The following is a 72,089-nucleotide window of genomic DNA, read 5'->3' on the forward strand; positions in this document are numbered from 1 at the left end:
TCAGAGAGTGACTACTTATTTTACTCTTAAAATATTCTTAAAAAGGACACATAAATGTGTAAGTATAATTATAAAACTTGGTTATATTTTAGTGGAGGATATTTTACCTTTCTCAAAGAATGCTAGATGACCTTTCTATGACCCATTGCAGTACTTGGATACAAGGTTTAGTTACCAAAAAGACAAAGAAATAACAAATGACAGAGAAGTAACTTTTTTCTAGAAAATGTAATTGACATGTATCCTTTGAGTGTAATTAAAAGTCACTATCATAACATTACATTAAACAAAGGATAATTTATGAATGATCCACAACATCTCTGTTGAAAATACCAGTGAACTTTCGGTTTGTGTGCAATATTCATGTGCACTGACTGGTCTGAGACAAATTGAATAAAACACATTGATGTTTTAAAAGCCTCGTGTATTTCTGAACTTAATTAGTTTTGACAACATCACTGTGAAGGTACTGTGGTAGAAATTATTATCCCTTTTTTAGATGGGAGAAAAATCGAATCTGAGAGATGATTTTGCCAAACATCACAAGACTTTTGCAGTAGAACTGGTAGAGTCATCTTTTTTTTTTTTTTTTCTAGTCTGGGGCTTTAACTTAATTCCCAAAGTTTACTTAAAAATCATCTAATAAATTGATTTGTTCCCTCTGTGTGATTGCATTTGAATTCTTTTTTAGATCAAAGGGCCCTTTCATTAAATGATGCTCAGAAGCGATTTTACTGATTCTCTAGCTGAAATGCTCAGTAATTGGTTGACCTGTAGGAAAACCATAGAATTAAAAACAAAGAACAAAATCATTGGGGGAGAGTGGGTGGCTTTTAAAATTATAGCTTAAGTGATTTATAGGCTGGTTGTTATTTTCTTAATAAATGAACTGTCTTTGTTCTCAAATCCAAAAATGACATTTCCAATGCGTGAAGTATTTTGAAAAGTTATTGTTAAAAAAATTCTATTCAGTCATGACATTTATCAACCCTATTAAATTATCTACTACTCTAAATAGACCTGAAATTTGACCACTATTTTTTGGTTGCTGAAAGAAATTAATCAAGATTCAAATTTTTATGCAGTTTCCATGATGGCAAAAACAGACAATCTACAGATATCTCTCTATCTACAGATAGAGAGATTGATAGATAGAGAGATGATAGAGATAGAGATAGAGATAGAGACAGAGATAGAGATAGAGATAGGGATGTCTATATCTACCCTCTTAGTTCTATCACTCTGGAGAACCCTCGCTAATACATATTCCATATATTACTGGTAGGGTGTTCCTCTGAATGAGAATACAAGTCGCAAACCAATATTTCTAAATATCAGATGTTGACTTGCTTTGATGAAAATAGTTCTAAGACTGCAGTTCCATGGATAATGTTGTATTTTCATAGGAATGAACTAAACACCCTGGAAAAACTCCACAATTTGTGAGATAGGGCTTTTTGTGGATTATTAATTTGATACTCAGAGTGAACTTGCACAACCCTCCACCCAAGTTTTATCTCACAGTTTACTCTCCCTGAAGACCAGGCAAGAGCAAACAAGGGGGATGAAAACCTTGGGAACGCCACCTTCAGCTTCATAATCCCCTAGCATCAGGGCATTTTAGGAGTAGAAGAGTGAAGGGAATGCAAAGTCAGTAAAGGGGTATAACAAGAAGAAATCTAAGACAGCCTCTAGACTTCCCACCTCTATTATACACACCCTATATGACCAACCTTATGGATGTGTGTGTGTGTGTGTGTGTGTGGTGGTGGTGGTGGTAAGCAGAGGAAGAAGCTGTGTTTATGATGAGATATAACTCCTGTAATATGTTACTTTTTAATTTGAGTTCATCAAAACAGAGCTTTCCCAGTGTGAGTCTAACTTAATCATGAGAGTCCTTAACAGTTAGTGAAGCATGAGAGAGATTCTTTCCTCTTGACTATAGATTCCATATTGTGAGGAAGTGATACATGGCAAGGACTGGAGGGTAGCCTGCAGAAGCCAAGGGAAGTCCCTAGTTGATAACTAGTCAGCACACAACACTAGAGAGATACATTCTGCAAACAACCAATGAGCTTAGAAGAGGATCCAGTGCTCCAAATGAGACAGCATCTCTGGCTGACAGCTTAATTTCTGCCTGGTGAGACCCTGAGTGGAAGAAGGTATTAATCTATGATACCTGGACTCATGACTCACAGAAATTATGAAATAATAAACTTTTGTTGTTTAAAGCTGCTAAGTGTGTAGTGATTTGTTACATAGCATAGAAAAATTGGTTCAATGGATGAATCAAATCTATGTGACCTTATTATGTAAGTTACTTAACCTCTTTGTACCTAAGCTCCTTCATTTATAAAATGAAATAGTATTGGCCTCACAAAGATATTGTGGTTTCACTGTCATAATTGAGATAAAAGTTATTGTTCCTCAGAACGTATATGTATCACTCAAAATGATATAAAAATGATTATATGAAATTTTAGATATCATTTGTATTCCTGGCACAATGTCACACATAGATAGATATACATAAATTTTTAAAATTTCTCACACTTCCATGACAGGTGCAAAGAAGGTACTGAGTATACCTTCTGTGCACATGTCAGTGAGAGGAACTACAGAACCCGTAAGGAATTCAATGAAGTAGGAGAACATTGTTTTCCCTTTTTTATGTGTGTGTACTAAACTGTAGATGATAATGATGATCATATTTACCACAAGAAAATGAAATTTTCTATGTTTTTTGTTAACAGTTGCTGATTACCAGTTGAAGGTATTTACTCTGATGTTTATCATTACTACCCAAAACTAACCAAACCCTAAATTGTAGGGTATAGACTCTTGTACTACGTACAAGACTCTACTACTACGTGTAGCTGAATTATTCAGTTACATAAATTGGCATTAATAAAATAAAATAAAATTGTTAATTGTTCTTTTTCTCCATCCTGAACACAGGAAAGCATGATGAAATGGAACTGGAGAGAGAGAATGCTTGCTGGGAGTTAGGATAGATCAACACAGATGCATAAAGATATGTAGAATCTACAAAAGGTTGAAAATAAGATGGACATATATCATCTGACTTTTCTTCCTCCTCTTTATGTGGGTGGAGGAAGAGTGACTAAGAAGCTGATTTCTTCTAGGGAAGACCCACTTCTCTATTGATATGATAGCATTACCTCTGTCCTGCATTATTTCAGTTGTCCATAGCTCTAGACTTACGACATTCCTAACCTTGAAGAGAACTTTATTGAATAGCACCAATCTGTAGTATTTTATGTTTATAAATAACATGAAACTTTTAAGGCCAGAGCATTATTCCTACCCAAGAGCCATGGCTAACTATAAACTGAATTTAGCAAGTCACTCTGAATTACTCCTGCCCATCCTCTGTTTAATGATGCTGGCTGCTAATACTGGTGAGTTGCTGCATGCTAAGTACTGTATAGCATTGTTTATGACTATTGCCACAAAGTTGAAGATTTGGTCCCATATTGCAAACTGCCCAAAATGTTGTCACCTAGTCATATAGGTGAAGATTGAAGTTCAGCCAATTTTCTCTCACAAGTGCCTCAAATGGAACTCCCGGAGTACATAATAACTTACTGTTTCACTGTTCCAGTTTTTCCCTTGTCCATTCTTTGCTCTAACTCAAACAAGGCATGGAAGATTCAGTTTCAAATATCTTTATCCCTTCTATTTCCTTCTGTCTTCTATTCTGAATTATACTATCAGCTAATCCATTGTACAGTTTTGACTGCATGTCAATGCAGTCAAATAAAAATCATATATTTGACTTTTTATACCAGGTAAATTTAATGTTCTCTTTGAATATTTGATCTTACACCCCCCATTATAGTTTGATCTTGAAGCTCAAAAATTTCAGTTTTTCTGTGAGTTATAATTAGAGTAACCATATAATTTATTATCCAAAACACAACACTTTTGAAAAGATAAGAAGGCACTACCAATAATACACCTGAATAAGAGTTGTAAACTAAGACTCTCCCAGGAAGACTAGGATGTATGGTCACTCTCATAATAACTCTTTGGGCCTTGTTAAGGCAGGAGGTCTAATAATTGCTTACATATAACCACAAGATAAAGCAGCTTAATTATCTTTTCTTTTTCCATTGGTATCTAATTAATGTCCTTAATATATCACTTTTTGGGCCTCCAGTGACCCCTTACGCCTATCTCACAGATTTTGCAATAGTAGAAATGATAACTGTTACAAAATAGTTAGCATTACCTTCATGGGAAAATTTTAGATTTTTCTATAAATTATTATTTTCCCTGTTAATGATTAGAAATGTATAATTAATACTAGATAGACCAATTGGAGTGTTTACTCTTTTATGTTTTTCACTAGAAGAATATTATTCTGATAGAAATGGTGTCATCAATTTGTTTAATGTATTGATAATTATTAATGTATTAATAGCTGCTACCTTGGCATTCATTTTTAGGCCTGACATAAGTTTAAAACCTAGTAACACAACATCACCTTTAGCCTAGTTGAAACTCCTCCCTGTATGGTTGTTTGCAATATAGCCTGTTTGTTCCTCATCTCATTAACTCAAAAAACCCAAGACACCCCTCAGCTGCTGACTACAGTAAAACCTAAAGGTCAATACCAGAGTCATGTAAATTAGTTCTCCTCTTTGTGAGTGTTTTCATTACATTAGCCAATTCACAACTCCCTCTGGAAAGTCTAAGGCATAATGGCCTGCTATGGACCTTAACAAAGTCATAGCCCCACAGGTTTTCTCTCTCTCTGACTCTCTTCTCTCTCTCTCTCTCTCTCTCTCTCTCTCTGCCCCCACCCCTCATTCCCTTCACTCACTGGTTGAGCTCCCTGCCACCTCTAGACTTCTGATTGGTCTCCCTGGGGTCTCCCTTCAGCATCGCCAACCTTTCTAGGACTTATTATTAATACAGTTCTTCTGCGTCATACATTTTAGTTTTATTTCCTTACGTGTCTCTTCTGACATACACACCTAAATCTAACCTTCTGCCCTGTCAGAGCTCCCCCAGAAAGTATCTATCTTGGCTTATGACAACTCTCAAGACAGAGATCTCAAGGTCAAATTAGAAGTAAATCATAAAAGATAGTTGTACTAATCTATTATTCTTGTGGCCAGCTGTCATTACCCAGAAAGAAAGAGCTATTACAGCTAATGATGATAAGTTAATGAGAAAAACCAAGGTATTTTTCAATGTTGTGAATAGTTATTAGGTTTGTTAGGGGTAAATCACTGTATGTAAGTGTTATGTTCTTGAATCAAAATTTTAGCCATGTGGAGGTGTGGAAAATATTGATATAAGGACAAAATGACTGGGAAATAGTACCTGATAGAATTTAAAACATACTTTAATTGCTATACTACAAATGCATCCGAACAGTTTATTATAGACATTCATTCTGAAACAGTGAGGTGATAAACTGAATTACTTCATGTTTTCCACTTATTATTTTAGTTTTCCATTTTTGTTCATGCTGTAAGCCTTTATAAATGAGCACTAAACTCCTAAAGCAAAGGAAGAGTGCTTTGCAACTGATCTAAAGATTTGCAAACAAAAGATTAGTACCATCTACTGAAATGCTTGTTGCCATTAAATACTCAGGGACAAAGGTAATAGTGTATTTCTCATATCATTCCATAAGTAAAAAATCTCAGGGTCATAAATTGAGAAAGAAATAATTCTAAAATTTCAATCTTTGTAAAAGCACTACAATGTGTCTTACATGTCATGTCTTTGACTTCACACATGTAAAATTGCCTTTAAATTTATTAAACATCTCATTTTGTAAATACAAAATAGGTTTCAGAAAATATTTACAATCTTTAGTCCATCAATTTTTTGTGTTTAAAAATTTCTCTGGCCAGGTGCTTACGACTGTAATCCCAGCACTTTGGAAGGCCAAGGCGGAAGGATCACTTGAGCTTAGGAATTTGAGACCAGCCTGGGCAACATGATGAGCCCTTGTCTCTACCCAAAATAAAAAACATTAGCCAGGAGTGGTGATGTGCACCTACAGTCCCACCTATTCAGGAGGCTGAGGCGGGAGGATCACTTGAGCCTAAGAGACTGAGGTTGCAGTGAGCCGTGATTGTGCCACTCCACTCCAGCCAGGGCAACAGAGTGAGACCCTGTCTCAAAAATTAAGAAAAAAAAAAAATTCTGGCCGAGTATGTAGCTCACAGCTATAAACCCAACACTCTGGGAGGCTGAGGCAGGAGGATCCCTTGAGGGCAGGATTTTGAGACCAGCCAGGGCAACATAGCAAGACCCTGTTTATACAAAAAATAATATGAAGAATTAAAAACTTAACTGGGTGTGGTGGTACATGTGTATAGTCCCAGCTACCCAGAAGACTAAAGCAGGAGGATCGCTTGAGCCCAGGAGTTTGAGGCTGCAGTGAGCTATGGTCACACCACTGCACTCTAACTTGGGTGACAGAGCCTGTCTTTTAAACAGTCATTTTGTCAATTACTATTTGAAGTAATGAAATATTATGATTTTGATAAAATAATATTCTGTCTGTTTCACCAAGTTTATATTTTGTAACGTTGACCTCTTAGTCTATTTCGTGCTACTTTAACAGAATATTGGATAATTTATAATAAACAGAAATTTATTGGCTCACAGTTCTAGAGGCTAGAGACTACAAAATAGAGGGGGTGTAATCTAGTGAGGGCTTTCTTGCTGTTATCCCATGGAGGAAACGCAAACGCAGGGCTAAAGAGAATGCAAGAGAGGGCCAAACTCTTCCTTTTATTAGGAACCCACTCCTGTAGCAGTGGCATCAATCTATTCTAAAGGGCAGAAATCTTACAATTCTAAACACCTCCCATTAGATCTTCCCTTCCAACACCACTGCACTGAGGATTGTTTCCAAAGTACAAACTTTTGGAGGCACATTCAAATTATAGCACTTGTTATGATCTAAGAAAGAAATCACAGGTAGAAGGGGGAAAATGGGAAGTAATTAAACAGGAAAAACAATTCTTACTATGTATTCAAGCTAAGTAGCCTAAATTGATAAAAGGTAAAATTACAATGTTTATCACTTGGACACGGGAAGGGGAACATCACACACCGGGGCCTATTGTGGGGAGTGGGGATTGGGGAGGGGTGGCATTGGGAGTTATACCTGATGTAAATGATGAGTTGATGGGTGCTGACGAGTTGATGGGTGCAGCACACCAACATGGCACATGTACACATATGTAACAAACTTGCACATTGTGCACATGTACCCTAGAATTTAAAGTACAATTTAAAAAAAATTACAATGTTTAGTGTATCTTCTTTATGTTTGAAAGTCTTTATCAAATATTGATGAGATTGATGAGAAAAGCAGCTATTACAATGAATGCATCAAGCTTTTGTAAATGATAATTAAATAAAGAAATCAACTGTTAAATTTTAACCTGGCATATTTGGATAATTCTTTATTAAAAGACTGGGACAGTGAGGATCAAGTTACATAACCATAAAGGGTTTCTAAGATTATTAATGATGGTTATAAAATGCCACACAATTGTTTCAAATATTTGATAATTTCAAACTATATTACATAAAATTTTCAAGAATTAGCAATATATTCTTAGCTTAGGAAAACGAGGACATCACTAAAATTCAACAAAAGAAAATATAAAAAACAGAAAACTATTCATCTTTGATATTAAAGCATCTGTACCATATGTAGAAAATTATTTAAAAATCTAGAAATATGTCCCATCAATTAAAACCTTTTAATTCTTATTAATCTTCCTAATATTTATATAAAGTACATATTTTTTAAAAACTAGTGAAACCTCCTATGAAAATTCTATTAAGGTAACATGTATTGAATATCAAACTATCAGTTACCTAGATATAGAGTGTTTGCCATATAAAATATTTCTAAGATTTTAAAATTTATATTATGTTTAAAGACATAGAAGAAATTTAAACTTTCATAGTCTAATACGATTTGACTCTGTATCCCTACCCAAATATCATCATGAATGGTAATCTTCACATGTTGAGAAAGGGACCTGGAGAAAGATGATTGGACTATGGGAGCCATTTCCCCCATCCTGTTCTTGTGATAGTAAGGAAGTTCTCATAAGACCTGATGGTTTAAAAAGTGAAAGTTTCACCTGCACACTCTGCTTTCCCTGCCACCTTATGAAGAAGATACTTGCTGTTCCTTCACCTTCCACCATGCTTGTAAGTTTTCTGAGCCATCCTCCCAACCCCAGCAATGTGGAACTTTAAGTCAGTTAAACCTATTTCCTTTATAAATTACCAGTCTTGAGTATTTTTTATAGCAGTGTGAAAATGGAGTAATACAGGAAATTGGTAATGTAATAGTGTGGTGCTGCTATAAAGATAACTTCAAAATGTGGAAGCCACTTTGGAACTGGGGAACAGGCAGAGGCTGGAATACTTTGGAGAATTCAGAAGAAGACAGGAAGACGTGGGAAAGTTTGGGACTTCCTAAAGACTTGTTGAATGGTTTTGACCAAAATGCTGATAGTGATATAGACAATTAAGTCCAGGCTGAGGTGCTCTCAGATTGAGATGAATAACTTACTGGGAACTGGAGTAAAGGTCACTCATGCTATTCTTTACCAAAGAGACTGGTGACTTTTTGCCCCTGCCCTAGAGATCTGTGGAATGTTTAACTTGAGAGATAATTTAGGATATGCAGCAGAAGAAATTTTTAACCAGCAAAGCATTTAAGAAGTGACCTGGCTTATTCTGAAAGTGTTCAGTTATATGTATTCACAAAGAGATAGTTTGAAATTGTAACTTATGTTTAAAAGGGAAACAGAGCATAAAGGTTTGGAAAATTTCCTGCCTGACTGCGAGGCAGAAAAGAAAAAAACCCATTTTGGGGGGAGGAATTCAAGCTGGCTGCAGAAATTTGCAAAAGTAATGAGGAGCAGAATGTTAATAGCCAAGACAAGAGGGAACATGTCTGCAGGGCATGTCAGAGATCTTCCTGGCAGCCCCTTCTATCACAGGGATGGAGGCCTATGAGGGAAAAATGGTTTTGTGGGTGGAGTCCAGGGCCTTGCTGCTCTGTGCGGCCTTGGGACATTGTGCTCTACATCCCAGCCATTCCACCTCCAGCCATGGCTAAAAGGGGCCAATGTACAGCTTGGGCCATTGCTTCAGAGGTTGCAAGCCCCAAGCCTTGGTGGTTGCCTTGTGGTGTTGGGCCTGCAGGTGTACAGAAGACAAGAGTTGAAGTTTGGGAACCTCTACCTAGATTTCAGAGGATGTATGAAAATGCCTGGATATCAAGGCAGAAGTCTGCTGCAGGGGTGGAGCCCTCATGGAGAACCTTTGCTAGGGCAGTGGAGGGAAAATGTAGGGTTGGAGCCTCCACACAGAGTCCCCACTGGGGCACTGCCTAGTGAAGCTATTAGAAAAGGGCTACCATCCTCCAGACCTCAGAAAGGTAGATCCACCAACAGCTTGCACTATGCATCTGGAAAAGCCACAGGCACTCCATGCCAGCCCATGAAAGCAGTTGTAGGGACTGTACCCTGCAGAGCCACAGAACAGAGCTGCCCAAGGCCATGGGAGCCCAACCCTTGTATCATCAGCCTGCCATGGATGTGAAACATGGAATCAAAGGAGATGATTCTGGATTTTTAATATTTAATTACTGTCTGGCTGAGTTAAGGACTTGCATGGGGCCTCTGGTCCATTTGTTTTCGCAATTTCTCCCACGTGGAATGGAAACATTTACCCAATGCCTGTACCCCCATTGTACCTTGGAAGTAATGAATTCATTTTTGACTTTACAGACTTACAGGTGGAAGGGACTTGCCCTGTCTCAGATGAGGCTTTGGACTTGGACTTTTAAGTTAATGCTTAAGCATTACTTAACCTATTAGAAATGAGTGAAGACACTGGGAGACTATTGGGAAGGCATGATTGGTTTTGAAATGTGAAAAAAACATGAGAATTGGGATGGACTGAGGTGGAATTAAATGATTTGGCTCTGTGTTTCCACTCAAATCTCATCTCTAATTGTAACATCCATGTGTCAGTGGAGGAACCTGATGGGAGGTGATTAGATCATGGTAACAATCTCCCCCATGCTGTTCTTGTGATAATGAGAGAGCTCGTACAAGATCTGATGGTTTTAAAAGTGGAAGCTTCAGCCAGGCGCAGTGGCTCAAGCCTGCAATCCCAGTACTTTGGGAGGCCAGGTCAGCAGATCACAAGGTCAGGGGATCCAGACTATCCTAACTAACAATGGTGAAACCCCATCTCTAGTAAAAATACCTAAAAATTAGCTGGGCACGGTGATGGGTGCCTGTAGTCCCAGCTAATTGGGAGGCTTAGGCAGAAGAATGGCATGAATCCAGGAGGAGGAGCTTGCAGTGAGCCGAGATCACGTCACTGCGCTCCAGTCTGGGCAACAGAGAGAGACTCTGTCTCAAAAAAAAAAAAGTGGAAATTTCCCCTTCACACTCTCCCTCTCTCCTGCCGCCTTGTGAAGAAGGTACTTGCTTCTCCTTCACCTTTTGCTATGATTGTAAGGTTCCTGAAGCCCCCCCAGCCATGAAGAACTGTGAATTAATCAAGCTTCTGTCCTTTATAAATTACCCAGTCTCAGGTATTTTTTATAGCAGTGTGAAAATGAACTAATACATAGTCATGGAAATATCAAGAATATATCAGAAATTTTATGTGGAATTTAAATTGACATATAACCACTTATTTTCCCAAGAAAAATAAAACTGTCTTTATCATGTAAGTAATATAGCTAATATATATTCCTTTTCACACTTATTCCTCTAGTTTTTCTTCAACATTAATGCAGAAGAAGAAAGTGCTTTTCATGTATTTAAATACAAATGGTATAAACAAAATGATGTGTGTATATAAAAATATATGCATAAAAAATACATGGAATGTTAAATAATTACATATATAACTATAAAATAATAAAATACTATTTCAGCACCTCATGCCATCATAAACATTTTCATGTTTTCTTAACAATAAAATCTCTTTTTATGAAGGCAGTGAAAATGTCTTTTATTTTACACAAAACCTATCACCACTTGTGAAAGTATATTTAAAAAGTGGTGAAAAATATTCATGTTCAAGTTGATCATAAAGTGATTTACCAATTGCAAAATCATGAAAACATGCTTTTTCGTCATTTTTTTACTTTATTCATAATAATCTCAACATATTGAAAAGTAAAATAGTGCTATCTTATGCTAACACAAAGAATATATGGACATTGTCTATTGAGTAGATGGGATGGGCTACAGTGAAGAAGGTGACAAGTGCCCTGGTCTAATGAAGCTTTATTAATATATTTATATTTGATAGAGTACTTTTTATTCCATAACTACTCCAAACTCAAACAATTAGCTGTGATATAGAAATTGCTGTGCCACTTAACAAACAGGATAAATTATATAAATGTTCCAAAAGATTGTCATACTTTATATTATATTAGCTAAATATTACATTTAACTATGAAAAATTAGGTAGCGAGGAATCCATTATCCCACTTTCACAACTTGATAGAAAATAGAACAATTAATTATATGATGTCCACATTATTTATTATTAAGTGAAATGTTTTTAGTATCTAGCATACCAGAGAGGTTTAATAACTTCTTTTTTCTCAGTGTTTTACATAGTATTTATCAAAATGTGTTTTAACATATTTATCTGAAATGAAACATAAGATCAGACTTTATGACAGTGGGTAAATGTAATTTAGTTGGCTGGTTTAAAGGGGCTGGCCTTCCCATATAGATGATAGGACATATTTTATTCAAAAGTTTGACAAGTTTATTCTGCACATCCACTATTATACCTAACCATCTTAATAAACTATAGCTTGGTTATATAATGGCCTTGGCCTCAGTGTGCCTGATGGGCCCTATTGTCCAAAAACGGAGGCAATACATTCATATTTCTAATGAATCATAAGCCAAAACTTCCATCTGGCCATTTGCCTGAATAAGACTAAAATTATACTAGAGATGTAGAAGAATAGAGAATATGATTAGAATTTGATGTGGAAGGATAACAGAATATCAGAATTTAAAATTGTATGATATCGAATATTGAAGAGTTTTGAATCCTGATGAAAATCACTACATGGTTGATTTGTGAGTAACTGACATGGAGTCTGGACATATGAACACTAGAGTTGAGAAAGTGGAGGAACTCAGGTTTAGTCATTAAAAGGTGTAACTTTATAAATCAAGTCATTAAGAATGAGGCCATACAGAGGGTGCTTACCTATACATGCCAGGTAAATGAGACATTAGGGAGGGTGGGAGAATGTCCTGGAAGTCAACAGACATTATTTTAGGAACATGGATGCAGCTGGAAATCATCATTCTCAGCAAACGATCGCAAGAACAGAAAACCAAACACCGCATGTTCTCACTCATAGGTGGGAATTGAACAATGAGAACACTTGGACACAGGAAGGGGAACATCACACACCGGGACCTGCTGTGAAGTGAGGGGAGGTGGGAGGGATAGCTTTAGAAGATATACTAATGTAAATGATGAGTTAATGGGTGCAGCACACCAACATGGCACATGTATACATATGTAAAAAACCTGCATGTTGTGCACATGTACCCTCGAACTTAAAGTATAATAAAAAAGAAAAATAAATGAAGAGAGGAACATTTGAGAATAAAGTTTTGGAGAAAATAATGAATGCTGAAGTTGAAAAAACTTAAAGAGATTTATAGAATCAGATTGTGAAGAATTATGTGAGTTTAAAGTATCTTGATTTTATATTTCAGAAAATAGTAGGAGTAGGTTTCTGATTTGATAAATGGGTGATGAAACGATTAAGATTAATTAGAAGTAGATATTGGTAATCTAGGTATGACTGGCACAGACTGATACTGGAAGATAAGAAGAACTAAATGTGCATGCAATTCACTGAGGAAAGCATTAAGATTCAGTAATTGGTAATATAGAATATAGAACATAAAAGACAAACTTAAGCTAGCTGAAGAATTGAGACTAATTCTCAAAAAATAGTTCTTGTGTAGGATACATATCTGGGTGCTGCCTTTGGAAAAATATTAACAATGACATCACATATTTGTAATAGTTATAATATTTTTCCTTTTGTTTTCACTATGTATTAACCAAAAAAAGTTAATTTTCAATTTTTCTGTAAGTCTAGACATTCCCTGACTTATGATGATTCAACTTAATGATTTTTCATCTTTCCAATGGTGTGAAAGCAATTTGCATTCAGTAGAAATGGTACTTTGAGTACCCATACAACCATTCTATTTTTTACTTCCAGTAGATAATTCAATAAATTACATGAGACATTTAATACTTTATTATAAAACTGACTTTTTGTTGGATGTTTTTGTCCAACTGTAGGCTAATGTAAGTGTTCTGAACACTCTTACAGTAGGCTTAGCTAAGCTATGATGTTTAGTAGTTTAGGTGTTTTGAAAAAATTTTCTACTTAGTATAATTTCGACTTATGATGAGTTTATTGGGACATCACCCCATTGTAAGTCAAGGAGCATTTGTATACTTAACAATGTGACTGCAATGGTGTTTCTATCATAAGGAATAAACAGATGGATCTTGAGGTTTCATACTCATTATTGGAAGTGGGACTTAAATGATGATAATTCAAAAAAGCTCTACATTATAGCATAACAAACTTATTATGTAGTGCAAGGTATATATATGTAAAGGCACATCATTCAAGATTATGCAGCAACATTTGACAAATATAAGCCACATGTGTTTTTTAAAAATTTTTATAATCAGAGAATAAACAGGCAGCCAAATAATAAAAGACCATAGTAGCCAGAAAAGATAGACTCAGGGAGTCTAATTACAGGAAAATCAATAGAATTCAAGTGAAATATTTAACCAATGATTAGTTTTCTAAAACAACCTAGACAAACTGTTTTAAAGATATATCTTATGTTAGCAGCCTGGATACCATCAAAGTAAACTAAACATTGAGTACTTACTATTTGTGAGGCACCAGGTAACTTTCAGAGTAAGATATGGTCTCTACCCTCAAGAATTTATAATCTAGCATATGATATATATGTAAATTGATACATTAAAATAATATTACAACACAATTTTACAAGGAGTTATATGGTGACAGGCAAGGAATATGACAGAAGCCATGAGTAGGACCAACTAATCCAGGCTGCTTTCTAGGTATGGTTTCTGGTACAGGTAATACGTGAGGTAGCTTTTCGTTGTTGTTCTTTTATTGAGGTGAAATTCACATAGCATACACTTAATTATTTCAAAGTACTCAATTCACTGACATTTGCTGTGTTCACATTGTTGTACAACCACTAGCTCTCTCTAGTTTTAAAACTGTTTCATCACCCTAGAAAACATTCTGTTAAATAATCACTCTCCATTTTCACCACTTCTGATTCCTTAGTAACCTCAACTGTTTTCTGTCTCTGTAGATTCACCTGTTCTGGATATATCACTTTAAAAGGATCACATAATATGAAGCCTTTTCTGTCTGGTTTCTTTGACATAATGTTTTCATGGTTCATTTAAATTGTAGCCCTGTCAGGAGTTAATTGTTTTTCATGGCTAATTAATATTTCATTGTGTGTGTGTATGTGTGTGTTTGTGTATATATATATATCTCACAATGTATTTATCCATTCATCCACCCTGATGGACATTTGGATTGTTTTCACCTTTTGGCTATTATGAATAATGCTGCTATGAATATTTGTGCACAAGTTTCTGTGTGGACACATACTTTTATTTCTCTTGGGTATATACACCTAAGAGTGAAATCGCTGAGTCATATGGTAATTCCATGTTTAACTGTTTAAGGAACCACGAAGTATTTTACACAGTGCCTGTATCATATTACATTCCCATGGACAATGCGCCACACAACCTACTTATCCACATTCTCATCAACATTTATTTCCCAGTTTGTTTGTTTGTTTGTGTGTTATTAAAGCTATCCTAGTGAGTATGAAGTGGTATCTCATTGTGGTTTGGATTGCATTTCTTTAATGACCAATGAAGTTGAACATTTGGTTCCTTTGCCTTTCGGTCTTTTGTAATCTTCTTTAGGGAAATGACTATTCAAGTCCTTTTTCCATGTTTTAACTTGGTTGTTCATCTTTTTGTCTTTGAGTTGTAAGAGTTCTTTAATATATTCTGGATAGTAAAACTTATCAGACATAAGATTTGCAAATATTTTCTCCCATTCTCTGTGTTGTCTTTTTACATGTTTTAAATGTCTTTTGATACATGTTTTAAATTTTGTTTAAGTCAAATTTATCTATTTTCTGTTTTGTTGCTTATAGTTTCGGTGCCATACCTAAGAATCTATTGCTAATCTGAAGTTGTGATGATTTACTGGGGTGCATTCTTTTTGTTTGTTTTTTTTTTTTTTGAGACGGGGTCTCTCTCTGTTGCCCAGGCTGGAGTGCAGTGGCACTATCTCGACTCACTGCAAGCTCTGCCTCCCCGGTTCACACCATTCTCCTGCCTCAGCCTCCCTAGTAGCTGGGACTACAGATGCCCGCCACCACGCCAGCTAATTTTTTGTATTTTTAATAGAGACGGATTTCAATGTGTTAGCCAGGATGGTCTCGATCTCCTGATCTCGTGATCTGCCTGCCTTGGCCTCCCAAAGTGCTGGGATTACAGGCATGAGCTACTGCACCTGGCCCTACCTGTATGCATTCTTTTAAGAGTTATATCGTTTTAGCTCTTACATGTAGGTTGTTGATCCATTTTGAGGCAATTTTTACATATGGAGTGATCTAGAGGTCCAACTTTATTCTTTGTGTGTGGTTATCCAGTTGTAGCAGCAAAATTTGTGGAAGAAACTATTCTTTCCCCATAAAGTGAGATACAGATTCAATATAATTCCTGTAAATTTCAATGGCCTTTTTTGCTGAAATGTAAAAACATATATTCAAATTAGGGACTCCAAATAGTCAAAACACTATTGAAACAGAAAATCAACGTAGAATGACTTTCACTTCCTGATTTAAAATCTTACTGTAAAGCTATAGTAATCAAAACATTGTTATACTGACATAAGGACAGACATATAGGCCCATGGAATAGAAATAGAAGTCCAGAAATAAACCCAAACATATGTAATTTTAACGAAGTTTCCAAAATCATTCCATGTTTACTGAAACTTAAAAAAATATTTAAGCGTTAGCTAAGCTAAGGGACAGAAAATAAGTTAGGGCAAAAGGAGCAAAGCCATGAAGTTTAGAGAACCAAAAACAAACAAACAAACAAAAAGCCACATACATTTATTTTTCCTGAAGTGTACAGTATACAGCTTGTGATAGAAGAGCTGTCATTGAATGGAAAAAGAATGAAGTAAATATTAAGAGATAGAACCAGAAAGAAACAACTTTCATCTGGTGGTTTGGGACCATACTTAGTCTGAAAAAGTGGGTCCTTGTTCTAGGCCCACATCTGAGGGCATTCCTGGTGCATCGGGGTGCTTTCTTCAAAATGTTCTAAGCCCCCTCCAATACCTAGGAGTAGTCAAGGGTGGCAGTACCATCCTGGACCAGATCCTTGCAGTATGATCTTTGACCCTTGCATTAGTCAGGTTTTCCAGATAAAAAGAACTAATAGGATACATACAGATATGTAAGAGATTTATAATGGAAATTTGCTCATATGATTATAGAGGCAAAGAAGTTCCACAATATGCTTTCTGCAAGCTAGAAAGCCAGGAAAGCTGATGATATAATTCAGTCCAAGTCCGAAGGTCTGAGAATCAAGGGAGTTGATGGTATAACTTCTGGCTAGAAAATGAAGGGTCAAGGCCTGAGAATCAGGAAGCCAATCGTGTAAGTTTCAGAGTCCAAAGGCCCAAGAACCAGCAACACTGAATCTGAGGACAGGTTGCCTGAGGGTAGGAATCCAAGCACAAGAAAACAAAATTCACCTTTCTTCCACCTTTCTGTTCTATCTGGACACTCAAAGGATTGCATGATGCCTGTCAACATTGGTAAGGGTGGATCTTCTTTACTTAGTCTAGTGATTCAAATGCTAATCTCTTAAGGACACACCCTCACAGACACACTCAGAAATAATGTTGTACTAGCTATCTGAACATCCTTTTGCCTACTGAAGCTTACATATAAAATTAATCATCAGAACCCTCTACATTGGGTATGTCTTAAGGCGCTCAGTACTTGTGGTCTGACCCCAGTTCCTGCTACCCAGAGTAGAATTTTTGTTTTATTTGGATTATACAAGATTATGCAGCCAGAAAGGTACTGTCATATTGATTTGATGTGACAGTCACTCATGGGCATGGCAAGTTCAGGGCTCTAGCCTACCATTGGTCCAATGCCAATACTTGGACTCAAACCAAGTATGTGAGAGCTATGTATTGGCTCTTGTCCCTCTTGGTGTCTGTTCCAGTTATAGGGCTGCCTCTTTTCTTTACCATCAGAACATGACAGGGGTAGCAGCAGTAGTTTTTAACCTTGTAGCATCCACTGTTGCTCCTCTTGCTGGCAACCCAGCTGCTTACCCCAAACTCCTTCAGCATGTCAGGCAGTTCTCCAGGGATGGTTGCATATATCTTCTCCAGGGGCTTTTAAAGCTATAACTGTATAATCCTAATGGCAATTCTGATAGTTGTTCCCTTTTGCCTCCAATTTATGTGGTGGCCTTACGTTCTCTTGGCATGATCTTCAGCCTTACAGTACGTGGAATGGATCCTCCTTGTATGAACAAGACTGCTGCTCTCTCTCTACTGAGGGCTCCCTCACTTATCCACCCTACTCATGCATTGGAGTGGTAGGTATGATTTGGTGAACATTGAAAAATATTGCACTCTACCAATTTAGAGGCTATGGCCTGAAGAATTTGAGAACTCTTCCAATGCTACTGGAAGATGTGTTGTTCTACATTTACACTATATAAATTTCCTTTTGGTAAATTTAATATATCCATACATCTAATTATTGCACAAATTTCACTGTGTATCGTAGGTAAAACTTAACCCTGGTGATCATAACCAACAAAACATATTAACAAACTTTGAGACAGCCATTGGAAGAGAATGTTCATAGTTGTATGGCAGATGATTCCACATCATGAATAATGTAATAAACATTAAATCAAGGGTATTAGGAAATCGCAGAGGCAAGACATTTATATTATTTCAATATGAACAAGAGTCCAAAAAGCAATGTCATTTTGAGCAAAAATAGCATGCTACCTTTTTCTTGCAGTGAGAGATATGAAATTAACGGGTAATAGTACATTTGCAATAAAGAACAGGAAGCAATGATTCCTGGACCAAATATGAATCAATATTTTCTTAATAATATGAAATCCTCATGCACCAATTGAGCAATAAAGAAAGATGAAGTTAGCCTTTCTCTATCTATTATTTTAAATATTTATCAATAAATCACTATCACATGTTCTATTAATTTTGTAATACATTTTTAAGTCAAACAGTTTACATGTATAGGAACTCAGCCAGAAAAGAAAACCAATTGTCCTAGGTCTCTAACATCCTAGGAATGTCCTACTGGGGACTGATAGGATTAACATAAAGTTATTTTTTGCTTTCTCTCTAGGAGAGCAGTTCTTAACACTTAGAATGAATAAAATTCGCCAGGGCATAGGCTCTCCAGGCTTCAGTTTTGCATAATATGAGATGTGAGTTTCCTGTGATACCTATAATTGGAGATATCTAGCTTGCCCTTGGATACATAAATCTGAAAGATAACATCCTTGTTTAGAAAGATATATTTCTAATCAAAGAGGTCATAAGAGGTCTGAAGCAAAGTCCTAGAACAATATAAAAATAATCTAACTATAATAAAGTCTGTGTATTTAGATCGTAAGCTAACCTTGGGAATATGATGGTTTTGGCAGTGATTGTCCAACTTTTTTGCTCATAGACTCATAGAGTGTTGAATGGAATTAAGACATTGTTTTATTCAAGCTTATCTGTTATCAATAAGAAATCTTGGCCCTAAGAGATGAAGTTATCTGACTGAGGTCACACAGTTTGTTGTAAAATCAAGACTAAGCTTGTTATTTCCAATCTATTACACAAAATCTAAATCAATTTTTGAATCATTGTTGAATCCATTATCAAGCAGAAATAACACAAGCAGTTTAAATTCAAAAAGCAAGTTTAGCTGTAAAAGAAGTACTTAAGTAAGAGGGCAACACTAATCCACCTTCAAACTGCAAAAGTGGCTAGAGTGCAAGTAAATCCTTGAACTGTAATAATCATACAGCAGCAAGAGCAAAAGCAGATTAGCTAACGTTACTCTGAACTGAGAGGACCTCAGGGCTTGATTTAAAGTTATATGTCATTCCTGTGTGCATGTCTCTGTTGTGCATGCATGTGTGTGTGTACGTGTGTGTGTCTGAAAATGGTGAGAGCTGGGAGACTGAGGAGAATGAAGTGGAATAGTAAATTTAGGAAATAAAAGCACATTAAAAGTGGGGAGGTCACTGTGTCTTTAAGACAGCACTTCATCTTGAAAATTAAGATTAACCTGGCAGGTATAAAGTGTTTTTGTATTAATGAGAGATTGCCTTTTTAGGCCCTTTGGAATTATATTCCTAATTACGACCTATCTACTTACCTGACAAGATCCTAGTAAGGAGTTTATGCCAATTATAAATATCACCATCTATTGACAATTCCATTAAACAGTATCCTGAAACCTGATAGGGATAAAGAAGACATATCAATTTATGTTAAAAACAGAGTTTTTAAATATCCAAGATGCATGATCATTTCTTCAGAGCTTTAAATTTTCAATTTAAGTGGTTATCTCTAACATACTAGCTTTAAATCCTTTTCCTCACCTCCATCCCTCTCTTACATACCACCCTTAATTCACTCTCCATGTACTCTGACAAATTTTGCCTAGGCAAGTCATCCTTCAGTTCTCAGTTTAAATACCATCTTCTCAAAAAAGCCTTATTTTATCACCACTCATTACTCCAACTAGATTAAACTTACATGCAGTAGGTCACGTAACACTGAAGTACATTGCTATCTCCATTTTATAAAGTTGAAATTCATAAAAAATAACTTACCTTCCCAAATTCACTCTAGTAATAAATGAAAGGATGAAGATTAGAATGCATATATTTGAGTACAATACCTACAAACTTTTTCCTTCTTCTTATACTTTGTACTTTTTCTCATTCATGTAATTCACTTAGATTTTTCATTAATCAGATACCATACTACCTTTCTCCTCTTCTTGATTCTTGGTTAAATATGCCCTATTTAGTCTATATTCTTCTTTCCTTTTGCTACAAACTGCTTTCCTTATTTTTCTTCTTCTGTCAGTGCTATCTGGGGGACTCATATGTTTTGAGTTTCAAGCTAAACCTCCCAAGTTATCACTGCAAAATAGTGTTTACTTCACTGCTATTTTTTTTTTACTTGGAATTAATTCAACAGAAGAGATACAGTATTAATATCTCTTGAAATATTTCAGAAAATAAATAATAATGATATAGTCAACCCTAGTTTTGCACGGTGTGAAGGACTATAAAAATGACCATGCAAACCAAAATTGTGCAAAGCAATGTTAATAATAAACAGGAATAAGTAAGATCATTTGGTGACAATATTGCAACAAAAATAATATTGTTGCAATATTGAAAATTTTCTTATTAATAAACATGATAAACGTGATGAATGTAAGGGGAAATAAAAGAAAAATAAAAGCAGTATTTACATACACTGTGATTTTCAACATTAGAAACATTGAGAATAAATGTATTTTATTTGTACAAAATTTATCAAGAATAGTTTGAACTGACCGGAATCACTTGAACCCGGGAGATGGAGGTTGCAGTAAGCTGGGATCATACCACTTTACTTCAGCCTGGGTGACAGAACTAAACTCTGTCACACACACACACACACACACACACACACACACACACACAGTTTGAACGTTGCTAGCCTTCTTCTCATATTCTCAAATGTAAATCAAGACACAGAGCAAGCATCTTTTCTGTGCCTTGGTGAATTGTCATAATCCTAAATCTGAATCAGCTTATGACTGTATTAGGTTTTTATTGTTGCATAATGACATCACAAACTTAGCTTCTTAAAACAACCTTCCTTTATTTTTTCACAGTTCTCTAGTTCTAAAGTCACAGTCTGCTAGGCTGAGCTTTGTGCTAAGGGTCTTACAAGGTTGACAATGAAGTGTTAGCTAGTTTGGGCTCTTATCTGGATGCTCTGGCAAAGAATTTGCTTCCAAGCTCATTCAGGTTTTGTTTGTTTGTTTATTTGTTTGTTTGTTGCAGAATTCAATCCACAACCTATTATTGCCTTAGGTCTGATATCCCTATTTCTTTGCTATCTGTAAACTGGAGGCCACTATCAGCTCCTAGATGCACCCACATTCCTCTCACGTGGCCCAGTCCATCTTCAAAGAAAGCAATGGCGCATTGAATCTTTCTCACACTTAAAAAACTGTCTTCTTCCACTACTAGATGAAGAAAACTCTGATTTTGAAATGCTCATGTGATTGGGTCAAGGCCACCTGCATAATCACCATATGTTAAGGTCAACTGACTTGAGACTTTAATTACATCTGCAAAATCCTTTCACAGCAGATTACTATTTGGTTGAATAACCAGGGGACAGGAATCTAGAATTCTGTCAGCATAATTTTTTTTTTTTTTTTTTTTTTTTTTTTTTTTTTAAGACTGAGTCTCACTCTGTCATTCAGGCTGGAGTGCAGTGGTGCAATCCCAGCTCACTGCAACCTCCACCTCCCAGGTTCAAGTGATTCTCCTGCCTCAGCCTCCCAAGTAACTGGGATTACAGGCACACACCACCATGCCTGGCTAATTTTTGTATTTTTACATTGTATTTTGTATTTGCTTTGTTGGCCAGGCTGGTCTTAAACTCCTGACCTCAAATGATCCATCCGACTCGACCTCCCAAAGTGCCGAGATTACAGGCCTGAGCCACCGCGCTCAGCCAGAACTTACCCTGTGCACTTTCAGTATCTTGAAATATCTGACATAACACCTAATGTTGTTTATTGACAGCTTTGTTTCTTCTGAAATGTCTTTATTTTTTCATTGCGCCCAATTTTCTCATTGATTGAGTTCTTCTGGCTGTATATCTTGGGCCTCCAGAATGTTGTGTCACCATTCCGAAGATCAGTCATCTTCCAATTACATTCAATTGCAATTCAAGTGTTATCACTTTTTTCTTTGTTGCACTTTCACTTTTTGATTATCGATTTTATTTAAAAAATGGCATATAGGTTTATCACTGGGAGACAAGGAAGCAACACAACTACTGTGCTGTGCATGAACTGCTTCATTCTGATTCATTCCTTCTTTTTCCAGCTTGATTAAACTGATATTTTACCTATACAATGAGGTTAAATTTTTTTGGCATACATTCTTTTCACTTTTAATTCTATTACTTTCATTTTTAAAACTGCATTATTTTCTCCTGTTCTTTGCTCATGTTTAAAATTCCATTTATTAACGTACATATTTCATTTATGGCCATATTCTATATCTAATAATTCTATTTATAAGAAAGTTCTAATTATGTAGAGTCAGCAGAAATAAACTGTAGAGCTAGAATTCCTTTCTTGTAAACAGACTTATAAGATACAAAGTATGATGGATATAAATGAAATCTTTAAAGAAACAGATGCTTCTTTTATTGCAAACTTATGTTTTGTGAAAATGCTGAAGGAACAAAATTTTGTCAGGTAGCCAAGAGGTATAGTATCATTTTCAATACATTATGTAATTCTCAGGTCAAAGTTTCTCTGACTGGTAAGGTAGGGTAGCTATGTGAAACCAAGTGTATGGGTACACATTCTCAAAGTAAATGTTGATGATAATGGCATGGTTGTTATTATTTTAGTCAATTCATTCCACCTCTGGCAATAGCAGAGTCTTTCTTTCTCATCTGTCCTCTCTAAAGTAAGGAAGGTTTCTCTTATGTATCCACCCATTAATCAATCATTTATCAATCTATCTAGTTTTACTCTGCCCATCCTTTCACCAAAGATACAAACCTTATTTCAGGTGTCTTGTATTTACAGTTTCAATTTGTGATGATCAGGACCTAATCTCCCATTCCCATATGGTATCTATATTTTTCCCAGTGCACTTTCCTTTTCTGTTTTCATTTGTATCTTTGGGGTGTGTGTGCGTTAGAAGACAGCCATGGGTATTCTGAGTATTTCCTTTACTTCCTTGGGAAGATAGTAATGCATTTAAGAGTATCTTTACTGCAATTTATTTAGCATACAGACGTCCTATATCAATTAGTCTGCTATCTACATGACCATAAATATGAAAGTGGAAGTCTGATCCAATATTTTTGGTATAGTTTTTATTACATATACACAATTATTTAAACAATACATAGCATTGACTTGCTTATTGTTAAACATCAAATGAAATGGAGCAAAGTAAAATATGTTTTACTATTTTATTTTTACAGCTCTGGTTAATTTACTCTCAATTCTGTATAGTGACTATATATATTTCCAGTGGGTATATTGCTTTGAACTTTTTCCTATTACATATAATGCTGCAACAGGTAGAAATATTGAGGTATTGGTTACTTTTGTCTTCAACCACAGTAGATATTTCTAAATTCTTTTTTAACCAATTTACAGACCACTAGCAGTTTATGTGTTTTAACTGCTCCATATGCCTTTCAGAGTTGATGTCATCACCATTTAAAAAAAAACTTAATCATACTGAGTAGGGTAAATTGGTATTTTGTTTATAGTTTGCATTTTTTTGAACCTAAGTGAACTTTTACAACTTTTTAGTCATTCATATTTCTTTTTGTAAGAATGAGTTGTTCTTTTACTTTGTACACTTGGCAATTGTACAACTACTTTGTTAATAATCTTTTATCAGTTATAAGAACTAAACAACTAGCACATTGGGTTATTCGTTTGTTTGTTTCAAACCAATATGATTTAATGAACAGAAAGTGCTATTTTTCTTATGGTCCAATATATCAATCTTTTCTCTATGTTTTGTACTTTTAAGAAATTTTACCCTTACACACAATTATGAACATATCCTCCTATATTTTTCTAGAAAGTTTTGACATTTTACTTTTACACATTAAATCTTTAATCCATATAGGAATTAATTTTGCATCTGAGCACAGTTTTATTATTTATTCATGGATAATCTATTCCAGAACAATATATTGGTTTATATTCCACTGATTATAATACAAATTTAATCACACATCAAGAAGACATAAACGTGTAATCTGTGTGTTTCCAATTCTAAACTCTATTCCATTCCTATGTTTCTGCACCAAAACTACAATATACATTTGTCAAAAAGATCTTGTCTATTCTAGCATCTGGTGTTCACATAAATCTTAAAATTAATTTGTCAAGTTCCATGAGCACATCTATTTGGGTTGTAATACAGATTGCTTCTAATTCACATATTTGGAGCAATACTGATTGCATTTTCTATACGTGAACATCCTCTCCGTTTACTTGGGATTTTCCCAACATATTAGAAAATATTATTTTCTTTATAAAATCTTACACATTTCTTGTGATATTATGTCATACGACCGTTATAACGTGTTGAATTACAATCTAAATTTAATAACGCTTTTTAAATGTTGGTATTCTGATTTTAGATATTGATCTTATATCCAGTAACTTTGCTAAATTTTCTCACTACTTTCAACGGCATGTTTGTAGATTCTATAAAATTATCCATGTAGATGTAGATGTCACCTGAGAACAACTGTTTCTAGATTCTATAAAATTGTTCATGTAACTATCACCTTAGAATAGTAAAAACTTGTTTCTTCCATTCCTGCTTTTAAAGGGAGTGCTTCCAAGTATTCATTATTAAGCATAGTAACCAGTGTAGATTTTTGGTACATACCCTTTTGCAGTGTGTACAAGTTCTTAAACTTTTGTTTCTATATTGTTAATGTCTTTTTTTAGGCAATAATTCATATTGAATTTTTTCAAACTATTTTTCAGTATCAATTCAAATTTTCACATGGATTTTCTCTAATGATAATGTGATGATTTTGAGCTGAAACCTTGCCATCCTGTGATTAACCTGACTTGTTGATGTTTACTTTTGTTATTTTAAAGGAGTTGGTTTGCTAACATCCAAATGAAAATAATGTATTTTGATACTATTTTGCCTATGTTTTTGTCATTGTTTCATTTGCTGTATTGTCTATAATTTCTAATTGTGTGGTGTTTTAAAAGTTATAGTGTATTAATTTACTTAAAAAAATTTACAATTCCTTGAGTTACTTTTGAGTTCTATTTTAAAATAGACTTCCCTTTTTTCTGTTTTCAAATTCATTGCCCTAAGGTTGTTCATAAGAATCATGGACTTTTCATTCTGTTTTGTTTTTAATTAGTTATTATTCCACTGCTTCAACAAAGACCACTGACCTAGGAGTCACAACACCAGCATTCTACTTTTGCTTCCACCACTTGCAAATTTTTGCATTTTGAACTATGGGCAAGTCACTGCTGCTGAAGATATTTTTTTCATCTCTAAAATCAATTTAGTATTTACTTTTTGGCTCACATATTTCCAATGAGTCTCAAGAAATATACGATTGAAAATGTTTTCAAAAATGGAAAAATACAAACAAAAAAATCCCAAGAGTTTATTAAGGTTTATCCACAAAACCTTTTTGAATAGGAACAACACTTCTAATGCTGTCCTCCAAAGCAACATTAAGGGCATCTTTTGGTAAATAAATGAAAATCAGAGAGCTCATAATCCTTCATAGCAGAGAAAAACTTCTGAAATCTGGTATTATCTCTCGCTGACTTGAAAACTGGCAATTCGTTAACCATAATTAAACACCAACATGAAAATAAATTTAGTAACTATTGTGCTTTTAGCACATAAATGGTTTATTCATAAAACTATTTTAAAAAATTATAAGAAAAACTTTACAACACTTCAGATAGGTCTTAAGAGAAGGCAATTTTACTTATTAATGTGTGCAAAGAAAGTTCTTCCTGAATTTTTAGTTACTTCAGCATACTTCGTTTTGTCTTTGTCAACATCAAGCAATCATTTATCAGGTTCTTGATCTGATGCTACATGCTGTAGTTAAAATGCTAAATCTAGGAAGTTAAATATGGGTAGTTAAAAGGTATGTGATGTGTTTTTTTTTTTTTTTTCTTTAAAGAGCATACTAATTAGAAAACATAATAACCTTCAAAGTCCCATTGTCAAGTATTTGGTAAAGCATGGGTCTCGCAATTATCTTTTTAGAAAACTAATTAGCTTAGCACTAAATATATTAAACTCCAAACCTACAAAATAGGAACCAAAAGGATTTGCTGCAGATGCATTTGAAAACTAATTGATAGTAGATCCCGACAGTGAATTTTAATGAAAGTAGTAGAAATCTTACTTAAGGCAAAATAATCTTGGTGAAATTTTATTTGAAGAATTTCTCTTGCTATGGTTGCATCATGGGTTTTACACGTCAAATTTTTAAGTTTTCCCAAATCACCACGTTGGCCCAGGTATAATTAAACTGGACAGTGACAAGTACATTGAGTGCTCCTAGAGACTCAATACCATGTTACACATCTATAAGCTTCCCTGAGGTATCCTATTGAGTCAGAGATTCTTCTCTGGACCCATTTCTGAAATTTTTATTAATCTCAATATTATTTCCAATATGAAACTTTAATAAATTAGAACACTTAGCAAGAGACTTATTAGGACACGGGATCACTAAGTAGTTTCTAGGGAAAGTACTCAAACTGTGGGTTAGGAATGGGATGAAAAACTTCAGAATTAATATTAAAAATGAAATGAAAGATCTAAATTGTTGAGGTAAGTTTTTTTTAAGTATTGAGAAAAAAATTACAAAGGCAGAATCATCGTCTGCTGTGAATCACTTACCTTTTGAGAGCAAGGATATTAGCTTAAATAGATGGTAAAATGTACATACTAGGATATATTGAGTTCAATTCAAATGGAACTATCTTTCACAGTGGGCTTTTATTGACAGCACTGGACTTACTTTACCACCTTCTTACCTCATATGGAAAAGGGATGATTGTATATGGTTTGACTCTTTCACTGTATGATACAGTTAAATTTGCAGGCCAAATTGAGAAACAAGGGTGGACAGTTTCTCTATTATGATAGAACTCCTGTTAGGGAGAAAGTATTAAGGTTCAATAGCAATTAATTCAACATTTACCTTATTATGTCGATACCTGAAAACATACAGTTTTAAAAGATGAATATAGAGTCCAAATAGACATTTTTTAAAATTTTGTTTATTACTGTTTACCAATGGGGAGATGCAGTTTATTTACACCAGCAGCCATAGGGGAAAGGGGAATACAGTTAGTCAGCTATCTGCATAGGATGGACTACTTATGCAAAAATAAGAATCTCCAAAACAAAGGACAGTGGTGAGCTTCACTACCCTCCCCCGATGATCCCAGCATGCGATAATGCCAGGCAGTGGTCCCTGGGCATGCGATGGTGGGAACTAATGTATGGAAGAAAAAGCCACAAACCACAGAAATTTTAAAGAACCCCCCATTCCCCCATAACACATACATACACACACACACTCAGATACATAATAGGATTGCAGGGTGATCAATACACTTAATCAAGAAGGGAAAAACAGGAATTCTGTTGTTAAAAGGAAGATAGGTAGGGAAAGGGAGAGTTCCTAACCACTGTCAACTATATGGTAGGGAGCATTCTCTCCCCAGAAAGGACTCTGTACCCTCTGGGCACCTGTTGGACCAAGCCCACCTTATACCCATCCAGGGTAGGGGGCTACTGCCCTATTGGTAGAGGGGCCAGAAACAAACAAAATAAAAACAAAAACAAAAAGAGAGTAATATGAACAAAGTATTACTCAAAACTACTTCCCACTTCCTCCTCTAACCAGGAGAAAAGGCCAGAAAGAAAACAGTAATTTCAGGATTTGAGTTCCCTATCTGAAGGTAGGGGGATTGGACCGTGGCCTTTCTCCTTTACTATCATCCCACTTCCAAGACATTGTTAGGAAGTAGGCCAGAGTCTCACTTAGACTCTCCTTTCTTCATCCTCTTAGATGTCTACAAGTCAAGGGCAAAGATATCTCCAAATTATTTTAGCTCTTGCAAGGTTTGATTTTTTTAAAAGTTACTGCGACTCTTTAAGACTAATCTGTAACTAGGCCCCAAGCCTGATCAGGACAACTCTAGGAGAAGGCAGTTACAGTTCCAAGGCCCAATCTCTATGGTTTCCTTAATCCTCTACAGTATGTAATCTAAATCAATCTACACAGTCTAAACAGTACCTTCTGGGATAAGGTCCGATACATGCACAGCAAGGGTTAGAGAACGGATAAGGACCAACTCCATCCCCCTGTGTGTCAATCAGCCTTTACTGCTCTTCTGCTTAGGTCCTAACAAGCAGTATTGAAATGGAGGTGGGAAGATACAACTCCTTATGAAGTAAGACACAGCAAGAGGGCACACTAGCAAGGCAGTCCTATACAAGAGAAATGCTTAGGCATGATACTGCATTTTAAATACAAAAAATTAAGTTCTCTTCCAATTCCAATCCCAACAGAGGGAGCCATAAGAAAGATTCTCTTCTGAATCTTCTACAAAAACAAGAGACAAAAGAAAGAAAGAAAAAAGAAACAAAAACAGAGGCCAAGAAAAAAGAAATTGGGCAGGCTTCAGAAGCAGGAGCATTAAGAGCTGAATTGAAACTGGTCAATGTGAGAGCTGGAGTGGAAGCAGCACCTGGGGCACCAGATAGGCAGTGGAGCAAGGGACAGGAGGAACATGGGGCCAAGCCAGACAGATGAGGCTGGACCCCCTACTGGGGCACAGAATGAGGTAAGAAAACATTTCAAATAAAGCAGCACCGTTCCGCTCATCTCGGGGCTCCCACCCCTTTATACTTCATAAACCCTCGCTCAGGGAATAAAGTGGAGGGTAGTTTGATATGTGGTTCTTACTTCCCATCTTCCCCTATACCATTCCCTAAAGTCAGGAGATTCTGGAGGTCTTTCTCTGACATCTAACAATAAAAGGACTGCTCCTCTTGTCAAGATCCAAAGGGGACCAAGTGGAAAGGACTGCCCCTTTCGAGGGGCAGAGAGAAGGTGGTGACAATCTGGATGTTCACCATAGCAGAGCTCTGACTACCCAACCAAAGAAACAGGGACATTCAACAGGATTCTGCACACAGTCAGATGAGATAATCCAGTCCTGCTCCTTGGCTCCTAGCACTAATCCATTCACATTATTGGGGGCAGCTGAAAGTGCCCTCTGGGCTCAGTTTTCAAACCATAGCCTCCTGCACAGCCATGATGCTCTTCTATAGTTCAGTCCTGACCCCAGGGTGGGAGGCAGGTAGTGAACTGGCTTAATGACCAAGTCATACCCATGGACTGGCTAGGTAACCAGTAACTTAGAATAGGAAGTGACTGCCCTACTAAACTTATGTCCACAGCATAATACATCCAGACATGAATCTTGAAGTTTGAGAGATCGTGCATAGTTGCAGAAGTCCCTGCTACCTCCCCAGGGGATCATCATCGAATTCTCAGCCTGCCTGGACAACCAAGTTGTCCATTTGCCAAGCCTATGCCACCAGGCTGGAGGGCAAGGAAGAGGGCTCTGCTCAGTCAAATGCTAGGCGCTGTCCTCAAGTCAGCTGAATCATTGTAAAGTCTGGACTTTTGGGAAATAGGTGGTTTTGATCTTTTCTTCTTGCTGGAGTCAAGGCTACAGAGCTTCCCTATCAAACTTGAGACTTCTTTTCCTTGGATTTCACAAATTGAAAATGTTAATATCCAGATCTTGCACCTGACATTTACTTGTCTCAGAGAAGCCCATATCAAAGGTTCAGATATCAAAGGGGCAGTCCCACTGCAGGGCACTGATTACGGCCTGACGAACTGTGATGTCCAAACTGTCCAGGAAGCCCTTGACATCAGGCAGACAGAAAGGTTGAGGAACCAAAAATTTTATATGCTGGGCACACAACTGCTCACCTGTGCATTGGGGGCACTACAGGATCTTGCGCACATCCTGGTGTATTTCAACAGGCACTGCATGGCCCGCAGGCTGTGCAGCTCCTCCTGCCCAGGGCTTCAGAGCTTGCTCCAGGTAATACACTTTAAAAAAAGGATTCCTAAACTATCCACTTTGGGTTTTTAAATGCTAGTATCTTCAAGGGGAATTATAACTTTTGTCTGATTTTTCTACTTTTTTTCTACTTAGCTTACTCCTCCAAGCCACAGGACCAGTCTATGTTATTGTCCTGGCCACTTTCAGACTCTCATTTTGCAGCTACTGGAATTCCGGAGGTGAGCGCTGCAGCTGCTGATCAGGCCCATTCCCAGGTTCTCCGGGAAGGGAGCAAAGCGGTAGGCGGCACGCTCCTTTGTCTTCCACTGGCTGAATGCCAAAATCCTTCACGCTACCAGTCTCTGCGAACTCCAGGTAGAAGTAGCCACACTTGACTGCCCGGTGCACCTCAAAGCAGAATCCCAAACAAGAATCCTCTATCAGGTCTACGTAAATCTCCTGAGCGATGGCCTCTAGCTTGTTAGTATCCAGATTGGCCAACGAAATTTCCTCCATTTTAATTTGTAAACGACTGCGGAGAGGGCGCTCGTTTTACTCACGGCAGCAACACGTCTGGCTCCGCGGGCCGCGCCTAGGCCTAGACGCCTTTCAGAGACCAGTCCTCTGGCAGCAGGGTCGGTGGTGTCCGCGGCGGCAGCAGCAGCAACAGGGGCGACTGCTCCGAAATCCCAAGTCCTTCTGTTTGTTTTGGCGTATCCCGGGTTGCGGGCCTTTTAGCCGCGCCTGGCCCAGGACACACAGCCAAACCGTCTCAGCGCCTCACCCAGCCGCCGGGGCCTCTTCCGCTCCCCTGTCGAGCCTAGCCCCGCCTCCCCGCTTCCGCTCCTCAGAGCGCCTGCGCACTGGTTCCGCGCAGACTCGTGCAGCCTCTCAGCGTGCTGCGGCTTTCAGAGCGTTTGAGTTTGTCAAAATGAACGCAATGAACGTAGTGTACGACTTCCATTATCTCTAATTATTAAACGATTGCGAGGATATTATTTTATGTTACTTTATTTATAATTTAAACATTCGCTAATGAATTCAGCAGCCATGCTTAACTGATATCCTCTGAAAAACGGAAAAATTTAATAATATGCACTGTTGTGGTGTGATTGGAAACATTTTAGGAACAGTTCTCCGGATGTGTTTGAAAGTTTGACTTACATGATTGACTAGTGAATCGTTTATAGCAATGCCGCAGTTGTCATTTAAATCCACTAGATGGTGCAAGGAAACAAATTACAGCATAATTTATCTTTCAGTCTTTTTTTGAATGAAAAACCTGGAAACTTGGCACTAAAGGCGTAATTCATATATATTGGTCAAATAAACCCATGGCATCTATCTCACTTATAAGATCATTAAGGCAATGTGACTATAAAGAGATGGTAATGTACACCTCTAAAATAATTCAGAGAAAAAAATTAGGTGTGTATTCTGTCTTAAAGAAGGAGGATATCTGAAATATGTTAAATATATGGGAGATAAAACTTTTCCTAAAATTACATGCATGATTTGTGAGAATGGGAGCCAGTCTACCTAAGTTTAAATCCCGAAGCCAACATTTAACAGTTTAGTGTTTCCTCATCTGAAAAAAAAAGGCTAATTCTTATTTCATGGTTAAGATTAAATTATATTTTAAAATATCTTGCGACAGTGCCTTACATGTGAGCAATGGTTCAGTAAATGTTAACTATTTTTAATCATATTAGTTATGAATTTGAATATAAGAAAAATCGCTGTAGTATTTTCTTTATTTTTTGCTCAGTTTTTGGTCCCAAGAAATGCTGTGAAATAGAGCAGTCTGTATTATCTTTATAATTTATTTTAAAATCATTGTTAACCAATGAAAGAAAAATACAAAATACATATTTATATCTGTCTGATTCTTTACTTTTCCGTCCAGATTAAAGGAGAGACATGTATCTTTTAATCAGATAAAATACTTATTTTCTAATGTATATGATCATCTGAACATCTAAATATTTTAGAATTTATTCATTCTTTATTTTTATTTTCGACATAAGATCTCGCTGTATTGCCCAGGTTGGAGTGCAGTGAGTGGCACCATCATAGTTCACTGCAGCCTGGATCTCCAGGGCACGAACAATACTACCACCTCAGCCTCCCAAGTAGCTGGGACTACAGGGGTGCACCACAACCCCAGACTAATTTCTTTTCTTTTCTTTTCTTTTTTTTTTTTTTTTTTTTTTAGCAGCAGAGGAGGTCTTGCTATGTTGCCCCAGCTTGAACTCCTGAACTCAAGTGATTCCCAGGTTGTGGGCTTTTTAGCTGTCCCCTGGCCCAGGCGCAACTAAATGCTCAGCCTCGCAAATGCTGGGATTACAGGCATGAGCCACCTTGCCTGGCCTAGAATTCATTCTTAATATCTCACTGTATTAGTTCGTTTTCACACTGCTATTAAAAACTACCTGAGATTGGGTAATTTATGAAGAAAACAGGTTTAACTACTCACAGTTCTGCAGGCTTAACAGGAAGCATGACTGGGAAGCCTCAGGAAACTTGCAATTTTGACAGAAGTTGAAGGGGAAGCAAGGACCTTCTTCACATGGTACAAGAGGGAGAGAGAGCGAAAGGGGAAGTGGCACACACTTTTAAAGCATCAAATCTCATGAGAACTCACTATCACAAAAACAGCAAGGGGGAATACTCCCCCATGATCCAATCACCTCCCACCAGCTCCCGTGACATGTGAAGATTACAATTAGACATGAGATTTGGGTAGGGACAAAGACCCAAACCATATCACTCACTCTTTTGTTTTCATGAATAGAAGATTAAATTTATTTTGTTTATGAGTAGCCAGTATTTGTACCCATGCAAACTTTTCTGATTGCGTATTTTACCATTTTAAACAACATAAATTGGCTGATAGGGAGCATTTTGAAAGCCTAGGCTTTAAGACTTATGTACTATAAGGTTTTTTTTTTTTTTTTTGGAACTATGGGGCAGGATTTTTTTATTCATCATAGTCTTTGTATAATTTATATGTTTTACATTCAAAAAACATATATCATATTTTGATATGAATTGAAATCTCCGCATAGCCACATGCCTGTATACACATAGCCTGTGTAATGATTAAATGCACAAGTTCTTTGGTCAGACTGTCTCCTACCCATTACTGTCTGTGTGATCTTGTCCTGTCTACTTCTGTAAATCTCAGTTTTCCTTTTGCAAAATGTCAACAGTTCTCATCATATAGGTTTGTTATGAAATTTAAAACACGGCAATAAATTTTATGAATGTCTTCACACAGTGCTTGACAAATACAGTAGTATATAATATTCTGTTGTATAACTAGTACTGTAGCATACTTAGTTACATGAGAAAATAGATATAAATACAATTGTTTACACAAATTCCTTCTTTCTCATGCTTTCTCCAAATTTAAAGCAGTGCTTCTAAAACCATGTATACGAATCACTCAAGAGATCTTTTAAAAATGTAGAGTATGATTTTGTAAATTTGGGATGGGGCCTCCTTTTCTAACATACTTTCTAACATACTTTGATGTGTGCTAGTGACCACATTATAAGTAGCAAGGAATTAGAAGGGCTTGATAGTGGACATTTGTTCTTTATAGTGATTGGCTCCCATATAATTTGTTCTTGGAAACTGTCATGAGAGTCTTCGCATGTTTGATTTTGACAGAAGAGAAGATTGTCCCTTAAATCCTCCTTGTGTTGTGAAAGTTGGAATACAAGTACTCAATTTATGTAATTAAGAGGAGTCATCAATAAAAATATATTTCAAAATATATACAGAAAAACTTCATATTAATTGAAATTCAAATAATCTGGATCATGTCTAGGTTTAGACTTCCTGTCAGTATTTTACTACATTTCATCTTACAAAAGGAACACTATCATGACATCAAATATTTGCAATAACAGTCATCATCACCTTGTCACCTCTTTTCTACTTATATCATTTAACCAGATTGTCTTACTTCTGATAGATATACACTGAAACTCTTTATGTTAAATCAGCCTTAAATCAATAACATACCACCAAAAAAAGTTGATAAAAACTCCTTAGATCGCTTACAATTAATAAGACTGAGGTATTAAACCTTTAGTATAAAAATAACATTTAAAATTGATTTTTTAAATTTTTATTTTATTGTATTTTATTTTTTTGAGACGGAGTCTCACTCTACCTCTCAGGAGTTGGAGTGTAGTTGCGCGATCTCCTCTCACTGCAAGCTCTGCCTGCTGGGTTCATGCCATTTTCCTGCCTCAACCTCCCGAGTAGCTGGGATTACAGGCGCTCACCACCACACTTGGCTATTGTTTTGTATTTTTTTAGTAGAGACGGGGTTTCACCATGTTAGCCAGGATTGTCTCATTCCTGACCTCGTGATCAGCCCACCTCGGCCTCCCAAAGTGCTGGGATTACAGGCGTGAGCCACCGCCCCAGCCTGGAAATTTTTTATTATCTAAACTATTTTCTCAATACAAAGAAAGTAACATAGATTAGTTATTTATAAATAATCTTTAAAAATATTGCTTAAAATTGTGCACAAATTAAGGCAAGTAAAATGAACATATTATGATATTTTAATTGTCTTTGATTATTCTCTTCCCATTCAGTAATTGTAATATATGCATGACAGAATAAGCTCTTTCAAAGAGAAACACATTTTAAATTGTTATTTAAAGGTTTTCTTTAAAGATTGAAATTCCCTAAAAGATATGTTTATAAAAGCCACACTTTTTCGTGTTCACATGAAATAGAGTGGGGTGGCAGAGTGCTTCAAGGGATAGACCTGGGAGTGTAGTCAAAAGCCCTTAATTGCTGTCATATTTCAGCCATTAACCATCAGGTGAACTTGAGCAAGAGGGTGATTCACTTTTTTAATAAACTGGCTAACTCATGTTTTCTAAATTTTTCTTTGAAAATTAAATTTCTATGTATTGAGGAATCTGAGGAAATGGGTTCCACCCAGTTAAAAGGAAAGTATATTCTTCTGTATATTGGTCCATGAAGCTCAAATGTCGAATCCTAAACTGGGTGTCTAAGGGTTTCTTTATCAAATTAATCTATTCTGCTCCCTAGAGCATCTTGAATTGCCTCCTCATTTTAGGGCTAACAGAATTATTTAGCTATTGAATACCAACTGTGTGTTGAAATTAGCTTTCCTAACATCCAATGATGTTGCTTGTGAATGATCATTTTTAGTTAAAAAAATTATCTAGGGACGTTGACTTTTAGGAAGTCCACTTTTACTTTTGCTTATAGAATATTCATTAAAACTCTATGTTTCTTTACTCACTCAAGTATTTTAAGATAAATGAATAGTAAATCAGAGAGGGAGGGAACATTGTGCCTTGTTATCTTCTCTTTTAAACAGCCCTTTTTCATTAGACTATATATTAGAAATAAACTATGGCATTTCATCAACAATTTGGTAAAATATGTATGTGTGTCATAACTCGACTGTAAATACTGGCATATCCTCCCAGGCATAGCCAGCTTGAAGTTTCAAATTCATCCTCTGCTGAAATCTAGTTTTCAAAATTTGCATTTAGAAAATAATTATTGGCTGGGCGCAGTGGCTCAAGCCTGTAATCCCAGCACTTTGGGAAGCCGAGACAGGCGGATCACGAGGTCAAGAGATCAAGACCATCCTGGCTAACACGGTGAAACCCTGTCTCTACTAAAAAAAAATACACAAAACTAGCTGGGCGAGGTGGTGGGCGCCTGTAGTCCCAGCTACTCGGGAGGCTGAGGCGGGAGAATGATGTAAATCCGGGAGGTGGAGCTTGCAGTGAGCCCAGATCGCGCCACTGCACTCCAGCCTGGGTGACAGAGCGAGACGCTGTCTCAAAAAAAAAAAAAAAGAAAAAGAAAATAATTATGAAGGTTTGCATGAAATTCAGAGTGCCACAATTTCATATTAAATTGAGGTGTGATGCTATAATCACAATGTCTAAAATAAATTTATGATTTGAATCTGCCCTATTAAATTGAAGTCAAGGCAATTTATTGAATGTTGGTATTTACGACAACTCTAGATTATAATCTACTAAAGAGAAAGAAACAGTAATTCTAAGCTACCTATAGTTAGTAAGAAGAATATTATACTAATGTTGCAATTTTAATAGTTTGCATAATAAAACATTTTTAAAAGTTGATATTTTAATATATCAGTTATTCGGAGCCAGTTTGATCTAAAAGGGCTTAGGAAGATCTCTAGAAAACTTTCCATGCATTTGTATGTGTAAGCATAAAGGTGCTCCTTGATTTATGATAGATTGATGTTATTATAAACCTATTGTAAGTAAAAAAATTACAAATCAGAAATTCATTTAATACACCTAACCTACTAAGTTCCATGGCTTAGTTTAGCTTACCTTAAATGTGCTCAGAACACTTACGTTAGCCTACAGTTGGGCAAAATTATCCAACACAGTCTATTTTATAATGAAGTAAAATATCTCTTGTAACTTATTGCATACCCTACTAAAAGTGAAAAGCAGAATGGTTGTATGGGTACTCAAAGTACCATTTCTACTGAATGCTTACATCACTTTCACCCCATCATAAAGTTGAAAAGTCATAAGTTGAACTATTGTTAGTTGGGGATGATTTGTATTTTTAAAATATGTTTTAAACGGCTTATGAAACTGCCTCTGAAGCTGATATACTATTTCTTAAATAAAAATAGACTATCATTGAAACTGCCTCTGAAGCTGATATACTATTTCTTAAATAAAAATAGACTATCATTGAAACTGCCTCTGAAGCTGATATACTATTTCTTAAATAAAAATAGACTATCATTGATGTCCTCGTCTTCTGTGAAAAAGTCTACATAATAGTATAGAAAAAGGTAATTGTTTATAATTTATGTAGATATAAGGATGAACCTAGAAAAATGTACATTTGAATGCTGAAAATAATTTATGATTAGGAAGCATGGATGTAGTAACAGTTAAAAGGGACTATCAAAAACCTCCATCTCAAAGGAATTTCAAACGTATAAAAAATCGCAAGAATATTAATATATACTGTCTATATACCTATCTTTCACTCAGATTTACTCATGAACGTTTTGTCACTTTTACTTTATGTCTTTCCATTTCTCTCACTGAAGTTTCCTTATCACAAATTTGAACTACTATTTTTTTCCTAATCTATATGGTAGTAAGTTGCAGACATAATACCCTATTATATCTAAAATCTGGGGTAAAAATTTATCTTAGTAGATTAGGATGCTGTATTATTGAAAATAAAGATGATTCTGAAGAAAGTTCAGCCATTAGAGTAGGTTTACAAGGCTGACAAGCTAAGTTTCTTCTAGACATAAATGTCTTCTGGAACTTTTTCTTACATCAATTTTTAATATTTTTATGGCGTTATAGTGATTGCTCTTTCCCCTGCTAACTTTTTAGAAAATCTTGATCCAGCTAACCCTAGTTTTGCCAAACACAATCATGCACTCTGACAGTTGGTGAGGAATTTCTACCACGACATGTAAACTATTTCTTAGACTTGTCTTGATTAGTAAAACTTGCCTAGTAGTTGCTAGTACATGTCAGAGTGAACCAATGGCAAGGGACAGCTGAATACGGGACTCTGAAAGAAGTTCATGGTATTTTTTCATTTCTCCCATCTAAGAGAAAAAGGAGGAAACTGAAATAATATCTTCATTTCTGATAAAGAAACTAAGGTCAGATATGTTAAGTGAATTGGAGGTAGAGTTAGGACTAAATGTTAAGACTTCTAACTCCTATTTTTTTTTTCCCTCTGTAACTTACTGGCTTATTTTTACATAATGTTTACTTTTTAATCTTCAGTAATGACTACTTTCTATAATGCATTTTGGAATAGAACCATTTTAGAATCATCTTAATATATTATAAATCAAAATCTTACTGCCAATGTAGAATATACCAGGGATTGAAGTCCTAAAATAAAACCTATGCGCTTTTTGCCTATCCACAGGTGCTAAAACACATACAGTGATGCTGTACACAATGTGCTCTTTAATTTTTTTATACTGGAGATTCACAAGAAACATTTTTCAGATGACCAACCATCCATTCCACAAAAAGTACATAAACTTAATTTAGAAACATATCTTGAGAGAGTTTTAAGAATTAGATTTTCACATAAAATTTCTTTCTGCCTAAAAGTGGTATTATTTTTACAACATTTTTGTCCAAATTGGTTTTGTGTTGTTTAGTGAAAAATTAAGTTCCTTTTATCTTTCTTTATTCCTTTCCTTTTCCATAGTTATTTGCCGTCAAGTTATAAAGAAGAACTCATGTAAATAATTGAACACACTTATTTTTTCTAATTTTACTAATGTCCATTAGGTTTGTTTTGATTTTTCTTCTCTCATGAAGAGTTGTCGCATATTTTCTTAAGTCAAGCTGTTAAACTGGTGGGTGGGATGCTTTTAAGTTTTTTGTTCCACAGAAGGGCATCTGGTAAATGCCACCAAGTGAGAGATTAATTTTCTTGCAAAAATTCTAGTAAATGTAAAATAAAGAGCAAATTAAGGCACTAACATGAGATTATCTCAGAATCTCTCATATATTAATTACAGATACTTGTTTTTAAAGTGACACTGGGACAGGCACAGTGGCTTATGTCTGTAATCTCAGCACTTTGGGAGGCTGGGGCGGGTGGATCACAAGGTCAAGAGATTGAGACCATCCTGGCCAACATGGAGAAAACCCGTCTCTACTAAAAAATACAAAAATTAGCTGGGTGTGGTGGTGCATGCCTGTAATCCCAGCTACTCGGGAGGCTGAGGCAGGAGAATTCCTTGAACCCAGGAGGTGGAGGTTGCAGTGAGCCGAGATCGTGCCACAACACTCCAGCCTGGTGACAAAATGAGACTCCATCTCAATAAATAAATATGTAAATATATAAACAAACAAACACTGGTTACTCTTTTGAAACTTAATCTTCCAGCGTTTTGCCTCTTTTTTGTTCATTTAGGCAGAAAGAAAGTAAAGGACCTGTTCTTAACCTTTTAATTCTCAAAATCATTTCAGTCTTGATTTATTCCCATTATAAGAGATTATTAGTTTTATTCTAGCTTCATGTATTTTGTATGCTCCTAGAACATCCTTCTGAGTTATATTATTGTAATTTACCAATCTCTGATCTTTATTCATATTAGCATCTACTTTTGTCACTAATTTCCTTAGCCAACCTCCACTGCCATAAAAAGTATTTTTTCAGTCAACTTTCAATAAATCCCTAGCATAGCCCTTAGAAAGTTTCTCTCACTTCCTGACTGAGTGGCTTTTGCTTTCTGAAGATGAAAATGCCTTGCATTTTATGGAAAAGATATATAGATGAGTGTATCACCATTGGCATTTAGCACAATGTCATATATATAGGAGATTCTTAAAATTCAATGTGCCTACAGAGTTTATTGTCCCAGGATTTAAATTTGAATTTCATATGTCAATATTTTCAACTATTGATAAAATTGATATTTCACCACATGTTTTTAAAGCACTCTGTCAAAGAAAAATGCAAAATCTAATTACTTTAGAATAGGATAAAACTTATTCTATCTTATGAATTTATTGACATATCTCCAAATCTAAACAACATTATGAAATATTGGTAATATTAATTTTTATATGTTGAAACATTTTGCCATTTTATCACTATAGGAACTCTTTCATCGTTAATCATCAATTATTGTTAGTTGTGTTTTAAAAGCAAAACAGAAAAAAAGAAGAATGATGGAATTATCTACATTCACAGAAGTATATGGATTGAGGGCCAAATTTCCTTATTCTTTTTGAGACGGAGTCTCACTCTGTCGCCCAAGCTGCAGTGCAGTGGCCAGATCTCAGCTCACTGCAAGCTCCGCCTCCCGGGTTCACGCCATTCTCCTGCCTCAGCCTCCCGAGTAGCTGGGACTACAGGCGCCCGCCACCTCGCCCGGCTAGTTTTTTGTATTTTTTAGTAGAGACGGGGTTTCACCGTGTTAGCCAGGATGGTCTCGATCTCCTGACCTTGTGATCCGCCCGCCTCAGCCTCCCAAAGTGCTGGGATTACAGGCTTGAGCCACCGCGCCCGGCCACGAATTATTCTTATTCCCTTGTCATGTAACATAAGATGTGTCAACTTTATCATAGTACTTAAGTTATAGGATATCCAAGAGAAGAGTAAGCATTATTCAAAGACCTTGTGTCTTTTGGGAAAGAGATTAATATGTTTGTGGTTGTACATAAGACAGTTGAATCATGCTAGAGGGAATTATGACCTTGTTATTGTCTTTATTTGAAGATTAAATATGGTTTAAGGAGATGTGTATGGATGCCATGTTGATAAAGGTTGGACTTATGATGGTTAATTTTGTATGTCAACTTCACTGGGTCGCAGGATGACAAGATATTTAATCAAACATGATTCTGGATGTGTCTCTGATCATTTTTCTGAATGAGGATAACATTTGAATTGGTAAACTGAATAAGGCTGACTGTCGTCAGTATGAGTTGGCCTCATCTAATCCCTTAAAAGTTTGAATAGAATAAAAGATGAGTTAGAATTATCTCTCTCTCTGCCTGTCTTTGAGCTGAAACATAGGTCTTCTCCTGCCTTAGGACTTGGACTGGAAGTGAAACTTATATTGGTTCTCCTGGGTCTGGACTTCTCAGCCTCAATGTTTACATGAGTCAATTTCTTATAATAAATATCTTTATGTGCATGCAAAACACATACACATTCTATTGATTCTATTTTGCTGGACAATTCTGATCAATACAGATTTTGAAAAATACTTATTTGAACACAGTTACATTTATTTATTTATTTATTTATTTATTTACTTTGTTCATAGCTGCTTTTGTTTCGGTGACAAAGTTAAACAGTTGCAAGTGAGAACATGTGGACTACGTACCTAAAATATTTATCATATGGCCCTTTCAGAAAATGTTTACCTCTTCTATGTTTCCTTCAGAAGGATAAAATAATAGGGAAAGACTTATTAGTTTCTTTATTCTGTTGCTCAAAATGTTGCATAATCTTTTAAAAAGGTTTAAAAGAAGTCTGGAGATATCATCTTTATAGTCTGCTTTTAGCTTTTATTGAACATAATTGAGAATTCAGAATGTTTCCTTTTCCATCCTGATGGGATATACAATAAAACTGGTGAATAAGATGTTTTGAAATTATTAGTGAATCAGAAGATTCATTCAAATAAATAGGTAGTAATACTCTAATGATGACGGTGAAATGGATAATGTGAGTAAAATCTCAGGCAAGGATACAATGAGTCTTCAGGTGACAATAACAAGAGGAATTTTCTCAAACTCAAGTATCTATAAGTGGAAAACATATTTCCAAGGACAAAAAGGAATATAATAATTTCTTCTATTTAGGCATTAAATAGAAAAGACTTCATTAGGCAATGTTGTGTGGCAAGGACCTGTTCTATGCTGCTTTGCTAAAGGGAGAGGTAATGGTAATTTTTTTAGCCATTATGATGTTTACATGCTAAAGTTTATTTGTTATAAAGATGTCTGCAATGGTGAAATTTATTTTAAAATTTCTAATATAAGTTAGTGTTCATACTAACTTATATAATTATATAATTCATACTTATATAATTATAAATTATACGAGTTTAAATTATTACTTATATAATTATAACTTATATAATTCATACTTATATAACTATAAATGAATTATATTAGGTATTTATGTTAGTTTCTAATATAAGTAAGATGGTGTTTCCACTCTTTATTCTTACCTCTATGAATTATTTAAAACACAAACTTATTTTTAAAAGGCTCCCATTTGAACCCAAATGGCAAATGATGGTGATGATTTTCTTGATACACTGAAGGTTAATTATTAATGACGGAAAATAAACACAAAACGAATAGAAGAAATACACTTACGCAAGGCAGAATTAGTGGTTTTAATCTATGTATTTTTTATATTTTGTATTGTGTTTGTTTTTCTCTGGGAGGGTGAGCCTGTCTCTGTATCACAAACAAAATCTCAAACATATATAAATTGGCTTAATAAACAACTTTCACTATGCAACACACAATGGAATGTGTCTTTGAAACAGTTCAGTGCAGTGAGATTATCTTCCAGTTAAACATAGATGCTCTTACCATCTTTCTCCAAAGCAAATGTCAAGTTCCAGGAGTTACTTTTTTGATTTGTAATTTTTCCTTTGTTTGCCTGCCTTTTCACTGTATTTCTAATTCAAGTAGATGTTTTCATGGCCAGATTATAGTATGCTTACCTCTGGTTCTTTGGTGATTTTTTTCATGGAAGTTTTAAGAAAATAACAAGACAGCATTTTTTTGTTGTTGTTGCTGTATTTGTAACACCAAAATATTTCCCTCATAAAATTCTAAATACATAAATATAGTACAACATACAATAAATAAAAATATTCTCAATATCAAGGTAAACAAAAAATAACATAATGTGTAAAACTTATTTTTTATACCCTAAATAATGTAAGTCAATAGTTCATCTGTGACACACTGTGCATTTTAAAACTCGGTGGCAGAGGGGAGAAAAGTTAGGCTAATTGTTTCAGGCTTAAATTTGGCAGTTTGCAAACTTCCCCAAATTTTCTCATTTGTATCTACTTTTTCCTGCATAGAGTTAATTCCAGTTCTATATAAATCTGTATAGTGTAGATTTTTCTTTGGGAACAGTGCCATAGAAGAAGACAAAAGAAAAGAGAAAGCAGAGATCTTGTTGAGTTCTGATTTGATGCCAATATCCGTCTTACATTAAGGTCTCAAAACAAGAAATTTTTACATCTACAATCTGATTTCATTCATTTTTAACTTTATGTCTTCACTTTTATTATGTAAAAGCATAATGTAGCATTTAAATACACAGACTCTGAAGTTAGAGCCTTGGCTATGTACTATTTGTACAGCCCAAGGCAAGTTTAGTAACTGCTGGGACTTAGTTACATCCTCTGTAAAATGGACATTCAAATAACACTTTTTCATATAAGGCTATTGTGAAATAAAATAAAATGTAAATTGTTTAAAAGAATGTTGTGCATTTAACATATCATATTTTTATTTCTTATAATGATGTGGAGGAAATAGTAGTCTCTGAATTCAAACAACCCAAGTTTTCACTTACTCCTATGTTCAGTAAGTATTGAGGTTTGTGTATGTGTATGTTTGGAACTAGAGGTACAATGATAAATGAGTCCAGTCTCTCTTCCAAAGAGATACTTACTGGAGATAGAGAAATAAACATAAACTCATCAAATCAAGAATTAGGAGAGTTACAATAAAAGTATGTGTAGAATTCAGTAGGCACATCCAAAATGAAATGGTCAGTTCTATGTAAAGAGAAGGAAAAATTTCATGGAATAAGACCTTTTATTTAGGAATTGGGAAAAGAATATTGCTTATCAGCAAATATAGGTGAATAAGGGACATTTTACTTGGAGAGAAGAGCATGATGTAAAGTACAGAGGTATGAAATTACATACCATGTGATATCGTTTAGGTTATTTGTCCCGCCCAAATCTCATGTTGAAATGTAATCCCCAGTGTAGGAAGCGGGGCCTGCTGGGAGGTGTTTGGATGATGGAGGAGGATCCTTCATGACTTGGTGCTGCCCTCATGATAGTGAGTGAGTTCTCAGGAGATCTGGTTGTTTAAAAGTGTGGCACCTCCCCACCTTCTTGCTCCTGCTCTTCCCATGTGATGTGCGTGCTCCTGCTTCACCTTCTGCCATGAGTAAAAGCTCCCTGAGGTCTTCCCAGATGCTGAGCAGATGCAGCACCATGCTTCCTGTGCAGCCTGCAGAACCATGAGCCAATTAAGCCTCTTTTCTTTATAAATTACCCAGTCTCAGGTATTCTTTATAGCAACACAAGAATGGCTTAGCACACCATGCTTATTATCCATAAGTTACTCCTTAACCTGGAGCGGAGGAAATAAGTATTTAAAGTCTGAGGATGGGATAAAGGAGAAGATGGAAAAAAGAAGCTTGTGGTCCTTTAAATATTTTTCCAGATACATTAGAAAGATTATTTGGCATCAATTGAAAGATGAAATGGAATGTTATGAAACTGTGGGCAGAAAAATAACTCATAGACTATTGTTCTAGTCCAGGTGAGAGATCAAAAATTCATGAACTAACACAACAGCATTGAAGACGGAGAAAAGGGAACGATTATGGTAATGCAGAGGGAGTCAAATTGATGCAATTTATTTGGGTCACAGAAGTAATAACCTCACAGAATGACAGAGAAAATGAAATGAAATAATTTAAATAAAGTTGCTTTATAAGAAATAAAGCACCATATGATTGTCAGTTGTTATCTACTTTTAGGAATATATAATCGGTCCCTCTAAAGACAATTTAGTATGTTGCACTACAAATATAACTGTTACTTGCTCTTAAAATTAAACATTTTAAGGCTTTGAATTATGTTAACACAACTTTTAAATTCATCTGGAGACTGTTCTAATAATCTTTGTATTGGGAGGAACATATGCCATAGTGACACAGTGCTTCCACAGAATTAAAATTTATTATATACTTATAACATCAGATCAGACTAACCAAATCTTAAAATTTTACCAGAAGATACAATGTGCACACAAGCACAAACAATTGGGGCAAACAAGGAATTCTTGTTGTAGTAAATTTGCAAATAGATTTTATGGTGCTTTAGCTAGTTTGCAAGGATATATGGAATTATACAGTAAATAAAGAATACAATTGGAGACATAATTCAAAATAGACTTACACGATATGCATTTTTAAATTGACGTTCAACTTGTCTTCATATACTTCATATGTACAGGTGACTATGAAACAGTAAATTAATTTTTAAGTGATAATAATTCTCTTCACAGAGCCAACTAAATATTCTTTGGTGGCCAAAGTCCTATAAGCCTTGACAGTTGCCCTACATGCATCCTAGGTCTTTCATTTATTGTTGGAGGAATCCAGCCATGCCTGGCATGAGTTTAAAAACATTCAGAGATCTTGTTCTCATATTCCACATTTTGGGGCCATTTATCCATTGACATTAGGTCTGCCACATCTGTTCATGCATTTAAATGAACGTTAAAGACCTTCCTTTTTGATCAAGTCTTAGTGTTTTCATAATTTACATGCACCACACTATTCTAGAAGAGTTTGTTCAGAGCAATTTTCTCTGTTTTATATGACATTGGTATTTTTATGCCTTTTATTTCTCAGCCTTTAAGATGTGAAGTGAATAAAAACAGCTTTCTAAATAAAGATGGATTGTTGGGTAACGATTACCCAATAAATGAGTCTTCATATGAGATTAAACAAATACCATACACATTGGTTTAAATTATAGAAAAGCACATATATTAATTTATTGGGGTGTACATAAAGCAATATCTTCATATACATGTTAAAATAAATTTTTTAATAAAAATATTTTGATAAACTCCTTGTTCAAATGCTGACAACATCTGTGTACAATATTGTATTAATATGGATTTTTTTTTCCAGAGTTTGATTCTGTCCAACTAGGAGGAATGGCTCCTAACTGGATTGAATGAAGTAATTCCCAATCATATCCACATGTCAAAAAATCTCTCTTAATTAAATTTCCTTCCTTATCCTTTAACAACTGCTCTAACACCTTTTCAGTCTACTGAGAGAGTGGAAAGTTTAGAAGAAATGCTGTTAGTTTTTCCTATATAAACAGGTTTGTTGGATTATATTCATATTACCTCCTTATAAAATCTAATGTGCATCAAAGGAGCTAGAGTTTTAAAATTAATCCTCAATGTAGAAATAAACATAAATCCACAAGATAATAATGTAAAATACATTTTAAAATTTGTGGTAAAATCTGATGCTACTTAGACACAGTATAAGGAAGTAGAAAATTAGAATAATGTGAATATGTTTGAAATAAAATTGTGTTAATTAACTTTAGATGAAATAGAACATTTCCTAGAGATCTTATGGTAAAACAGCTCCACCTATTAGATACATACATATACACATGCACACTTACTCTTATTCCCCATGCACACTTATTCTGACATGCTGTTCTAGAATTTAACAAAACTTTTTCTTTTAAACTCAAAAGAGTTCCAAATCGGGGCTGTATTTTTTCCAATTATCTCAGTCTATACACTTCAGCACATAGTCAACTCTCATATATGTGTTTAAAAACTGAGGTTAAGTATCCAATTTTTTTGACAAGCAATTCCTAAATTAGATCTTGAGCTCTAATCACTGTTGTGAGCTCCAGACTTGAAAGTCTGACTGCCTTATAAGTCTAGATGACATTCCCATATGGATATCTATTGAGTGTCTCAAATACTTTTACATATCTAAAACAGAACTTCGTGCTGATTTCCTCTCACTTTTTCCACAAAACTGTTTCTTCCCCATTTTTCTTATCCCATTTCATTCACTGCCATTCAACCAGATAAACAATCCAAAAATCTAAGAGTCAGTCTTGGTTTCTCTGTATTTGTTCAATCTATATCCATCTATTAAAATCCTGTGAGCTCAAAAATCAAATGTATCCCCAATTGTATTATTCTTCGCTTTCTAAATCACCACCATCCTTACGACCTGGCCACCATTATGTCACACCTCAATTGGGGCAATTTTCCCTAAGTGGTATTTCTGCTTCCACTCTTTCCTCTCAATAGTTCATTTGACCTACAGCAACCCAAGTGATGCATACACACACACCCACGCACGCACACACACACATACACACACATACAAACATGTAAAACTCTGTGTTTTTCCTTTATATTTAGTGGAAAATCTAAACGCTTCTTTGGCCTACAATGACTCACATGATATGATTATTGGTTCCCTTTCCAACTTCATTCTCTTGATCTTTACTCACTGTGTTCTATCCACAATGGCCTTTTTGTTATTCCTAACAAACTCATCTTCACCTTAATTTAAACTAGTTATCCACTTAGAAATAATTTTCTCTCACACTTCTACAAGGTTCCCTCCTTCTCAATATCTGGGTTTTTTCTCAAATGTCTAATAAGAAAGGTCATCTTGAATGGACTTATTGAATATAACCTCCTTATCACCATTTTCTCTCCCCTTTCATATATTCACCTTATCTTGCTTAAATATGTCCAATTTCTATATGATTTACAATTTATATAATTATCACTCATCTCCCTCACTAGAATGTAAGTACCGGTAGATCAGACATTGTCTTGGTTAACCACTATATCTTCAGCATCTAGAACAAAACCTGGAACCTACCTAACACTCAATATATAAGTGCTGAATGCATGCATAACTGAATAATTTGTACTTCATTTAGAATTTGTGTTTTCTGCTTTCTACTCTTATTTTTTACTCTAACGTTTGACTGTACTAATCAGGTATGTTGATTGTGTGAATTATGTATAGGTGACAGGTGCTATTGCCTCTGTATTTCCTGTGGCCGTAAGTATGTCAATTATATCAATGTGCCTTACTTTCTTCATTTTTAATGGTATAGACATACTTTTTGGGGTTATAACAAATTAACTTTTGTTTAAAAGTTAAAATAAAACTCTTTTTTTACATTTGAAAATGTTGGCTATGTATGAGAGAAAGTTAGTAATATCATGGTTAAAAGTGTATTAAAATTCTTGCCTTGCAAAGCACATCAAAGTCCATAAAACTTAGAACCCAACTTTGTGTTTATTAGAAACGGAGAAAATGAAATAAAATACGAAAATACTGTTTAAGGTTAAAGTACTCTATTAAATAACATGTCAGGCCATATAGTTCATTGGCTGCTTGTTGAGAATGCTAAAAGTTCTGCTGACAAACATTTCTTCTCCCAATGGGAAGATTTGTTATTGACATGGTTTGGCTTTGTGTCCCTACCTAAATCTCATCTTGTAGCCCCCAAAATTTCTACTTGTTGTGGGAGGGGCCTGGTGAGAGATAACTGAATCAGCAGGACAGGTCTTTCCCATGCTCTTCTCATGATAGTGAATGAGTCTCGTGAGATCTGATAGTTTTAAAAACGGGAGTTTCTCTTCACAAGCTCTCTCTTTGCCTGCTGCCGTTCACGTCACATGTAACTTGCCCCTCCTTGTCTTCTGCCATGATTGTGAGGCCTCCCCAGCCACATAGAAATGTGAGTCCAATTAAATCTCTTTCTTTTGTAAATTGCTCAGTCTCTGGTATGTCTTTATTAGCAGCATGAAAATGGGCTAATACAGTTATAAATATGACTTTTCAAATATTCTAGTAACCTTTAACTCGTATTCCCAATGTACTTCTCTTTTGAAAGTTTCTGTCTTTGGAAATGTTTTTTCCATGAAAACAATTTGCAACATGGGATTCTGATACTAGATATCATCACCTTAGTCTGTCATGACTTGACTCACAGTTTAAAGGAGTCGTGTTCTTTGTGGCTTAAAAACGGACTCGTAAGGAAATGGACTTATCAACTTTCTGAAACCCAGACTTGTGAGTAGAAACTTTCATGAGAAGGTTTATTTAGCTCTATGTCTCCTGATCATTGCTTCTAATATCAAGTTCAGAAAGTTCAGCCTTAAGATTCAAGCAAAGAATAGCACAAATTAAAAGCTTTGTTCTCTTTGAAGAAATTACTAATGAAATAATTTCTCACTATTTTCAGGAACTTTAGGGAGATACTATAGTAACATGTTGAAATTGAGCTCGTTATTATGGTGGCAACTTGACTTAAACTTATTATGTTAAATTTATTATCTCTTAAATAAAGCTGTAAAGACAATGCAGAGTGATAGAAACGCTAATTTTAGGACAGAAATAATAGTTGAAGCATTATCATGTAAAGGGTCTTCAAAAAGTTCATGGAAAATACATATCATAAAGAAGCTATGCATAGATTTTTTAAATTTTTGCACCCAAATAAATTCATACTAACTTGTTGTAACATATTTGAACAGAATACAGATTGTAGCACTAAGAAGGATAAGATAACAGTTTGAAAAAAGCCCTTATCAGAGCAACATGAATTCTGCTAAAATTGAAGCAGGAACAACATCAAATTTATGACTAAGTTGGGCAGAAAATGATAAAAATCACTGATGCTTTACGAAAAGTTTATGGGGACAGTGTCCCAAATGAATCAGCAATTTACAAATAAACTTGTTTTGGGAAGAGATGAGACAGTGTTGAAGACAAACCCCATAGTGGCAGACCATCTGCATTTATTTGTGAAGAAAAGATTCATCTTGTTCATGGAAATTAAACACTATACATTTCAAGGTGTATATAGTTAAATATATCCATAGCTCATAATCTGTGTACTCTAAATGAAACCTTCCATAGGTCATTTCTTCATGTTTTCTACATGTATTTCCTTAAACTATTTTAAATCATTTGCAGAATTAATGATTCTATTGAAATGTTACATTATGATACTCCTCTTGAGAAGCTTTGCAGTGAATTTCTATCTATGAGTAAATGCTGGAATTTTTACTTTGCCTTCAAGACTCTACAGTCTATAACCCCCACCTGAACTCATAGCTAGTTACTCTCACTCGCACTTGCTCTCCTCAAGACACACTGTTGCCTTTGCAGTTCTTTAAACATGGCAAACTCACTTTTGATTTAGTGTTTTTTCACTGGCTGTCCCACATTGCTAACATTTAAATATCCTTCAAGTCTGTTTCAATGTGCTCTACTCCACAAGAATGAGTTATACTTTGACTGCCCTATTTAAAATTGCAGCCTGCTTCCCTGCACCTTCCCACTGTCTTGGATTACTCACGTTGCACATCAGTCTATTATTGTCCTAATTTATATCACTAGGTACATTCAGTTCTGCTTTCCTGAGACATTTCAATATATTTATTTAACTTGCACCAGTAATGTAGTGCATCCCATGCCAAACCTATGTTTTTCCATCCAAGAAACAGGGGAGATCTTTAATGAATCTTCGCAGTGAGTTAACTCTGTTTTCTTATGCTATTGTAACCTCTGTTTTCTGTTTTTGCACCCTTCATCAATTGTTCCTTTGATATCTGAGTAAGAAGGTATACATTTTCAAATTTATGACTGCCCACAAAACCCAATATAAGCCTTATTTTATCACTTACTGCTGAAGTAAATGTAGTTTTGAATTCTCTATTACTTTGGTCGTAGAAATCATAATCGTGCAATCAAGATAAATTAGCTCCTTCCAGTTAAAAATAGTGGCCTTTACGATGATTCTGATGCTCTCCCATTTCTCTCTCTCTCTTTTGTCCAAAGGTCACCTGATTCTAGGATGTTCTTATGGGAAAACCATTTGTTTTTTGGGCCAGTCTGTGTTCTCATTAATTGTAACCATGGTATGGCTTATTCTATCTGTATTACAGTACTGCCAAGCACTGCTCCTTCTGTATATATATTTTTGTTTACTATTTTTAACAAACTTTAAATTTTTGAATAGTTACAGACTTACAGAAAGTGGTAAATAGAGTGGAGTTTCCATATACCCCACACCAAGTTTCTCCTATTGTTAAGATCTTATGTTAGTATGGTGCATTTGTTACAACTAATGAACCAAAATTGACACATTATCATCAACTATTCTTTTTGCTGTTTTTCAGATTTCATTTGTTTTTCTCTAATTTTTTTTTCTGATAGCGGATCCTATCTAGGTAGCACTTTATATTTAATCCTCATGTCTTCTTTGGCTCCTCTGGACTGTGACAGTTTTTCCTTGGCCTTTCCTTATTTTTGCCAACCTTGAGAGTTTTGAAGAGTAATGATCAGATATTTTGTAGGCTGCCTCTCAATTAAAATTTATCTTATTATTTTCTCATGGCTAGACAGGGCTTTGGAGTTTTTTTGAGGAAGACCATAGCATATCATGTAAAAGGCACATGCTATCAACATGATTTACCATTGATTATGTTAATGGTGATTACATGTCTAAGGTAATATTTGCTAGGTTTCTTCACTGTAAACCTACCCTTGCCCCCGACACACACTTTTCATAATTTATTCTGAGGAACTAAGTCACTAAACCCATGTAATTGGTAGAGAAGGGAGTATCTACATAAATTAGTTGGACTTCTTCCATGTAGACTAGTACACCTTGGTTGATTGATCATAGTATTGAATCATGGATATTTATTTTATTTTAGATTGTAATCCAAAGCTATGTGTGATGGTTAATATTGAGTGTCAACTTTATTGGATTGAAGGTATGTCTGTGAGGGTGTTGCCAAAGGAGATTAACATTTGAGTCATTGAACTGGGAAAGGCAGGCCCACCCACAATCTGGGTGGGCACAATCTAATACAGCTGCCAGTGCAGCCAGAATAAAAACAGGCAGAAGAACATAAAAAGACTAGATTGGCATAACCTCCCAGCCTAAATCTTTCTCCTGTACTGGATGCTTCCTACTCTCGAACGTCAGACTCCAAGTTCTTCAGCTTTGGAACTCAGACTGGCTTCCTTGCTCCTCAGCTTGCAGATGGCTTATTGTGGCGCCTCACCTTGTGATTGTGTTAGTCAATACTCCTTAATAAACTCCCCTGTATATATACATCTACCCTGCTAGTTCTGTCCCTGTGGAGAATCCTGACTAATATAATATGCTACATATTTTTTTGCTCCAATTGTTTCATCTTTGGCTATTGGGAGAACTTTCAAAGCCCTTTGGACTTAACCCAATTATCTTATTTTTTTAAGCACTCATTTTCTGGCATACAGTTGTTCCAGGCTCATATTGTATGATACTTGCTACTTTAGACTCAGCCATTTTAAGGATTCCTGGTTCCTTTTATTGAAGAAGTGGTTTAAAAATCAAGTTCTGGGTTCTAGATGTGCTCATCCCTATTGAGGTATCTTTGGTTTATCTGTTCCCTTTGTGAACAGAGCTAAGGCATGTATGTATGTATAACTAACCTGTACATAAAGAGATACTTATAATTATTGGTATGTGTATCCTTCAGTATCTATATTAAGCTAAACATGAGCTTATACAGATTTCTAGGACTCTAATCCAGAACCACATGATTCACTCTAACCCTTCTGCCTTGCTTATCTATAACTTCTCCAAATACAAAAACTTCACTCTCACTGTTCACCATGCATTTACTTGTTGGTTCAATTTCAATATACATGAATGTGTATGTGAATGTGACTTCACATCTTTTAACCTGTACTACCACTGGAAGCAACTTTACCAACTAGAATAATGCTTATTAACATTTTCTTTTGTTTTTAGTCCTACAGTCCGGTCTAGTTTCCACAGTTATTTAGATCAGCACCTCTTTTTATCCATATTCTACAGTTAGGTTATGTCAGGTATTTTTAATACCATTAGATCATTTTGTCATAGTCTGCATTCCATTTGTAATCCTTCACCCTCCACTTGATCTTTTTCTAAAAAAATTCACATATTAAGGTTTAATATTTGCACTATAACATTATATTGATTTTCACAAATGGATAGTGTTGTGTATCTGCCACTAGAGAACTATACAGAATTAGTATCATAGTCCTAAAAATACCCTCTGGGCTTCACCTATTCATCTCCTCCCATTCCCATATATCTGGCAGCCATTCATTTTTATCTGTCACTGTAATTTTGACTTCCTCATACATCTGCTTTTGACATTTATAGTCAGTATTGTAAATACTATTGTTCTATCTATTAATAGAGACTCCTTGGCAAGATTTAACAGCTTCTTCTATTCCACTGATTCTCTCAAGCCCTTCTTTATCTCTTCTGGGGCACAGGCTGCCTTTCTCAGGGTGTGACCTTCTGTTTTAGGTTTCTTATCAAATGGTTCAGCCTGAGGCAACACAATTAAGCATTGCTATTCTGCTTCTCTGGTGAAACACTAGACTTGAGGCATCTTAAAAGAATCCTTAGTCTCCTCGGTTTACAGTATGAGAGGTGAAGCAAAAGACTCCCTCTGTTGAAACTTACCCATTGCCTTAGCCTAATAATGGTTTCCCTGCAATATGTTGAGAAAGTAAGACTCTTTTCTTGTTAAGAAAGTTGGTAAAGGATGCTGATGAATATTGATGAGAGAGGAAAAGGAGGAAAAGAAAAATGTATTGCATATGTTATGTTCCTTCTCTTTCTGAACTCTACTGCCTTCTATTTATATATTTCTTTATTATTATAATAATATCACATTGTCTTTATCACATATCTTTGTAGTAATTCTAGATATCAGGTAGTATAAGTCCTTTTACTTTGTTCTTCTTTTTCAACATTGCAATGGTCATCCAATGTCTTTGCATTGTCATATAAGCTTTAGAATCATTTTGTCCATTTCTATAAAAACCTCTGATGAAATTAGATTTTGTATTTCATTGAATGTACAAATCAATTTTGATAGAACTGATATCTTAACAATATCGAATCTTCTGATCTTTGCTCATATTATGTCTTTTCATTTATTTAGGTTTTCTTTAATTTGCATTTTTCAATATAGGTATGTTGTACTTTTTGGGTCAAGTTCATTTCTTTTACATGTTTTCTATACTGTTACAAATAAAATCACATTTTAGAACACACACTGTATAGGTATTCTATTTTTCAGTTCTATAATTTCAATTAGTTATTTCTTTATAGATTATATTCTCTATCTTGATTCTTTCATTGGTTTACTTATTATAATTGATAGTGGCAGGAGACAGACAAATTCATGGGCAGACAGGGGTGGGTTCCCAATGAAACCTACCTTCAAACCAAAGACAATTTAAAGCCTGAAAATTGAGCTGCCAGTTTGGGATAAAGTCCATGACCACAGTGAGAGTTTGTATTCCTGTTTGCCCACTCTTTTCTGATTGGTTCTTTCTGAATAACGCTTTTTAACCAATCAAACGTTGCCTTTTCCAAGGCTATATACAGTCTGTGCCTCCTCATTGCAAGCCTGTAAAAACCCTGGACTCAGCCACACAGAGGGTTACCTGCTTTCAGACCCCCTCTCACAGAGAAGGCTACCCACTTCAGGTCCCCTCTCATTGTTGAGAACTTTTCTGTTGCTCAATAAAATTATTCTCTGCCTTGCTCACTCCCTGGTGTTCATGTACCTCATTCTTCTCGGTCACATGATGATAACTTGGAACGCACAGAACAGCAGGGGCAAAAAAGGGTTGTAACATGTTCCCGGCCAGCTCCTGGCCGAGCTGTGGGCAGCATGAATGAAAAGAGCTGTGTCACACTCTTGTTTACCGTACTGCAGAAGTGAAAAGCTGTGACCCTTCTGAGGGCCCAGACCACTGGACTCCCTGAGCCAGGGCTATAACAAGTCCCAGTTCACCCAGCCATGAGTGGCGGAAAAGAACAAGCTATAACATCTTCCCATTTGTTGAGCTGCTAGTGGGTGGAATGAGAGAGATACCTGGGGCCTTCCCTAGTGGCTCAGACCACAGAACTTCCTGAGCAGAAGCTATGACACTCCCATGAGACTCTGTGGTTGTTGCTGTCTCTGAGTTTTTGGGTGTCACTTCATCCCCTTGGTCCAGACACCGGCGCCCAAGGCAGAAGCCAGCTGGTGGCAGCATGCCTGGACCAGCCGTGGGCTGAATGCAGCAGCCCCATGTTGGGCATGGGATCCTGGCTGGTAGCATGAGCCGAGACAGCCTGTCAGACTGAGTGGGCGGAGTGAGCCCAACTGGCTGGAGCAAAGCCCAGGCAGAGGTGCCAAGGGCCGCAGAGATTTCCAGTGGCACTGAAATAATTCTGTGTCATAATTACTCTTTAAGTCTTTTAACATATTTAAAAAGCTGTGTTTCTCTCCTCATGTGCTAAAGACAATATTAAAGCAATATTAGCTTGTGTTTCTATTGACCAATTAAAAAAAAATACAGACCATGCTTCCCTGCTAATTTACATGGCTGTCTTATATTTTCTTTCTTTATAGGGTATTAATTATAATTTGTCAGACAGTTAAATTACTGTGGATTCTTGTTGCTTCTGCTAGTCTTGGTTTTAGTCTTTGTTAAGGTAGGTCAATTTTGATTTTGTCATTAGTTAGAGGGTGCACATTTATTCCAAAGGCATGTCTTTTCTGACTCTCAATTAAATATCTGAAATCCTCAGCAATGTGTCTCATTTCTTTATGGGCCAGAATTGCAATATTTTTATCCTGGTGTGATCTCTGTTATCTTCATTCATTCTCAGCCCAGCACCAGCACATTTCTGCCAAGTGTCACTGAGTCATTCTGTAAGCATTACACAACAGGACCCTCAGTCAAAATAATAATAATAGTAATAACCCAGTGTGAGTCCTCACAGACATCTAGGGTCCCTTTGTTCAACTTCTTTCTTTCTAGGAACCTGCCTTGAAAATTCTGTCTACTTCAGCAACATAGAATTCTGAACTCTGCTTCCTTGGCTCAGCAATACCACTGCATCACTTGAGCTCCATTTCCTTCAGACAAGTAGAGAAAGTACCCCTACTCAGAGTGTTGTTGATGCCTTCTATCAAGGATTATAGTCCTGCTTTGCCTCTTGTTCAATGCATGAAACTAATCAGTTCATATATTTTGTCCAAGTTTATACTTATTTACAGTGGAAGGGCAAGTACCAGTTATTTATTGATGGATTGACACAGAATTGCCACATAAATATATTTTTATTATTATTTCAATGATGGAAATTTCTGACTAGTTAAAAGTAAATTTGCATCACTATTAATTTATCACTCTAAAAGTTTTATAGTCATCAATATTTTTTGGCATATTTATCACCCATCCTTGGAATATATTTGTGCTGTTGCAAAAGTTTTGAAAACCTCTGGTTTTTAGTATAAAGTTTATGCTCTAATTTATTGAAAATTTGTTTGTGATATTCTAAGCCAAAACTTTTGAATCCCAAACAATTATTATATTTTGCCACTATGTGATCCTAGAAAAAAAGAGTAATGTTTTACTGCATAAAATCAGGAAAGGTGAGTATGTTTTTCAAGGCTATTTTGGAATTTGTACCCAAGAAATCAAGACTATTTATATTTATACTTTTTGGTATACCCTTTCCTTGGATAATAAGCATCATCTCAAAGTCTAGTTTAAATGGGAAAAGGAACATACAATCAAAGGTATTACTGAGAAAGAAAAATACACAAGAGAATAAATCAAAACATTATCCACTAAATCAATCACTTCCCTAGGCTCAATAGTCTACAAGTAGAGACCATTATTTCCTGTTCTCACTTTATGCACATAAAATACCGTCTGAGAGTCATGTTACTTCTTAAAGTCCTAGAATACACTGCAGGACTAGAATTTTTATGTGCATGATCTACTTTAAACGGGAAACATAAAGTGAGACTGGGAAAGTTAATTTAATATCTTTTATGCAAACTTCTACTTCATCACTTAAGGGATTTTAGTATAAGAAGGAAAAAAAACCTAATAAATCAGTAAATGTGACAGTCACAAAAAAAATCAGAAAAACAAGTAAAAGTTCTTAAAGTATTACATTTATTATGGCTAAAGTTTAATCCTATAACCAAGAACTTATGATTTGCACTGTAAAACAAGAGCACTTTGGTGATATGATGATGTATCTTCCCTCACCAATTTCAGTTTGTGTTGTGTGATTATTTCTGAAAACATATTCAGTTTTCACATAGACTTTTTTTCTGATAAATTAATTTCAGAAAAATAAGATTTTTGTTGACTTCCTTTTCTAATTATAGTTTTCTAATGTATATTTTAAGAAATGAACCATAATAGGATAACACAATAAGAGGAGATAAAATTCCTAACGTTCACACATTGCACATCTGACCTAATTCATTACAGGTTCTGGTGTAATGTAGTATTTTATTGTTATATATTTTGATGATAAATTATTTTTTATAGAAGTGAAAAGGATGACTGACTTTCCAATGTGATATTGGCAATCTCCCTGTTATAATTTATATGACTAGGCTTTTGAGAAGATAAAAATACAAATTTCATTAGAATCATTAACAAACTAGCTTTATTTTTGTTTTTATTGCAAGGCTACTTCAAAGAATAACCAACATACAATATGTCGACTTTTGAGAACAGTTTTATGAGGTTCTGTAGGTCGTGCAGTTCATTACATTTTGAAATGAAATGATTCATTATATTACTGCATATGACCTTATATTACTAATGCATTTATTAATATTTTATATGCTGACAGTCAGCAGTAAATCACAGAAGCAAGTAAATTCACTAAAATAAGACTGGTAGTGCTTGTTAGGGTTGTGAGGAAAAAATTAATTAAACAAAACATTCTTCAAGAATGGATGCATTAGTCCATTTTCATGCTGCTGATAAAGATATACCCAAGACTGGGTAATTTATAGAGAAAAAAAGGTTTAATTGGACTTACAGTTCCATGTATCTGGAGAGGCCTCACAATCATGGTGGAGGGCAAAAGGCATGTCTTATATCACAGGAGGAAAGAGAGAGAATGAGAACCAAGTGAAACGGTTTCCCCTTATCAAACCATCATATCTCATGAGACTTTTTCATTACCATGACTACAGTATGGGAGAACCGCCTCACGATTCAGTTATCTCCCACTGGGTCCCTCCCACAACACGTGGGAAATTTTGGAGTATGATTCACGATGAGATTTGGGTGGGGACACATAGCCAAACCGTATCAATGGACTACACAGTTTAACTACAAAATAAGAGAAACTAGGAGCTTTTTGATAAATGTTAAACCTCAGATGATGATCTTTATATATTTATGGAAGCCTATTGTATCTTTTCCACTTACCTGGACTTACAGTAGAATGCATTTATTTGTCTCCTTCACCAAGAAGTCAGGGTCACAGAGTCTTAGAATTGTATGGTAGCTCAGTAATGACATCTGGGACTGAGTATCTTTCTGCCATCCTGACCTGCCATTATTTGTGTGTGGCTTTCATCTCTGTAGAATCAGAGTTGATACTACATTTCCAAATATTTTACTTAGTTTTTCAAGCAAGAATAAGGGTGAAGAGTAAAAGAGCTGATGGCAAATGTACTATTCCACCTTATTTGCCAGCTTTCCCAGAGGCTCCACCCAAGAAATTTTGCTTTCATCTCCTCATTAAAAGTAGTCATCCCTAACTTCAGACGATTCTGGAAAGGTAAGTATTTCTTTTTCCACCTACATAAAGGAGAGCAAGAAACAAAAGAGTCTACTATTGGAGTAGCAAGTTCACGCTACCTGCCATCACTGTTATAAGCCAACCATGGTATTATGACTTCACTGAGCTTAAGGTATCTATTGTCAGAAACAAAAAAATAGATATCATTTGCTACATTTGGGTTCCTCTATTCAGTTTCACATCTGGCAGAAAATTTTCTCTTATAAAGAAATGCAGTTTGCAGGGAAGAATTATTTTTTTTCTTGAGAATGTCAGTACACTTGTGGAATGGATCCAGATGTCAAACAAAAGGGGCAGGGAAACTACGCTGCATAAGGGAAAGTTTTTAATTCTTTAGAGAAGAGGTTCATGGTACAAATTCTGAAAAGGTGACTAATTTACATGAATCCTCAAAACTAAAGTTATTAAATTCATAAAATACATGTTGCATCTTAATTTTTTGAAAATTGCAGCAGGGCTGTATATTGCATCATGTTTGATAATAGGGAAAAATAGGTTGAGCATATGATGTATAGGACCTATAGAAAAAGGATGAGTTTGCGTCCTTTGTAGGGACATGGATGCAGCTGGAAACCATCATTCTTAGCAAACTATCACAAGAAGAGAAAACCAAACACCGCATGTTCTCACTCATAGGTGGGAACTGAACAATGAGATCACTTGGACTCGGGAAGGGGAACATCACACACTGGGGCCTATCATGGGGAGGGGGGAAGAGGGAGGGATTGCATTGGGAAGTTATACATGATATAAACGTCATGCACATGTACCCTAGAACTTAAAGAATAATTAAAAAAAAAAAAAAAAGAAAAAGAAATACATGCTTAGTGGGTATAGAAGATAATGGGATATGGTGCTTATTTTAAAATATTTATGTATCTGTATTATTCACTACATATGATTGCATTGATACCTCAAATAAAATGTGTGAATATAATTGAATAAAAAAAAAAAAAAAAAAAGAAATGCTACTGGAGGAAATCAGCCTACAGGACTAGTTTCATTACAGAGAGTAATTTGTACTGTTTTTAAGGTGTTGGAGATTTCCTGCAGTTTATTTAGAACTCTCAAGGCAGGAAAAACCCTGCTGGCATATAGGTTATACACAGAAGACCTGAGCTAGTAAATTACTAGCAAGTGAGAATTTTTGCAGAAATACATGCATATGTAACTATGTAGTTAAATTTAAAAAAGACAGAGAGAGAGAGAGAGATTTAAATACCTTTACAAGACAGACTTCTCCAGAGTGAATATTCTCAACTTTTTTTTATTGCCATGTTGTCAGATAATTTGAACTAAAAGCACATTTTTCATTAATTCTTTTAATTTTTTTTTTGCCTTTTCCTTCCAGTAGAATTATGAATTTTAACATAGGCATAGTATCTAATGTATGTTTATATAATAATTTATTTAATTAAATTTTAGTTCATGGAAAACAGGTTCTTTCAACTTTTTATAAGAAACTGTACTGTAATGACATAGCTTTTTGTACTAATGAGATTATTCTCCTTAAGAATATACTACTAGGGTGATATAGTTTGGCTGTGTCCCCACCCAAATCTCATCTTGAACTCCCACGTGTTGTGGGAGGGACCCAGTGGGAGGTAATTGAATCATGGGGGCAAGTCTTTCCCGTGAAAAATCTCACGAGATCTGATGTTTTTGAAAGAGGAGTTCCCTTGCATGAGTTATCTCTCTTTGCCTGCTGCAATGCATGTAAGACGTGACTTGTTCTTCTTTGCCTTCTGCCATGATTGTGAGGCTTCCCCAGCCACGTGGAACTGTAAGTTCAATTAAGCCTCTTTTTTGTAAATTGCCCAATCTTGGCTATATATTTACTAGCACTGCGAAAATGGACTAATGCGTAGGGTAAGAGTATTGGATCAAGAAATACATGCAGCTAATATTTTGAGACAAATTGTGAAATACCTACTGGGAAGATTGTATTAATTTACCTTTATACTAACAAATTTTATTCACCATTATTTGAATATTAGCAACAATAAATATCTTCTCCTGTGTTTTGGTTAATTGATTTAATTTTAGAAGTGTCCTATTCTCATGCTTCACCCATGTTTATCATATTTTTGATTTCATAATTTATTTGTGAAAACCCTGTATAATTAAATTTTTTTCTTTGATATGTGTATGTATGCTGCAATTGTTTTTCTAATTTTGATTTGTATTTTAGTTTCATTCATTGTATTTATTGCGCTAATCCAAGCCATTTGATTTTAGATAGTCAAATATATCAGTGCTCCATGATATTGCTTCTGGTTTCCCTTTGAAGTTTTTACTATCCACTGATACAAACTTGTTTACCAATATTTTCTTCTGATACTTTGATAGTATTAATCTCACTTTTATGAATGTGAAATAATTTTTAACTCAGCAATGAAATGGTAATCTAGCTTTTATTTTAAAAATAACTAGCCCATTGCTTTAATTGCAGTTATTTAATAATTAATCACACCTATACCAATTATATATATATTTATTGTATATAAGATATCTGTGAATACTTATGATTTCTGACCTCTCTATTCTGTTACTTTCTATGCATCATGAGTGGTCCAAGTAATTCTCACTATTAGCGAAAGAAGTGGTCCCCTGTGTATGAGGAACAATTAAAGCATATTATACAGCGTATATTTAATTACACAATTAAAGTCTATTATTTGCTAGAGGGTTATAGTAGTTCAAAGCAAGCAAAGACACTCATACCATCTTCTCATTTTAGTCCTGGTAGTGGAATTACTTAATATTAGGAGTCTTTGATTAAGAGTTTAGTAGTGGAGACCTGGTTGAACTAGGACTCCAACATGGGGCTTCATGGGGAAAGTCAGAGAGTTAAATGATTTATTTTATGCATGTCACTTACATTCTTGAAACAAATTTATTACTTGAATTTCCCACTCCAATTTTAAACAGCAGGGCTCTGTTTTTCCAAGTTGCATATTCCCCAAAACTGCTATAATATAACTGGGAATGCTCCTTATTTCTCCACATTTTAAAAGCATTTCTTATCACATCAAAATATCATAAAACTTAAGATTTGTATGATTTGGGTATATCAATGTTAGTAATTTCTTCTAATTGTGCATACACATAATTGACACTTGTTTTCTTCCTATGGGAACAAAATAATCTCAAAGAGAACTTTTTAAGATCTTTCTCATATACTCTTTTGTATATTTCTATTTAGACCTACACAATTTAATTACAGAAGTGTTACTGATGTTTTTGAGGACTCATATTGTAACTCATTTATTTTCCCAGAATTCAAAAATACATTCTTCCAAGAAAAACAAAGTCCTGTCTATATTTGATGTAGGTTGGTTTGATTTCATTATTTAATTTTGGGGGAAGCTACATCCTTATAAGATTATGTTTTTCTCCTCAGAGAAAAGCCACATCTCTCCATTAAAAAACAATGTTTGTATCCCTCAGCAAAGTGGTACAGCTTTCACTTTGTATAAGCCTATGCAAGTCTTGTTACATTCATAAATATGAACCTTATTTTTGGAGTTATTCTTCTTAATGGACATTTTCATGTATATATCTATTGATTACATGATGCTTTTAAAGTAAATATATTATCCACAAATAATGATTATTTCTTCTTTTCTATTCCATATTGGCATCTTCTATTTTTTCCTTTAATCAATTTGTTTAGCAATTCAGATGGGTTATTGGTGGCAAGGTAGCAACCTCATCACCTTTCAGTATTTTATAGGTAAACATAAGTTGGCTTCTAATTACAGATTTATCTACCTACCCATGAATTGTTTTTAAAAAATGTTTTAAGGAATGGTGTTGGATTTTGATAAGTACCTTTTCACATTCTGTTGACCTAATCATATTTTTTTCTCATTTTACATAAAAATAATAACTGTACTACCTAGTCCTGCTAATAATTACTACTGCTATTAAAATAATAATAGCTAATCACAACTGGGCACTTATTATGGGTCAAGAATCAGCCAAATAAATTTTGTGCATTGTTTCTTTAATATTTGATATAGCCTTCTGAAATATTCTTATCGAGGAAGAACCTGAGAATCATAGAATTTAGCTAATTTGTCAAATTTATTAAATATTACATAATAAAACTGTGAGTCAACCTTTCTGGTCATAACCTCAATACCGTATTGCCTGTTTTATCAATATGATAAGACATATACATAGATGTCTTTATAATTAATTGCTTTTGAATGATTAAAATAATATCTGTATACAAATTAAAGTAACATGAACATCATTAGGTAATTTTTTTTACATTATTGATTATAAATGAGATTTTAGTTTTCTTGTAGTTGGTTTATAACCATGAAATGAATAAGGAAGAAGTCTCCGTAGTGATTTCGAGTGATATCTTTGTGAAGTGATAATTTGCAAATTGCTGAAGAGGGTGTACAATATGCTACACACACAAGCAAAAAGAAGATATACATATGCACACACGCAAACACACACAATTTCTGCTTTTGTTTGAAAATGGAAACACTGGTTGTAGAAACAAGAAATGATTACCTATAAGGGGCTAGGTGGAATGGAGAACAAAATATAAAGATGAAATAGAGCATAACTTTTATGTAATTTTGACTAACATATTACAACGGGTTTAGTTTTGTGCAACCACCACCCTCAAAATAAGATATGTTAAAGTCCTAACTTGCAGTACCTCATGATGTGACCTTTTTTGGAAATATGGTCTTTGCAGCTATAATTATTTATGTTGACAATAGGTTATACCCAAATAGAGTGGGCCCTTAATGCAATATGACTTGTGTCCTTATAAGAAAATGATGTGGAGCTGCATGGAGAGAATAGCAGGTGAGAGAAGAGATTGGAGTAATGCAGCTGCAAGCCAAGGAGGACCAACGATTGACAGCCATCACCAGAAACTAGGAATAGGCAAGGAAAAAATCCCCTCTACAGGTTTCAGAGAAAGCAAGGCCCCCCTCACAACCTGATTTTGAACTTCCAGCCTCCAGAACTGAAAGGTAATACATTTCTGTTGTTTTAAGCCTCCAGGTTGGTGGGACTTTGTTAAAATACCCTAGGAAACAAATACATATTCTTTGCCAATGCATTACATATTTGAAAACATAAATTCATATTTGCAATGAAAAATAAAATAATGTTTCAATAAACAAATGAAAAGAAAATCTTTTATTTCTCTTTACTTTTGAATTATGTTGAAAGTATCTTGAAGGTTATAAAGCATTCTCCCACAAAACCATTCACATCTGGCCAATTTTCTAATGTTGTTTTTAGAAATCTTTCCCTGTGTTCTATTTTAAGTGTAGCAGTGTATCTCGTTGTAAGAAAATATCCATTTTAAATTTATTATCAAATAATTGAGAAAAGTATCCTTCCATTTTTGCTTTATTTTCTTCATTCCTAAGTAGTAGGTAGGTATCTAATTATTTTTTATTTATTTTAGGTTTTGTGATCCACCGTGATTAATTACATGCCTATTATTCAGGAGGTAGTCTAACTCAACTTCTCACAAGATCAGTGACTTCCTTCCTCCTAACATAATGTCTGTGACTTTGCACAGACCACAAAGCCTCCAGGTGCTGGGCAAACTGTTTTCCTTCTCCTCTCCACTAAATAGATTTCACTCAATTCAAGATTCTTGTTACTAAAATAATTTGATATTTTTCTCTTGCTAAGAATTCTTATATTTGCCTTATGAGAAGAGAACTCTCAGCTGGTGAGATCTTTCCAATAGAACTTAGAATCACACACTGCATATCTTGCAGAATACCTCGGCAACTTTTTTAAAATTTAAATTAATTTAATTTAATTTTGAGACAGAGTCACGCTCTATCACCCAGGCTGGAGTGCAATGGTATGATTTCGGCTCACTGCAACCTCTGCCTCTTGGGTTCAAGCGATTCTCCTGCCTCAGCCTCTCAAGTAGCTGGGTTTACAGGCGCCTGCCACCAAGCCTGGCTAATTTTTGTATTTTTAGTAGAGACGGGTTTCACCATATTGGCCAGGCTGATCTCGAACTCCTGACCTTGTGATCCGCCCACCTCAGCCTTCCAAAGTCCTGGGATTACAGGCTTGAGCCACCTCGCCCAGTCTTCCCGGCAACTTTTTGTAAAACAATGAGAAAACAGAGATGCATATCTTTTGTTTCCTAAAGCTGAAAAAGCTTACTAAAGCTGACTTTGTAAGTTCCTTTTTCGCAGTAAATGCAGTTTTTGGCCCGTACCACACGTAATATTATGGAATTTCTGTCAAGCCCTCATATATTGCAGATGGTGACCATGAAGTGTCTGATGGAACCTTGTTATTTGGTCTGTAAAGAAATTCAGATTGATATGTAAAATTGTTTCCTACACAATTATATTGAGTTTTTTGTCAATATTTCTTTGTTTTTCATGCATTTGGCTGTCCACAATTTTATGAATTACCTGTAGCTCGACATAATATTAAACATGAAGTAACATCTTCAGCTTAGAATGTGTAAACTGGTTCCCTTCATGCCACCAAAAAAGGCTGTATCCTTTTTGACTTAAATCTTGCTTGATGATAGTATTATAACCTGTATTGGTTTTATTTGGTGTTCTAAGCTGTGTTTTGTTTGTTTGAATTTAACAACTATTTCTTTGACCATTCTGTTGCTTTTAAAATTGTTGAGTCATACTGTTTTTAGATGATTATTTTACAGAGAACATAAAATTGGGTTTTTGTTTCCTAACCGAGGAAAATTGTTCATTTTGGTCCAATTTATTATCCTTTTTATTTATTTGATAAAATATAGAGTTGGCAATATATCTTATTTTATTATTCTATTTTAAAAATTATGATAATTTTCTTCATCTCTTTTTAATTAATCATTTTGTTACTATATTTTATTTTATGGCCTTTAGGTATTTGCTTACCTTTCACTTTTACCTTCCACGTCTTTATTTCTTATAAAATTTGAAATTGTGTCATGTTTTACTTGTGCTAGTCCATTCAGACTGCTATAATAATAATATCATAGATTGGTTAGCTTATAAACAGTACAAATTGACTTCCCACAATTCTGGAGGATGGGACGTCTAAGATGAAGGCACCAGCAATTTTATTGTCTGCTTCCTGTTCATAGCATATTCTAGCTGTGTCCTCACATGATGGAAGGGATAAGGCAGTTTTCTGTGATCTCTTAAATAAAATCAGTAATCTCATTCACAACAGTTCCACCCTCATGACCTAATAACCTCCCAAAAACCCCACCTTCTTATACTATCACGCTGGGAGTATGGATTTAAATAAATGAATTTTGAGAGGACACAAACGTTGAGTCCGTCTGTAACATTTCTACCTAGGAAGATTATAATTCTACCAAATATATTTTTAATCCACTTCTTAATATAGCCACTTCAGACTGTCATAGAAACTCTTGGTACTCACACAATGAAATGTGAAGATAGTAGCAAAATTATGCCATTTCCTTATCTTCCTGTTCCTTCTTCCCACATTTTCATTCTTTTATTGGCTGATATAGTATAGGGTATTTGTCTCAATCTATTGATTTTTATGTTATAAAATCTTATTTCAAAATTAGTAAGGATGCATCATTGTGTAACTGTATTTGTCATATACTTGCATTGTTGTATTTATTCTAAATATTAATTTTAACATACATGGTTAATTTAGACACATAAAGAAAAAAATGGAAAAATGTGTTATTGAACTATATATTTTTGTATTCACTGAAGGAGCTCTTTGAGACTCGGTTAAACATATATTTCATAGTAATTACTTTTGTATGTATAAAAAAGAAAAATAAAGTGAAATAAGGTACGTAAAGCATTCTTAAAACATGTTCCTTCCTATTTAATGAAGGAATCTTTTCAAACTCAAATTGCCCTCAATAGCATTAGTGATGTCTCATTTCTTTTTTAAAAAGTGATCAACTTTTATTTTTCATGGTTTCTTTTAAGATCATTCTGTAAATTTTGGTGCTGTTATTTTGTGATTTTATAAGAATGTGTCCAGTGAAAAATTTGTAGATAACAACCAGAAGTTATAGTGCTTCAAATTGTCCATAATAAGTAATGAGGGATTGTGGTTATCCAGTCATGCCATGAGTAGCAGGTAATTCTGCTTGTTGCCAAATGACCAAATTGCTATGTCGCAACTGCTCGCCAACTACCAGTGGTGATATTATTGATCAAAATATATATATTGATTTCTGAGACATTAGAATATAAATAAATGAGCATCTTAGAATCGATGAAATACATAGCTAAATATTTATCTGAAAATTATTTTACACAACAATGATTTAAATTAAGCACTTTATTTTTAAATGAGAAATTTCACACGTAAAATTTTTGGTTTACAATCTTTTTTCCTTCAATATTTTGAATATATAATTCCAAACCTTTTGACTTTCATAGTTTCTAATGAGAAGTTACCTATTAATCATTGTTCCCGTGTCTGTGATAAGTAATTTTTATCTTGATAATTTCATGTTTTTATATTACCTTACTTCAGCAGTTTGACTATGAACTCTTTGTACTTATTTTAGTTAGGGCATTTTGGATTTGTAGTTTAATGTTTAATTAAATTGAGAGTTTTCAGTCATTGCTCTTATACTATATTTTATGGTCTACTTTCTCCATTCTCTCCTTCTGAGACTCATGTTTCATGTATGTTAGCATATTGAATGTTTGTCCCACAGATCCCTCCCTGATAATGTGAAAAACTGGAATTCTCATGTCTTGCTAGTGGGAATGTATAATTATACATTAATTTAGCAAAATATTTTTTCAATTTAGCTTAAAATGTTAAATATAAACTTCTCTATAGCTCAGCAATTTAACTACTTTCTACTCAGAATAAATTAACAGATATATTTATAGACACTGGAATGTGAATATTCACAGAAAATTTATTCTGTGATGATACAAACGTAAACAGTCCAAATGTCTATGAGCTGGCAAATGGAAAGCTGTACATCATACAATAGAATACTTTTTACTCAGCAACATAGAATACAATGGAATACTATTCAGCAACAAAAACGAACAAATAAGGATTCATGTTACAACATGGAAGCATCTTAAAAACTGTATGACAAGTGAAAATATGAACACGCAAAAGGCTGAATACTGTATGGTTCTGCTTATATTAAGGGTCTAGAAAATGCAGATATATAGAGGTAGAAAACAGAATAGTGTTTGCCTAAGGATTGGAGTGGAAGTAGGTATTGACTGCAAATAAGCTCAAGGGAAATGTTTTAGAGGATGGAAACTTTCATAAAGTGGTTTGTTCTGATGTGGCATAATTCTGTAAATCTACTAAAAGTCATTCAATTGTATGTCCACTCACAATGGATGAATTTTATATTATATAAATTATACCTCAGAAAGCCGTAAGTAAAATAAAATGGGGGTGGGAAGAAAAAGTAGGAAAATAAAAAAAATGCTTCAATAAATTATCAAATGCCCACTTTATTCTGCATAATTTAAAATGTATTTCAAATAAAATTTACTGAAAGTAGAATAATTTCCAAATTATACACATTTATAAGTTTTTAGATAATGTCAAATTTTTATGTATAGCAGCTGTAATAATTTTCATTCCTACCAGTTAAAACATAAGAATGACTACTTTTCCAAGCCTGACCATGCATTACACTGTCAAACTTACATTTTTAACATTCTGGTAGTCTAGCCATTCCTATATTTATGTAATTTTCATTTATGTTTACCTTACCATAAGTGAGGATGTGAATCTTTTCATATATTCAAAAACTATTTGCAATTTATCTTCTGTGCAGATTTCATTGTTAACTCTGATTTTCATATTTTTGTCATTTATTGATTTCAGGAATCTCTTTAAATATAAGAAAATTTAGCAGATATTTTGCCTACTTTTACATTTATGTTTGACTTTGGACCTAATGTCTTTCATTAAGTGTTCTAGTTTTCATTTCACTCTTGTCTTTTAACTATGTAATCCAATCTTCTCTAGTTTGTTTGCAAATGGCATACACTTATTGTACACATTTGTCATTGTTTCTTGGTATTTACAATGTGGTTTTAAATTTATTTTCACTTTTATATTATTTTTCTGTGGAAGTGTTAATACAATGTGTTTTGTGATTTTGTGTTTATGCACTTTTGATGGGGACACAAGTCTGGTAATGCCTTTGCCTCCACATAATATAAACAGAGCTCCTAAATCCCTCCCTCCTTGTTTATATTTATTTGATTTTCCTTGGGTCTCGATTTAAAAGGCTTATTTGCTTATATTTTGATGGCTTATCTTAAGTTGATAGGGAGAAATTTTGCCCTTGTTATGCTCTAATCTGAGGTTTTCTTCTAAATTTCTTTCTGATTTTTCTGAATCTCTATTATTTATACTTGCTTTGGGAATTGTCCTCTTCCATTGAAAAGTGCTTCTTTGATAGTGGTAAATTCCAAATTAGATTCCCTTGTTGAGCTGAGTTAAAGATTTACCTTTCAACCTACTGGATTTTATGGGTGAGTTTATATTTCCCACCTTCTAATTATTTTTTGTTAGAGTGAGAATTAGGTTTCTTTTAAATGTTACCATTCCTGTTAGGAATCCTGGCTATGGGAGAAAAATAATGCTGGTTGGTGAAACCTTATTATTCCATCACTGCTACCCCTTCTCATCTGAGGGAGTATGGCTTCCTAGAAATTAGAAACGTTCCCTGCCACTTACCAGTCATCAAGCAAGCTGTACCTGCTACTCACTACTGTGCACTGTGCTTGAAAGACAGAATGTTTTATGATGATCCCTTATTTGCTTGCTTAATTTGATTAATAGTGTACCATTTTTGACTGATACACTATTGATATTTCTGTATTTTTCTTTGGAGATTTTTCCTCTCTTTCTCACTTTCTCTCTCTCTTCTCCAAGAGATTCTGCTCTCACTTTAGTAGAACAATCTAAGTATTTTCCTTAGGAAACCACCACTTTACTAGAAAAGGCCTGACTTCCCAGTAGGCTTTAATAACAACAAACCCCCCAAGAAATAAATGTTCTAGATACTAGTGTATTTTACCACATGAAAACATTTTTCACTGCAACTACAGAGCTGGGATAAAAGGGACATTACAATACAGCAAAAACTATCAGCTATCAATCAACAGCTCTCTGCAGAAATTGGAAGCAATGTTATTTGTACTTTTAACTTATTATGCTCCACTAAATGTAAATTGTAAGAGCAACTATAACATGCTTTGAAAAAAGGAAGAAGAGCCCAAATGGGTGAAACATAATTCATTACCAAGAAGAAATATCCAAACTGATAAAATAAAAATTGAAGAAAAAGTTAGAGATAGTATCTAAAAAATTAGCTACAAAAGTTTCCTATGTTATATTTTTATGGTCAATATATCTGTTAATTTATCTCCTACTGAGAGAATCCTTTCCTAAGGAACCTCTATTAGGACCTAGGTTTCCTATCACTCCGTGTTCTCTGTAATATGACCATAAACCTTCTTTTGGAGCACTGATTATACTCTTCAACTCATTTATTAATGCTGTGATTTGTTGTTGCTGCTGCTATGTTGCAAACTGGATCACTGAAGTGTTTTCACTTTCATATTTGAAGTTGCTCTTCTTTATTTTGGGCTTGCAATATACATTTACTGAATGAAGGAAATAACATGGAATTCATTCCTTCACTCTTGTAAACCCAGCAATTAGGATCCAAGTTGTAGTTGAACAAACATGAGAGTAAATACATTGCAGTGGATATTTGTTGTTTTCACTACTTGCGGCATGCATTGCTGTCCTGGATGACACCTCAGTTTCCCTCGTGAATTTCTACTTCCCCTCTGTGTATGACCTGGAAGAGGCTGTCAGTGACGATTCTCTGCTCTCACATACAGAAAAGAGGCAGATACATAATAGAGAAAGACAAAGTAAGTGCCCATAAAAGAGCCAATTAGCTTCAGCTACCTAGATCCCTGGGGCTAGCTCTCTTTTTGAACATAGTTCTTAAGCTGCCTCTTTGATTATGTGAGCCAGGCTCATATCTTTCCAATAAACTTACTTTTAACTAAGTTAGATGTAGTCTATTTCTATTGCTTGCAACAAAAGTATTTCAATTTATAATATGTAGAGGGGTAATTAGTGTTAATATAAAACAAAAAAGTTATTTTGTTTATCAATAGTCTGACTAAACAAGGAGAGAGGAATTAAAAAAAGAAAGAGAATGTAAATAATTGTTCAGTGCCATCTGAGTCAGTTATTTACAGTGTCAATTTTTTCCTAGCAATGCAGTCCCAATATCAAATTATACTCATATTCAACTATAAATATTAATATATACTTTCTTCTAAGGCTCAATTACTTTACATTGAAAATAATATTACCTCACTGTAGGTGTATTTTGAAGATTCCAAGTAATATGTAAAACACACATATTGATGATTTTTTTAAAAAGTACTTAGCACATACTGAGGATTCAGGATGAGCTATCATTATAAGAGGAGATGGTATAATATTTCTGGCCCTAGTCTTTATATTACCACTTCACCTCATCTCTCTTTTACCTTACCAGCTCCTGCCTTCAAGAAGAGTTGCTACTTGATTGATCAGAGTCTACAGCATTCAATGGGGCTGTAGTTTCTCTGGTGAGACAGATCACTGCAATAAAACAAGGTGTGCCCCTGAGTCTTTCACTGTCTACTTCCTGCACCTTTATCTACTGTCAGAAGGCAAGTGACCAGAAGAGAGGGTCCACCAATTTGATCATTTAGAGAGAGGGAAAAAGTAGAAAGAAGGAAGACTTATTTAAGCCTGATAGTCTGAGCAAGAGGTTCTCAAACTTTAGAGAAGCACCTTGAGAGCTTATTAGAATGCAGATGGCTTAGCCTCCACTGCAGTTTGTCGGATTTAATAGCTCTGAGATGGGGGCTAGGAATTTGCATTTCTAATCAGTTACTATGTGATGCTGATCCTTTCTGGTCCAGGGATGCCTTGGAGATCTGAAATCTTTTTTCTTTTTTCTTTTTTTTTTTTTGAGGCAGAGTCTCACTCTGTCGCCCAGGCTGGAGTGCAGTGGCGCGATCTCGGCTCACTGCAAACTCCACCTCCCAGGTTCACGCCATTCTCCTGCCTCAGCCTCCTGAGTAGCTGGGACCACAGGCGCCCGCCACCTCGCCCGGCTAATTTTTAAAATATTTTTTAGTAGAGACGGGGTTTCACCGTGTTAGCCAGGATGGTCTCCATCTCCTGACCCTGTGATCCACCCACCTCGGCCTCCCAAAGTGCTGGGATTACAGGCTTGAGCCACCGCGCCCGGCCGAGATCTGAAATCTTTAAGAACAAAAATCTTCACTGGAACTTCCACGTACTTGCCAAGATACAAAAAGTTGATATTTTTATTTTTTTCCATATTTGCTCATTCATATATATGAATGAATATATATGTATATATTCATTATCTGTGAAGTCATGAAAAGAAGTTAGAGTGAATGGTAGGACTAAAAAATGCTAAAATGACAAATCAAAAATGTCATAATACATTCAAAAATACACTATCATATTTTATTGTATCTAAGATGTCATGATTGGAAGATATGCCATGAAGGAAAACATTTCCCTGCCAATTAAGCTGTGAAACAATATTTTGTTACCTCTTACAGCTTTTATTTTAATCTTATTAAAAGAATGGTTTTAGGTTAATGTAAACACATATTTTTATCATCTATTATTTTCTTTCTTTTTTTTTTTTTGAGACGGAGTCTTGCTCTGTTGCCCAGGCTGGAGTGCAATGGCACAATCTCAGCTCGCTGCAAGCTCTGCCTCCCGGGTTCACGCCATTCTCCTGCCTCAACCTCCCGAGTAGC

The 72,089-nt window shown here is 35.1% G+C and overlaps 1 protein-coding gene across 1 annotated transcript; it reads right to left on the reverse strand.

The window, feature by feature from the left end:
- Positions 1-27,339: 27,339 nt before the first annotated feature.
- On the reverse strand, positions 27,340-31,026 carry ATXN7L3B (ataxin 7 like 3B). The gene has a single exon (XM_033221248.1). The coding sequence runs from the start codon at positions 30,687-30,689 to the stop codon at positions 30,396-30,398; it is 294 nt and encodes a 97-aa protein (XP_033077139.1). The 5' UTR covers positions 30,690-31,026; the 3' UTR covers positions 27,340-30,395.
- Positions 31,027-72,089: the final 41,063 nt, after the last annotated feature.

Source organism: Trachypithecus francoisi, unplaced genomic scaffold (genome assembly GCF_009764315.1).
Source record: "Trachypithecus francoisi isolate TF-2019V2 unplaced genomic scaffold, Tfra_2.0 Lachesis_group11, whole genome shotgun sequence".
Classification (NCBI taxonomy): Eukaryota; Metazoa; Chordata; class Mammalia; order Primates; family Cercopithecidae; genus Trachypithecus; species Trachypithecus francoisi.

Excerpts from the sequence above, each read along its gene's own strand:
- ATXN7L3B (XM_033221248.1), bottom strand. The coding sequence starts at position 30,689 with ATGGAGGAAATTTCGTTGGCCAATCTGGATACTAACAAGCTAGAGGCC.